This window comes from Labrus bergylta, chromosome 17, assembly GCF_963930695.1.
Source record: "Labrus bergylta chromosome 17, fLabBer1.1, whole genome shotgun sequence".
Lineage (NCBI taxonomy): Eukaryota > Metazoa > Chordata > Actinopteri > Labriformes > Labridae > Labrus > Labrus bergylta.
In genome coordinates, this window is record NC_089211.1 from 8,491,156 (window position 1) to 8,561,289 (window position 70,134).

The 70,134-nt window shown below is 44.5% G+C and overlaps 4 protein-coding genes across 9 annotated transcripts in view; 2 read left to right on the forward strand and 2 right to left on the reverse strand.

The window, feature by feature from the left end:
- The first annotated feature begins 4,260 nt into the window (after positions 1-4,260).
- On the forward strand, positions 4,261-28,687 carry xpo7 (exportin 7). Of its 3 annotated transcripts, none has more exons than XM_020636958.3 (28): positions 4,261-4,360; positions 12,248-12,394; positions 12,652-12,745; positions 12,874-13,040; positions 13,151-13,216; positions 13,299-13,403; positions 13,745-13,910; positions 14,571-14,644; positions 14,743-14,862; positions 14,972-15,118; positions 15,737-15,909; positions 16,128-16,342; positions 16,673-16,778; positions 17,564-17,699; positions 19,405-19,478; positions 19,592-19,672; positions 20,253-20,316; positions 20,412-20,520; positions 20,833-20,939; positions 21,100-21,188; positions 21,286-21,393; positions 22,061-22,143; positions 22,297-22,511; positions 24,316-24,454; positions 24,537-24,694; positions 25,715-25,813; positions 25,921-26,048; positions 26,310-28,687. In XM_020636958.3, the coding sequence occupies exons 1-28, from the start codon at positions 4,328-4,330 to the stop codon at positions 26,401-26,403; spliced, it is 3,297 nt and encodes a 1,098-aa protein (XP_020492614.1). In that variant the 5' UTR covers positions 4,261-4,327; the 3' UTR covers positions 26,404-28,687. The 3 variants fall into 3 exon arrangements, with proteins under 3 accessions (XP_020492614.1, XP_020492615.1, XP_020492616.1); XM_020636959.3 differs by having other exon boundaries at positions 16,128-16,327; XM_020636960.3 differs by having other exon boundaries at positions 16,128-16,321.
- Positions 28,688-29,412: 725 nt separating this feature from the next.
- On the reverse strand, positions 29,413-32,551 carry pbdc1 (polysaccharide biosynthesis domain containing 1). Its single transcript, XM_020636971.3, has 6 exons — positions 32,459-32,551; positions 31,943-32,008; positions 30,798-30,857; positions 30,069-30,209; positions 29,876-29,987; positions 29,413-29,796 (listed from the first exon to the last, which is right to left on the reverse strand). Exons 1-6 carry the CDS (start codon positions 32,486-32,488, stop codon positions 29,705-29,707), a joined length of 501 nt encoding a protein of 166 aa, XP_020492627.2. The 5' UTR covers positions 32,489-32,551; the 3' UTR covers positions 29,413-29,704.
- Positions 32,552-34,591: 2,040 nt separating this feature from the next.
- On the forward strand, positions 34,592-49,123 carry dmtn (dematin actin binding protein). 2 transcript variants are annotated; one of them, XM_020636983.2, is made up of 14 exons: positions 40,604-40,693; positions 40,920-41,063; positions 41,335-41,379; positions 41,991-42,099; positions 42,953-42,997; positions 43,087-43,221; positions 43,893-43,990; positions 44,429-44,534; positions 44,626-44,681; positions 45,503-45,548; positions 46,287-46,294; positions 46,648-46,713; positions 47,410-47,490; positions 47,677-49,123. In XM_020636983.2, the coding sequence occupies exons 1-14, from the start codon at positions 40,604-40,606 to the stop codon at positions 47,788-47,790; spliced, it is 1,143 nt and encodes a 380-aa protein (XP_020492639.2). In that variant the 3' UTR covers positions 47,791-49,123. The 2 variants fall into 2 exon arrangements, with proteins under 2 accessions (XP_065821484.1, XP_020492639.2); XM_065965412.1 differs by lacking the exons at positions 46,648-46,713; positions 47,410-47,490; positions 47,677-49,123 and adding exons at positions 34,592-34,728; positions 40,391-40,438 and having other exon boundaries at positions 40,613-40,693; positions 46,287-46,400.
- Positions 49,124-50,619: 1,496 nt separating this feature from the next.
- The window catches only part of ppp3ccb (protein phosphatase 3, catalytic subunit, gamma isozyme, b), a 31,560-nt gene continuing 12,045 nt past the window's right edge, over positions 50,620-70,134 (reverse strand). Inside the window, exons 3-14 of one of the 3 annotated variants that reach the window (XM_020636910.3) lie at positions 69,645-69,769; positions 65,332-65,443; positions 65,102-65,247; positions 64,869-65,008; positions 62,516-62,593; positions 61,995-62,089; positions 61,735-61,860; positions 60,214-60,291; positions 58,408-58,492; positions 57,249-57,346; positions 55,324-55,350; positions 50,620-53,022 (exon numbers count right to left, since the gene is read on the reverse strand). In XM_020636910.3, coding sequence (XP_020492566.1) covers positions 52,847-53,022; positions 55,324-55,350; positions 57,249-57,346; positions 58,408-58,492; positions 60,214-60,291; positions 61,735-61,860; positions 61,995-62,089; positions 62,516-62,593; positions 64,869-65,008; positions 65,102-65,247; positions 65,332-65,443; positions 69,645-69,769 — 1,286 coding nt within the window. In that variant the 3' untranslated portion in view covers positions 50,620-52,846. Of the gene's footprint in view, positions 53,032-55,323; positions 55,351-57,248; positions 57,347-58,407; positions 58,493-60,213; positions 60,292-61,734; positions 61,861-61,994; positions 62,090-62,515; positions 62,594-64,868; positions 65,009-65,101; positions 65,248-65,331; positions 65,444-69,644; positions 69,770-70,134 lie in introns of all 3 variants that reach the window. The other 2 variants (XM_020636909.3, XM_065965409.1) reach the window with 2 other exon arrangements.

A 70,134-nucleotide genomic window follows, 5' to 3' on the forward strand; every position in this document is an offset into this window, starting at 1 on the left:
AATGTCGAGGACGTGTGTATGATGCAGATAATTTCTTTGTGTTTTCTTCCTCTCTCCTCCCTCCATCAATCCTCCTCCTCTGCCTCTGTACCACAATCTCCTCGGCCTGATGGAGTCATGAGGACCCACCTGTGGCCGCGGCATCTTTAATCCCCCCCCCCCTCCACCCCCCCACCCCTCATCCTCTCCTGGTGAGTCTCCCTCCTTCTCCTCTGTTCACTATCTTTGCTTTAATAACGCCCTTCCTCTTCCTCCTCCTCTAAATGTTTGTTTTCCTCTTCTGCTTTCATCTCCTCTGTTTCCTCTGCTGTGTGTGTGTGTGTGTGTGTGTGTGTGTGTGTGTGTGTGTGTGTGTGTGTGTGTGTGTGTGTGTGTGTGTGTGTTTATGCACAGGGAGGAAACAGCTGACTTTCATCTCTTCATCGCTTCTGTCTCTGTCGACTCACGGCGTCCTGCAGAGAGACGCTTTTCTTTAATAAATTACTCAGCAGGTGTGTGCGTGCAGGAACACCTGCAGAGAAATACACACTCACTCACACACACACACACACACACACACAGAGTGACAACAGTACAGCAGGGGATGAGTATATCCTTGGCTTTTTACCGTTGTCATCATCTAAACGCTGCAGTCAGAGGGATGCTGCAGTTGTGGAAAGTCAAGATTTTTCATTGTCACATATTTGACTTCCATTTTTCTTTAATAATCTGAACTCTGCATAGTGAAATAACTTTAAAGACATCTTTACTAGATATTGTTGTGCAGCAGTTGCAGCACTAGAGGCTCATATTTAAGATAGTTACAAACAAACATGAGTAAAAAATCATCAATAAACAGAAATCACTGAGGTCCTCTAAATTGTTCCTATGTGCGGTACCCGGTGTAAATCCACTTTGTTTGCATCACAATTCTGCAAAACACTCATCTGTGCTTGAGGAGAAAATGTAAAAACATGAACTTGTATGACTCAGGTTCAGCTAGCACATGGTGTTATACTGCCCCCTGCAGGACAGGAGGTGTCCCGACAAGTTGTCAGCCTCAAATCAAAAGTTCTGGAAGAAGTAAATGACCTCAAACTCAATTAAAACAAACATCATCGATAAAAAAGACATCAGATTGTCTTCTCTGTGAGCTGTGATCAGCTGTGTGTTTGAAAGATCCAGAACTTAAAGGTTAAATCGTCCCTAAAATAGCAGTTCTTTTGTGTTATTTTGTTCAGTATGTACCACAGGGAGGAGTCTGTTTGTGCTGCTGATGACATGTTAAACCCAGCAGAGCTCTGTGCTCCCCTGCAGTACTTCAGGAGCATTAACAGAAGGTCAGCTGTGAAAGGACCACTTTAGTGCATTATATACAGCAGGTGAGGAAAGGTTAGAGCGGTGTGATGACACATTTTAACTCTCCGTGAGATCGGCTGAGCGACGGGCGATGACCACACGCAGGAACATCTTTTCATGTCCATTCAAATGTTTGTATTGGCTGATGATGGTAGTTAATGTAAAATACAGAGAACAGCGTGGATTGGACGGGGCCTTGTGGTTAAATCAACTCAATGAGTCATGTATACTCACCTAAAGTTCTTCTTCTTCTCTTGCAGACAGTCAGTGAAACAGTGAAAATCGGTTTCTCTCTTTCTGTGCAAAAACGACATTTGTCATCAATTTTCACAACAGAGATTTTAAACAATTGCTGCAATAGCTCCATGGAGATTCCTCCACTGTAAGTCCCTGTGTCTTTTTGGCGGCGGAGGTTTATTCAGAGATCTCCAGTCCAGTGGGTCCTACCGGTGTGTCGACTGTGGTCTTACAAGAGTCCAACATTAGTAGAGAGTTTGTGAAGACGTTTGGTGACTCTGCTAGTCTGGCAATTAAACTGGGACTGAGGTCCAGCAGAGTCACCAAATGTCTAGTACAGCTGGGTCCCAGTCAGCTCCACTACCTGGCCCAGAGCAGGCCTAGTGACCCCTGCAGTCTGGATATGTCTGGAAAAAGAGAAATGAGATATAGATAAATGGACTAGGCCCTGCCCGTCCCTCCTCTTTAGGAAGGAAAAGAACACTCTCACATCCTGTCCCAAATTATATCTATTAAAAGACGTAGTGAATGTCTTGTGTGAAGCACTTCGAATTGTCTTGTTGCTGAGGTGTGATAAATTAATCAATAAAGTTGCCTTTATTCTGCCTAGATAAACTGGTGTTTTCTGCCCTCCAGTGGCCACAGTGAGGAACTGCAATCAAACTTTAACACAATTACTCTAACTGCTGTCGTGAAATCATGATATTAAGACGCGAAATGAACAAAATGTTTATCTTGAGTTCTCTTTAATTTAACAAACATCTCAAATTTGATTCTGTTCATGAATATTCTGATTTTTTCCTCCTGTCTAACGTCCGTTTTGTCTGATTATGTTTAATTAAACTGAAAAACGAAAAAATTAAAACAGAAATTAATATTTAATCCTTAAATGTACTCCCACACTTATTAATTTTAAAGATTAAAGGTTGTTTTTTTCTGAAAGGAACTCCGTGTCAGTGTACATGTGTCATAGCAACAGATTGTCCGAGGGTCATTGAACGCACCACGAATAACCGCCCGTTACCAGTTTCTCCAAAAACCAACGAACATCTCGCGTTACTTCAGTATTTAAATCTAAGATATTTTTCACAGCCCTGAACTAATAAAGAAACTAAAACTTGTTTTAAATGAAACAAACGAACATCTCTAAATTCGCTTTGTGTTCATTTTCAAATACACTGTTTGAATGGCTTTCGCTTTTTCTCCACTTCCGGAACAAGAAACACACGCCGCTGCTGCTGCTGGGAAATAACATGTCGCCCCCTTGTGTCGGGGAGAAACGCTACACCATGGAAAAAATGGAAAACAGGATGTAATCAAGCAGAAGAGACAAAAAGTTTCTGTTTTTTTTTATGTATTTATTTGAATTATGATTCTTAATCAAAGGATGAAAAATCTGTCAAATTTAGTTAGAACATGAACAACTAAGAAGTAAAATACATACTTTTATATTTTTATTAATTACTGAGGGAAATTCAGTTTTACACTCTGTTATTGAGAGACATGCTTCTCACACACACACACACACACACTTGCACAAACAGGACCTGCAGACATGAATTAGTGGAGAGATGTCAGAGTGGGGATGCTACGCAGGGAACGCATCAGAGAAGTTGGGGGTGTGGTGCCTTGCACAAGGGCACCTCTCCACCTTGCAGACCAACTTCCATAATATGGAATTTGAGCCAACCTGAGCCTGGAGTGTGATAAATATCTGATATATATATATTTGATATGTGTTCAAATAATTTATTATAGATCCTATTTGTGTTTTGTTTCGCTCAAACATTGATTCACGATATCACTAAATATTACGTTTTAATAATATGAGCAAAATAATAACAAATTATACTCTGATTAGTTGTTGAAATATCTTTAATATAAAACGATTTTGTTTAGTGGAACAAAGTCATTTGGGACAGGATGATAATAAAACATTTAGTGGAAGAGTTTCTTGGAGATATTTTGTTGATTGCTTTTTTTCTTTTGCTTTAAAGGGGAGAGGAAATATCACAAAGACTGTTCTATGTTTTTCTAATAATATAAAATATACATCTTTGTAAATACCTTTAAACCAAAGATCACGAGTAATAATAATACAATCTTTTGAAATCACAAGGTGAGATTACAACACATATTATACTTTAACTGTGGTGGCTGCAAAATCTAATTTTGTAATGATCTCCAAAAATATGACGCCCTGAAGAGGACATGTGAGGAAAGAAATGTAAAAAATAAGTTTCTGGTGCTCATGAGAATATGCACATGCAATACCTTCTTGTGAGCACCAGAAAGTACCTGGTGGGTACGGAGTCCCTAAGGGGACATTGGCAGGTTTCTCCTCAGCACCAGAAGCATCTTGTGCGCATCAGAAACCATCCCATTAGCACAAGAAGGTAGCCTATTGTGTGTGCACAAGATACTCTCCTGGTTCTCGTGAGAAGATGTTGCATGTTCATATTCTCATGCAGACGTTAATCTTTCTTGTGAGCACAAGATAGTTTCTGGTGCTCCAGAAACTCTTTGATGTCCCCTTAGGGGCTCCGTACAAAAATATCTTGTGTAGTGGCTGTATGCATCTTTCATGCAACTATTGCCATTAAAGTAGAGAAGAAGAAAATCTTGTGTAATATTAGATTTAATATTGTGTTGTTGTCGAGCTGAAACCAATGAGTGTTTACAGCTCTGACGGCCGGCCAGCAGGGGCGCTGTTGTCGCTGTCCATACCCATAAGCGGGGGAGTGAGAGGTGCATGAAATGGAGAAAAATGGCGGATCATGTGCAGGTAAGCAGAGGTTTCATGTTTTTGTAACCGACAGTTTATCCCGGAGCCTGAGAATGGGTCTGAACGTGGATTCAGGTGCTGTGTTTCCCGCACAGAGGCAGTGCACGGCCGCTGCGTGCGGGAGGCGGCCGTGCGTGGCTGTCGGTGGTAAAAGAAAGGATGTGTCCGGGCCGCCTGTGTTGACTTGTGGCCTGCTGTCACTGCTCGCTCAGTTAGCTCGGGTTAGCTCCGAGGGTGATACCTGGCTCCAAACAAAAACAAACGCCAGAGATACTCGGGGTTACAGCCCGTATTATCCCCGGCGTTTGTGCCAGTCGATCGCAGTGTACCACCGGGGAAATGTTGTCTTTTAACGGCGAATCACCCCGAAGTAAACAATAAAACACAGACCGTGGAGAGCTAGCTGTCAGGCTAACACGAAGTGGTCAACCTTTAGTTTGGCGCCAGTGAGACTCCTAGTAAAGACACTACATACAGTAGGATTAAAACTTACACTTGTTCTTTTGTGCCATGTGCTAAAAGAACATAAATAAATATTGCAGGCGTTGTTATGATGAAGCTAGCCACCAATGCTAACGTTAGCTGCAGCCCAGACGTCAACTTCTCCCGCCCGAGCACGTTTGAAAACATGACCGTGTCCCCGGTACACCGGGTACATGTCCGTGAGTGCGCTCATCAGGCTGGATAAATAGACATCACACTGAGGCTGCAGAAGGATTCACACCTGTGTTGTTCATGTGCGTAACTAAGCAGTGCCGTTTTGTTTAGCTAGTAACCGGTGTATCGATGTAGCGTGTGACCGTGCTAACTGGTGACTTCTGTTGTTGTCGTAGTTCCAACAGCTACTGTGTCCCCGCGAATGCCTATTTTGTGTATTGTTTCATTAAATACATTATGTGATGAGTATAATTCGACATTACACCTGTTGTAACTACGACAACAACAGACGCGTTCGGCCTAGAGTCTCCAGATAACACGGTCACTCGTCAGAGCGAAACACCTGCTATAAGCTAGCTGCACCGTGGTCAGGACGGGACACATGTTTGGGATGCTCGCAGAGGACATGCTACAGTGTTTGAAGTGTAAATGCAATATTTCATCATGTTACTAACATGTCAACCAGTGAACCCTCTTTGTCCTCCACGGGGTCCTAAAATACTCGAGCTGTTTGTGATTTAAAGCTAACTTCATGCACCTTGTTATTGTTGTACTGCTAGCTTGTGGTGTTTTGTAGCTTTGTGCGGTTTAGCTAACAGGGCATCATTGTATGCCAAGAGATAATTAGCTCCGAAAAAAGGTTTCTAAGATCAGAAATACTTAATTAATCACCAGGGGGGAAACTGTGCTCCTTCACAGATTATAAGCAAACAGATATTCGATAGAAAAATTAAGATATAAGGAAGAAAAATGCCCAAAAAAAAATTAAATAATATGTGTAATAAAATACAACAATATGTCATATTATTTCAATCCTTTATGTATTCTCGAAAAGACATCAAGGTTTCCCTAATTTTTAAAAGCATCGAGATTACAAGGACATTGGGGGGAAAAAAACATAAAATCATTTATAAACAATAGAAATCAACAAAAACATTGGAAACAAAGATGTTTGAAATCAAAATCCAATTGTGCAAGTCAAAGTTTATTTATTTAGCACATTTAAACAACCTAAGTTCACCAAAGTGCTGTGCAGCTTTCTTTCTTTTTAAACGGTAAAGGATGAATCTGAATAAAAAAGAACAATAACAAACAAACAATAATAATAATAATCAATATCAACATCAAATTGTTCCACAAACTGGAGCAGCCACCGCAAACCGTACCTCGACCTTCCAGTCTGCATCTTGGGACGTCTCAGAGCATCTGGTGTGTTGACCACAGCGCTCAGACTGGAGCATGTTAGTGCAACAGCTCAGACCAATAAGACGGCGCTGGCCCATGTAACTTTTTAAAATCAAGTAATAGAATCTTAAACTGGACCGTGAAGTTGACAGGACGGCCGAGGGAGAGAAGCCGTCACTGTAGTGTGCAGCGATGAAGAGATGACTGAAGAATTACAATAATCTATAATGCAAGAGACGCAAGAAATTTAATCTTTCCAGTTTGCAGGTTGAGCGGTCGGAGTGCGCTGGGGGGGAAAAAGGGACGCTGGGCGCTGCGCCTTTTCTCCAGGCGGCTACTTTCTGCTGCGAACGCTCTCTACTCATTCAAAACAATCGAAAAAAAACCTCTTGGTGGACACAGAGCTTAAAGCAGCGTACAGAATATGAATATGTACTGATGTGTGCATCAACAGTTAAACTCGGGCTGCGCGATGTGTCCAGGTTTTAAGTTGTAGCGATATATTTTGACGTCATTTTTCATGAACATGTCGATGTTGTGCAGTAATGAAAGTACCTGTGTGACATTTGGTCCGTGTGGATTTGACGTCGAACCGACCCGCCTAACTGATCACAGAAAGAATATCGAGACATTTTATCTCGTATCGCCATTCAGCTAAAAAATATATGAATTCGATTTTTGCTCCACATCATCCATCCCTGAGTACATCATAAATAATAAATAATGAGGAGAGGATGACTGCTCACATTAAACGCACAGGATGTCAAAAGAAAAAAAGGAGTGATTCTCTCTGCTACTTCACCCCCTCCCCCGATGAAAACGACCTCCATGTTGAGCGTAGTCATGACGACCGGGTGAAACCGGCCTGAGAAAGAGAATATCTTTACCAACGAGCTAATGTATCCGAGTATAATCTACATGATGTTTTTATCACAGCAGCACAAACGGCAACAGTACGGCAGCTTTCAGTAGCAGCTCGTCTTTGACGTAACATCCGGTGTTTCCACGGCAACGCTAAAGATGTTGTGTCTGTCATGGTGAGGGCTTGTTGGTACCGAAACGTTGTTGGTGTATTTGAGACCATGAGAGCTGTGGATACTTTAGATAGATAGATACTTTATTGATCCCGAGGGAAATTCAAAATAATACTTTGTGATATTATCGAAAATTAAAAAAGGTTTAAATCTAAAAAACTTAATTCATATGAAAGTTTCTAAAAACTGGAATTGGAAGGTTGTTGAAATAATTTCTTAATTTATTTTCCTTTGCGGTGACGTCATGTGATGTAAATGGTCCTGATGTGATATCAATTTGAAACCCACAAACCGCTCTGCAACAGGAACCCTTTCAGAGTTTTTATCAAACACACGAATGTCTCCACAGAGTTATAATCACCGATGACGGAGAGAGAAACAGTTTAACAGCGATCCATTAAAGGAACATTTTGGAGGTTTTCTTTGATTGTAGAATGACATGTTCTTCGGCAGCAGCTCAGTCTGTAGGGTACCATAGGGTCGTCGGTGCGGACAAAATCTGGAAATTGGTCTGGTTGCTGGAGAGGTGCAAGACCGCTTCCTGAGCTCTGCAGAGGGGCTCTTTAGCAAGGCATCAAACGGGGTTCGAGCTATTTTTGATTCAAAACGATTCTGGATTCAAAGTCTATTTTTTTAATGAGTACATACTTCAGGATCTACTCCAGTCATCTTTGAGACTGGCTGAATTCCTTGCTGTTCCATTTTGCATTCTGCTGAGTTAAAGAGCTAGCATTAGCACTTAGCAGGGAGTGACTGATTTGCCAAAAACAAAAAAAATTTTTTTGGGAAGTTATGAATCTATTTAAAATCTGAGAAGGGAAGAGTCTTGTTTACATTATATTATATATATTACATCGATTTGTTTCCCCCCCCCCCACCTCTAACTCTGACATCTCTCTATCAGTGCATGTCCACACAATCCTGTTTGTGCATGTGCGTGTGTTTCAGCCTGTGTGTGTGTAGCATGTTCAATGACAGAGTAAAAATGGAATCTACCCTCGCAGTATCAATAAAGTGTATCTTCTTCTTCTTCGACCTCCTGAAGAACACCTCCCTGTGTTTGTTTTGAAGCTCACCTCGTGCACCATGTTGTTGTTCCAGTAATGGTGTATGTGCTGTTTGGTGGCATTATTCAACTGCCATAGCGACTCAAATCAGGCAGTGTGCATCATCACGATGAGCATTATTAGACCCCCGACTGAAGTGTTGTTGATGAGCATCTTCAGCCTGCATGCTAACACTGACAGAGCAGCCGCACTGAGCGCTGCGGCCTGCAGGAGCTGCAGCAGCTCTGACATTGACACGGCGCTTCTCTGGATGAGTTCCAAAGCCGGCTGCTTTTACATCACTTTATCACATGAGCTCCACGGAGACGATCGTGATCTGATTGTTAAAAATATTCTTGAAAAAGGTCATGATGGTCTTACAGTTTATTTTAGTCTTAGGACGTTTTTATTGTTGCAGCGCATCAGAGAAGACAAAAACAATCAGTCGAGTTTAGAGCTGCAGATAACAATTTATTATTTACTGCTGGATGAATCTGCTGATCTCATTATTAATACAATAAATATTAGAGTTTGTTTGTTAAACGATCACGATAACAAACATACACAGTGCACGGAGTGAAGGACTCCGTCACACAGGCAGAATCCTTAAAACTAGAAAACTTACCAGTGTTTCCCCTAGGTTTGCAGCTTTGGGGGGGTGGGGAGGTGCGGGCTGACGGACGGCGACACAAACACTTGAAGGAATCTTGGTGTTCATGCGTAACTTTTAATGACAGCTGTCCTGTTCTATCGGAAAAGGATTTCCTTAAATGACTTCTTTCCCTTATTTCCGACTCTATCCACTATCCCATTTCTACAATAAAGGCACAAAAAGCTTTTTTAAATTAACTTGACCTTCAAGGGGGGCGGGGGGTCCATTGGGGGGGGTTGGGCCGCCCTCCTAATATAATGATAGGGGAAACACTGCTTACAGTAAATGTATTTAGGTGCAAAGGACTGACATTTGGACGCACTGCGGCTTCCTCAGAGTCAAACAGACGCTGAGTGATTCACGTGCGCCGTTACTTTCTCTGGATTCTGTCTGTGTGAAGGAGTCTTGTGTCGTTCTCTCAGAGCACCGACCTCGACCTGTGGACGGGCTGAAGGTTTTTCCTTCTGTTAGAGCCCGACCGATTAATCGTCAAGCTGATAACATCGGCCGATATTAGATCACCAAGGACTATCGTTAAAGGCTCATTTTAGCGCCGATTTCACTAAATTCACTGGTCAAATAGCATTTCATTTGAGTTTCATTGTATTACACTAGCAGTTCTCTTTCACCAGCAGAGGGCTCTGTGTTGATTACAATAAGCATCATCACTCTCCAGACTGTCGAGCGGTGATGTACGTTCATGCTCAGATACTTTCCAGTCGAGAGACCAGCTTGTCTTCGTTATAAATCTTTTCACACAAGTGTTTGATACCTGAGAGATTCACACAAAAAATGTGTTTATATCTATCTGTACAGATCCAACAAAAATCAAAGATGGGTATCGGCCGATGTATCATCAGATTTGATCTCTTCCTAATATCGGTATCGGCCCCAAAAATCCGATATCGGTCGGGCCCTAGTTTTTAACGTAATTAGTATTTTGAAAATCTAAATATTAGTGCAGCACCATAAGTAGCTGTTCCATTGTTGTCTGAGTATAAGAATTTGTGATGAAGTCAATAAAAAAGGAATGAGAGAATCTTATTTTGTAAACTTGGGCTGGGCGACGTGGACCTGAGTGGCGGTACACTATATCTCGATGAGTCCTCAGTCAAATCCACATGGAACAAATGTCAGACAGGTCTGAGTTGCACGTATTTAAGGAGGTTTAAAAACTGTGAAGAAGGCAGATATCAAACTTAAAGTGTTCCCGTCTATACAGAAGTTTTCTAACAGTATTTTCAAACAGCTTGTCCTGTCATCTCGCCACTCTTCACTTGATGTTTTATAACTTTCTGGTCGGCTCCAAAGTTTTGGTCGGCGTCTAGCAGCAGATGTCTCGTGTGCTCTTATCTGAGGCCAGCAGAGAGTCGCAGCAAACAGATAATAATGATGTAACAGCGTGTCATACCTGCTGCAGAAACACTGCTGCTCACGCTGCTCTACAGAGAAGACCCCCCCACACACACACACACACATCATCCCAAACCTTAAGCCAGACCCCCCTCAGCCTCCTCCGCCTCTGATCTTCTCTAACCTGCTCCTCCATTTTGGACTATCAGAGCCTGGCATCTCAGCGTGACTGTGCATGACTCAGCACTTCTCCCGCCTGCCTCAGAAACTTGATATCTTAAAATGTTTGAGGGGGTAAAAGTCTCACGGTCGGCGGCTCCAAACGTTCATATTGACGACTGAGTGCCAGGTTCTTAGTTTGTGTAAAAAAAAAAAAAGGTCATCGTGAGAAGAATGTAGTGCCAATGAGGACGTGATGAACGTGTGATTGTTGATTAATTTAGTGATGCTCTTTTATTATTTAGTTTGAGAAGTACTCCATTCTGTTGCCCCCCCTAGACGATTACTTTGCCTCGTCCCGACTGTTTTCCTCGAGGTTTTCTGATATCACTTCTATAAACCGGGGACACGGCGTGATGTTTGCATGCCGTGGATTCACCTCTCCTCCTCCTTCATAAGAAGCTCCTCACGCGTGTAGCAGTCAGCCAACCGTCAGCTGACAAACCAGAAACAAGAGTCGGCCTGCAGGGAAACGGGCCCGTTAGCGGTCTATGTTGGAAAATAATCGCCGTCACGGAAAGTTCTTGACGGCTCAGGGTTTTTGCAGGCGTTCACAGTTTGTGTTTTGGTATCGTTTGTGTGGATGAATTCTTTATATTTCAAAAAGGCCTGCAGCTCGCGGCGTTGGTTACCAGGCTGTATCTTCATCCTGCTGTAAATTAACATAAACAAACCAGGAGATCTGTACCCGTTGTCCGGACTCTGGATAGCCTAAAGATGGAGCACACCGGACCTTCTGCTCTCCCTCTTAAAAATTCAAATAACTTTATTTATCCGTTAAGAACTTCATTTGTGTAAAAGAGCATCAGTGCGCATACAGCTAGACACAAAAACAACAGCAGAAACACACACATAGTGGCTCTATTAAAAGCATGATTAAAAAAGCTGTTTGCTTTTTTAAATAAACTGCTGCTCCTTTTCAGAAACTCACGGTTAGATTTTCAATCACGCCGACCTTGAATATAACCAAGATAAATTAGAAAAGTATGGCTCAGGCTGTGCTTCTTCACAGGTCTCACGATTCGGTTCGGTTTATGGTTATCCTGCCAACGATTTGATTCGATAACGCGATGGGTTCATCCTCAATGTTCTACCTTTTCCTCAATGACGATGATCGGTCAGATGAATATGGACTCCTTTTTATTATGTTTGCTTTGGAAATTAATGTCAAGTCAAATGTCTAAATAAATAAAATATTAATGCCCAACCGATTAATCAGCCAGTCGATAATATCGCTGATATCAGCTTATCCAGTGACTAGCCGCATCGGCTAATTTTATCGCAGAAATGCACCGATAATACTCGATTTATTCACCAGCCAAAAAGAATTTGAGTTTCAGAGGGCGCTATATGGATTACAACAAGCATCATCACTCTCTAGATTGTCAAGTGGCGAGTGCAGGACATCAGCCTTGTGTATCCTGCGGCGGTTTGGAGCATTGGTTGTGCACTTCCTTAGAAATTCACGCTAAGCGTCCACGAGATGCAACATGCCTATAACCACTAGGAGCAGTGTGGAGTTGTGTGGTGATGATACCTGATTTGACATCATCAGAGAGAGCCGCTACAACAATGGAGGAAAGTTTAGAAGAAAAGTTAACAGATCGAGTCCTCAACTACCCGCACTCTGATGTGTCATTGCCGTTGCATAGCAACAGACAAACCTGTGTGATCGTTTCATGTTTCTGGACGTGACCATATTGTGTCAGCCCTCGATGTCTCACCTCTGTGTGTTCACCAGGGCCTTGCCCAGCTGGAGATCCTGTGTAAGCAGCTGTACGAGACCACCGACACCGCCGTCCGACACCAGGCAGAGAAAGCCCTGGTGGAGTTCACCAACAGCCCCGACTGTCTCAGCAAGTGTCAGCTACTGCTGGAGAGAGGCAGCGTGAGTACTGAGACATACACCCCCATGGACCTTCAGCACGGTTATTTAACTTTAAGGAGAAATTAAGTAAAAATACATTTTACTTAAAATACAACGTGCCGCCTGAAATTGAATAGCCTGCTGTAAGTCCTGTAAGCGGAGGTGTCATAAAACATATCAGAAGTTTTCTCTTCTGATGTTCGATTCTGTTGCTTTCAGATGTTTGTCATTAAAGAATGAAATGATCACTAACTGTCTTTGTTTCCCTCTCGTCACAGTCATCATATTCTCAGCTGCTCGCAGCGACATGTTTATCTAAACTGGTTTCTCGAACCAGCAACCCTCTTCCACTCGAACAGCGCATCGACATCCGTGAGTAACCTTCAGTTTGAGGAGAGAAAATGACCTTTGTGTTTTCGATGTAACCCAGAGAATACGTTTGAGAAGTTGCTCTGATGAAGTTGCATTTATTCTTTTTTTTTTTTTTTTTTACTGCACAGGGAACTATGTTCTGAATTATCTGGCCACGCGGCCGAAGTTAGCAGCGTTTGTGACGCAGGCCTTGATCCAGCTGTACGCGCGGATCACGAAGCTCGGCTGGTTCGACTGTCAGAAAGACGACTACGTCTTCAGGAACGTCATCGTAGACGTGACGCGCTTCCTGCAGGTCAGTGTGTGTTTGAATCGTGCAGTGTGTGTGTGCGTGTGCGTGTGTGTGCGTGTGTGTGCGTGCGTGTGCGTGTGTGTGTAACATTATCTGTGTGTGTGTGTTTTCAGGACAGCGTTGAGCACTGCATCATCGGCGTCACCATCCTGTCCCAGCTGACCAATGAGATCAATCAGGTGCTTTAATTCGCTCTCTTCTCTCTCTCTGTTAGTCGTGTGTTTATAAACGTTTTAACACTTTTGTGTGTTTCCTCTTCAGGCGGACACGACGCATCCTCTGACCAAACACAGGAAGATAGCTTCATCATTCAGAGACTCGTCGCTCTTTGACATTTTCACGCTTTCCTGTAACCTCCTCAAACAGGTACGCCGGCATTAAGGACTCTCTTTATATTTCTTCATATGAGGAACATCTGACACCTCCGCCTGTCACTGCATCCGATCTGCTTCCACTTGATTTCCCTCTGCAGACGTTTTAACAGCTGGAGTGTTTACAAAGTGTGACCTGCTGTTAAAATCAGCGGATACAATCGCTTTATGATGGAGTTAAATAAACAACAGAATATGAATTTATTGGTCTTTAAAACTTCGTCAGAGCTCGAGCAGGAAGTTTAATCAACTCCTTGTTCCTGTTCACAGAGACGTTTTACCTCCTGACAGCTGAAGACTGAATCTCAGTGTTGTTTCTTTTTTTTTGTTTTTCAGGCGTCGGGGAAGAACCTGAACCTGAACGATGAGTCTCAGCATGGTCTGCTCATGCAGCTGCTCAAACTGAGCTACAACTGTCTGAACTACGACTTTATAGGAACTTCCACAGACGAGTCGTCGGACGACCTCTGCACCGTACAGATCCCCACATCATGGAGATCAGGTAGCTGCTCAGGATATGTGTCTTTAATGTGAACTGTTATGGGGGAGTTTCAGCTGAAGTCAGAGGCTGAAATAGTCTGAGCGGTTTGTGTAAACAATGTTAAACATAAACTATAGCAGGCTTCAAATTCAGAGTGAGTGCATATCATTCATCTTTGTACTCGCGGTTTTGGACGCCCCTCGGTTTGCCAGATATGAGAGCAGTTATCAGGTCAACAGGTGTTGCAGCGATGGAAGCGGGCAAGAGAAGTGGTTCAGATAGAAGTGATTGTACTCGACCTAAAAAGCCTCTGCATGTTTCTAATAAGCTCCACGAGCAGAAACGTGCTCAAACTAGGATCAATATTGGAGATGCTTTTGAAAAATGGAGAGAGGTTAGAACACAGAAAGGTTTACAGACCGATGCAGAGCTGGATAAACACTGAAGCTTCAGTGTCCACCACATGGTAACCTGAGTGAGCATGGACTCTAGAGAGGAGGGGGCAGGGGGAGACAGCTCTAGAATTTTTAGTGCAGTAAATATTTTAAACACTAGGTGTCAGAGTTACATACTGCTCCTTTAATAAGAGTTATGATCCCTGTTTAATGTCCATTTTAGTATCATTGTGGGAGTTGTTGAACTTGTTCTGAAAACCTTTTCTTGTTTGTTTCTCCCTCTCAGCGTTTCTTGATTCCTCCACCCTGCAGCTTTTTTTCAATTTATATCATTCCATCCCTCCGTCCCTGTCCCCTTTGGTGAGTGACATAACCTTCACATTAGTCAAATATATCCAGAGAAACATGTGCAGCATCCTGTTTCACACCAATGTTGTGTTCTCTGTGCGTGTGTGCAGGTGTTGTCATGTTTAGTCCAGATAGCCTCGGTCAGGCGGTCTCTCTTCAACAACGCAGAGCGAGCCAAGTTCCTATCACACTTAGTGGATGGAGTGAAGAGGATACTGGCAAACCCACAGGTCTGTAACACACACATACACACACACACACACACACACATATTAACATACACTTCCTGCTCTGTGTCACCAGCAGGTTTATTGACATTGTCAAATGTTTGTTTTTCAGTGTTTGCCGGATCCGAATAACTACCATGAGTTCTGTCGTCTGCTGGCGAGGCTGAAGAGTAACTACCAGCTGGGGGAGCTGGTCAAAGTAGAAAACTACCCAGAAGTTATTCGACTCATTGCAAACTTCACCGTCACCAGTCTCCAGGTGAGAGAGCGACATTTTGATCCAGAGTTCAAATGAAGGCTGAACAGAACATTATGTATGGTTCTTGGACTTTCTTTGAAGGCGTTTTGACAGTTACTATGTTTGTTTTGGAGTAAGTTGTGGCCATATTTGGAAGAGAGGGTGGAGCTGCAGAGGAGGGAGGAGCTTAGCAGACTGAACATCTGTAATTCACTGTGAAGCCTGATTTATACTTCTGGGTCAAATCTAGCATTCACAAAGATTCACTTAGCCTTGTACCTACGTAAACAATAGTAACTATTGTGACGGAACCATTACAGAGAGCCCTGTGATTGGACCTTTTGATAGTGGGAGATAACACACAAACCAGCAGGCTTTAATCAACTGCTGCTCAATATTTATCGGTTCCATCTCCAATGTAGTGCGCTTAGTTTCAGTCGCCATGGTTTCACAGCAACAAGCAGAGAATGTGGGGGAACTGAAAACTGGGGATACAACAAGAATAGAAATCAGACTGCCAGCTAGTGTTTGTAGTTAAACTCTACAGGACTCTACAAGTAGTCTTCGCAGGGTTCAAGGATTAAAGTGAACTGTTATTTATTTATTTCTGTCTCCTCCTCCTCCTCCTGTGTGTGTCAGCACTGGGAGTTTGCCCCCAACAGTGTTCACTACCTGCTGAGTCTGTGGCAGCGCCTGGCAGCGTCGGTCCCCTACGTCAAAGCTACAGAGCCTCACCTGCTGGAGACGTACACACCTGAGGTCACCAAGGCCTACATCACATCCCGACTCGAGTCGGTCCACGTCATCCTCAGGTACAGATCTTTTTGTGCTCAGGACTGCTTCAAATTCCTGAATTTTTGTAGACCCAGACAAGGCTTTTACAACTCCTTGGCAATAAACATAGCAATGCATCGACAAAGACTGGCTGTTAGTAAACATGGATGTATTTGACGCAGGTTTAATGAGGATGGAAACGGATTGCAGACCTTTGAAACCCTCTAAACTGAATCTGAATGTGTTATTTCTACAGAGATGGTTTGGAAGACCCTCTGGATGACGCCGGCCTTGTTCAGCAACAGTTGGACCAGTTATCCACCATCGGGAGGTGTGAGTATGAGAAGACGTGTGCTCTGCTGGTCCAACTGTTCGACCAGGCAGCTCAGACGTACCAAGAGCTGCTGCAGTCCACAAACTCGAGCGCTGCCGACATCACTGTGCAGGAGGGTACGGGTAAAGAGCTATACAGGAAGTCTTGTTTTTTTTTATTTAATATGTCTCAATGAAGTTTGACTGTTTCAATTTTCTGATGTGTGTTAGCATGTTTAAATGTGTCACTGATTGGGGCGCTGAGGGGCCTAGCGGTTAGGTCCAGCCCCATGTACAGTGGCTATAGTCCTCCAAGCTGGCGGCCCAGGTTCAAGTCCGACCTGCCACTCCTTTCCTGCATGTCATTCTCCACTCTTTCTCTCTTCTGATTGCCTGCTCTATCCACTGTCCTATCAGTAAAATATTTAAAATAAATCTTGATAAACAAAAAAAATAAATGTGTCCTTGATGTTTCTCCTCCCTGTGCAGGTCGGTTGACATGGTTGGTGTACATAATCGGGGCAGTCATCGGAGGACGGGTGTCGTTTGCGAGTACAGACGAGCAGGACGCCATGGACGGAGAGTTAGTCTGTCGGTAAGAGTTCAGTAAAGCGTCACCTTTGGAAAAGTATTTCAACCTTTTTACACTTTATGTTCGGAGAGTTTTAGTTATCTTGACTTAGGAAATTGACTTAGTTGATGCCACACCTGTGCATGTAGTGGTCTGCTGTCAGAAACCCGTGGGGGGGCTGGTGGCGCATTGTTTAGTGCGCACACCCCATATATGTCATTCCCTACTCTCTCTCCCTGATTTCCGACTCTAACCACCTCTATCCATCTCTAAATTAAAGACACAAAAAAAGCTTTAAAAAAAAAAACGGGTAATGCTTAAACATGTCACAGTATCCTGTTGTCATTCTTTGCCGATGACTGCAAAACATTTTTGGAGCAGGAGCATGTTTTAGTCGTATACACATTCATCTTCTTGATAAAAACATGCACAAACTGCAATAAACCATTTTTATGGACACCGATGGGCTAAGAAAGTAAGTTAAATTGTATTGCTGGATCTGTGATGCAATGTTCAGCTTTTTTTTTCTAACCTTAATGCATTGCAAATATTTGTATGTGCAGATATCTTCTTTTAGAACCTAAATTTACACACAAAAATGTAGAGGACCCAGAACGCTTCCCTGTGGGACTCCGATTGGTTTCAGTGTGATGTCTAGATCCCTAAAACTGTTGAATTAATTACCGAAACATGTCGAGAACTACACTAAGGAAAAAAGACTGACAGGTCTACATATTCAAGAGAGGAATGGATGTATTTACAGTGGTATGTTATAATTGAATCCATGTCCTTTTTTGTGTTGTTCTCAGAGTGCTCCAGCTGATGAATCTGACCGACTCTCGGCTCGCTCAGGCTGGAAACGAGCGGCTGGAGCTGGCCATGCTCAGCTTCTTTGAACAATTCAGAAAGATCTACATCGGCGACCAGGTGCAGAAATCATCAAAGGTAAACAGTACTTCTAATCGTGTAGCTGTCTGTCTCTGTGAGACATTAACCCTAGCCTGGCTACACAACCCCTCCCCTCTGTAACCTTGCACTGTCTGCTGTTAGCAGGGGGGGATGGCTTATTGGGGGGAATGAGCAGGTCTTTTGTCCTGAGCGTGCTGGTGCTGATGCAGCTCTTTCTGCAGAGACACGCAGTCTCAGTTTGTGTTTTACTGTTGTGTTAGTGAGACGTGTGTGTAGTGCATCGCTTCCTGCTGACTGACCGAGTGTGTGTTCTCTTTGTTCGGGCCAGAAACTGCAAAATGTGAACGTCCCAGATAAGTGGTTGGATGTAGAGATTGTAGTCTGTGCTTCCGATCTGGTGTTAGTGCCTCCGCCAACCCCAACCTTTCAGAGGGTCCTCACAGAATTATCATCATAAGCAGATAGTGACACCCTCCCCTAGTGCCAGAATACGTAGGATCAGGGTTAGAAGTGTGTCTGTGCTTTCACGTTCTGCATTTGTTTCCTCTGAACTTAAATATTATCTACCGCTCAGGAGAAGATACAGATTAATTCCTCCAGGTGTCTCAGGGTGCTCTAGCTCACTTTGAGGTGAAACATATCCATCCTCACATCTTCTACCTCTGCTGCATAAGAGGTGTAATCCCTCCAGGGCATTCTGGGTTTACATTTGCAGTTTATCTATGTTTTTGAGAAGTGTTAGGGTTGCTTTGGTTTTTACAAATCAGATTATGGTTAGTAATATTCTTGAGCTGCAATAATCCACAAATTGTAAACTATAAAATGTGTAATAAACCATTTTTATTTGTATAATTGTACGTCAAAATTTGATGGTTTTGGCACGGATCAGCTTTAATATTAGCATCTCTTAACTCGGTAATGTATTTTTAATCATTTCTGAAGCCAGAATATTTGAGAAATATCTTCTTTCAGAAATATCACGCGTAGACGCTACTCAGACGGGCCGCCCAAGTATGTGTCCCAAACTCTTTTATCCAAAGCCTAGTTAATCACCATGGCGAGCTAGAGGGGCGACATAAAGAGAGAGTAAACACACTTAAACGCGCTGACTGAGGTGCAACATAAAAAACCGCTGTTCACACGGCCGGTATACAAACCTGAATCCCCCGAACATGGGGGACACCAGAGACATTTTTAAAAACAGCAGAGTAGGTGTTACCTGCTCGTTGATGAAACACAGAGGAAATGTGAAGCAGATCTGAAATGTTTCAGGGCTACAAGTTTCAGGTTTTGGGGACGTCAAGTTGAAAAAAAAAAAAAACAGCTGTCAGTAAATGTACTCTGTAGAAATCGTTTGTACACGATGCAGCATCAGAGGAGCTGTTTTTACGAGCGACGGGCCCCACTGTCCCAGTCAGTTTAAGCCTCACAGTGAGGCCCCTCACATCTCCTCATGCTCCATCTGTCTCTGTGCTGCTGGGCCCCACGCTACTTTGTCCAGCTCCTCTGCAGCGCCTCCATCAGGTCTTAAAAAACAGCTGATGGTGCACAGATTCACTGCAAAAAGCTGAAAACACTCCAAAGAAATCTGACAGACAACTTATGTGATGAGTGGACAAACCAGCGTCCCTAGAGGTCATAGTCCCCTAATAATACAAGTTATGTGCTACGTGTGTGTACAGCGGTGTTCACATTAATGATAAACTGTGTGTGTGTGTGTGTGTGTGTGTGTTATTTGCAGCTTTACAGACGACTATCAGAAGTTCTGGGCTTGAACGACGAGACGATGGTGCTCAGTGTCTTTATAGGGAAAATGTGAGTAACATAAATCCTTAATATATTTTTACACTCTAAACTAAAGTTTGTCTTTATAAGAATAAACATACATTATAGGTAATTGAGGAACGCTCTTCTTTTCTGTGTTCCAGCATCACAAACTTGAAGTACTGGGGCCAGTGTGAACCAATCACCTCCAAGACACTCCAACTACTGAACGACCTCTCATTAGGATATCCTTTATCACAGCGTCTGCTTATACTCTGCATTAAGGGACTTTCTCTCCATGTTTAATGTCAGCGTTGATGGTAAATGTAGTCCACTGACGCAGTGAATTCCTCAAAGGGACATAGCTGCTTTCACACCTGCACAAAACTCCTGAAACACTGCTGATATTTACAGACTCATCACCCGGAGTTTCTCCTCCAGCCTCCTCGTATTTATTCTGCAGAAAGTCAGAGTGAGCTGATGTGAGAACACAGCAGGATATAATCAGGAGAATTCACCTGGAGTGAGTGGGAGGGGGTGGTGACGTTTATTCCCTGTGATCGCTGCACGACCATAGACTGTCTGCACGCCACCTTTACCATCTCCGTGCTCTAATGAACCTGCTGCTGCATTATGTTTCCTGTTCTCCAGTATGTTCTCCTCCACTCTTTAGTTCACATTGAGATTCTGTTCCACTACACGTAGCTTTGATAGAAAGACACATATTCTCATTATAGCGTCGTATAACTCAGCGTGCAGCTCTGACAGTAATCGTGTTGTCGTGCGTTGACTCTGCACGTTTTCTCCTTGACTCTATTCGTTCACGTACAGCAGCGTGAGGAAGCTGGTGAAGCTCAGTGCCGTGCAGTTCATGTTAAATAATCACACAGTGAGTACACACACACACACACGTTATCAAACATACAGACACATGTTTAATGTATAACTTTAATAAAAACATCCTCTGTTTGTGTGTGTGTGCAGAGCGAGCACTTCTCCTTCCTGGGAGTGAACAACCAGTCCAACCTGAGCGACATGAGGTGTCGGACCACCTTCTACACTGCACTGGGGCGCCTACTGATGGTCGATCTGGGTAACTACACACATGCTGGTTTATTTTCAAACTGTAGGTGCACAAGGAGCAGATTTTCAAAAGACACAAAATGAAGACTCTAGAGAGGAGGGGGGCGGGGGGAGACAGCGCTCGACTATGTTTTGAATATGGACTGCAGTACCCATTTTGAACACTAGGGGTCAGAGTTAGTCTCTCTTTGAGATGATTTCTGTTATGTTCTGAGTCTTGGTTGTCCCGTTTGTGTGCTGCAGCAGTTTTTGTTGTTCATGTGTGTAAACGAATCAGAGAAGGTGTGTGTGTTGATGCTGTTGTTTGTGTGTTTGTGTTTAGGCGAGGACGAGGACCAGTTTGAACAGTTCATGCTTCCTCTGACGGCCGCCTTTGAAGCTGTGGCTCAGATGCTGAGTACAAACACCTTCAACGAGCAGGAGGCGAAGGTGATCAACACACACACACACACACACACACACACACACACACACACACACCTGAAATGTTTTCTCTTACATCTGGAGGATTTATGAGCCTGACTGTCTCTGCAGTGTGAGCCGTGACGCTTCCTTCTCACAGTTTTCTTCTTATGTTGTTTCTTCGTAGAGGACTTTGGTGGGTCTGGTCAGAGATCTTCGAGGGATCGCGTTCGCCTTCAACGCCAAGACGAGCTTCATGATGCTCTTTGACTGGATGTATCCTTAACACAGCGTCATTATGAATACACTCGTGTTAACCTGATTATGTGTCACAAGCGGTCAGATATCATTTTTCCTGAACGCAGCCGTGCAGGTATCCCGCCTACATGCCCATTCTGCAGAGAGCCATCGAGCTGTGGTACCACGACCCAGCATGCACCACTCCTGTCCTCAAACTGATGGCTGAGCTGGTTCACAACAGGTAAACCTTCCAGAGAGCAATGATGATGATGAGGGTTTACTTTAGCTTTCAGGAGAAAACGTCTTAAAGATGTTTGAGTATCAGAGTCAGACGTTTCTGCAGGAGATCAGAGCGAGATGAAGATAACCGCCAACATTAACTCTCCAGTCTGAAACACTCTGCAGCTACATCCACCTTTTATTTCTGCATATTTCAAATCTATGAGAGTCATCTCCAAGGGCGGTCTCACGCGGTCCTGGGGAGGGGGGACAATCAGACTTTGGCCCGGTACGGGGAAACTGGGCCTTAATATGGTCTGTCCCGCTGTGGTGTCATCATCTCAGATCAGAAACAGATTCAGAATCAGGGTTTATTGCCAAGTACATTATCACATACAAGGAATTTGACTTGGTGTATTGGTGCTAAACAATTAACAAGGAAATAAAGCAGAACTAGCAACAACTTAAATAATACAGTATAAGAAGCTATTACAATATATAAAATAGAATTTAAAAATATAAAAAATGAAAAACACGAAATGTACAAAAGGTGCAGATCTGCGTTCATCATGTACTCATGAATTTAAAGTATGAGGGTGAAAGCCCCAAATGTTGAATATGATCATCATGAATCTCTGAGATGATTCATGTGTGATAAACTAACCCGTGTGTTTCGATTTCTTCTGCAGATCTCAAAGGTTACAGTTCGACGTGTCGTCACCAAACGGCATCCTGCTGTTCAGAGAAACCAGCAAGATGATCACGACATACGGTGCTCAGACTCTAAACCTCCTGTCACGTTTATCTCACATGTTTGATGATTTGTGTATTTCAGATCTGATGATTTAGAGATCGAGTGAAAGGAGTAAGCTTCTGATCTGAGCTCTGAAAACGTCCTGATGGTCGGTGTCTTTCGTTCCTGCAGGGAATCGCATCCTGACACTGGGCGAGGTCCCGAAGGATCAGGTGTACGGGGTGAAGCTGAAGGGGGTCAGCGTGTGTTTCGCCATGCTGAAGGCCGTGCTCAGCGGGAACTACGTCAACTTCGGGGTCTTCCGTCTGTATGGCGACGACGCTCTGGATAACGCCTTACAGACCTTCATCAAGCTGCTGCTGTCCATCCCTCACAGCGACCTGCTCGTACGTCCCGCACGCCTTCTTTCACAGTGTCGAGGTTTTAAGAGGCGTTCAGAGGCGACGCTTCATCAGACTCGCAGATCGCACATGTTTTTTTAAAGATTTAATTTTGGGCATTTTGTGCCTTTATTGTAGAGTTAGGACAGAGGATAGAGTCGGAATTCAGAGAGAGAGAGAGTGGGTGGGGAATGACATGCAGGAAAGGAGCCACAGGTGGGATTTGAACCTGGGCCGCCCGCTTGGAGGACTACAGCCTCCGTACATGGGGCGCACGCACTAACCACTGCGCCCCAATATGGTGTTTTGTTTTAGCTTCACACACCTCACTACTGCAGGACAACACACAAAGCACTTTTACATCCACTCCTGGATTGTTTTGGGCTTGACCTCTTACCGTCAAATCCGGTTTTTAAGACGGAGTCTGATGGAGGAGAGAAAAAAGGTTTAACGTGTCTGCCTGCGTGAGGATTCGTATCGTGTTCAGCCAGGTCTACAGCGGTCAGTTTCTGTGCAGCTGTGTCGCTCTTTTAGTCTGTTTTCACTTAGTGCCGTTTGACAAGCTTTACTTACCGAACACTATACCGCAGTTCACTCTAAATGTACCACGATGACCTCATGAAGGAGAGAAGATGGTAACAAGTGGCGCTGCCAGACTCATCAGTGTTGCTATATGCCAGCACAGCTTGCCATACAAAAAAGAAAGGGAGTGAATTTTCAAGTGCGGTAATTACGGCGTCAGTATTTTACTCTTTAGGATCATTTAGGACGCAGTGGAAATCATCACACAGGACGACACTTTAAGGCCGTGACACACCAAGGAGATCGTCGGCTGTCGGCCCTAGTTGGACTCTCTGTGAGCAGTCGACGCCCTGCTGCTACATATCAGCTTCACTGGAATCTCTCTGATTGGTTGTTCAGAGGTTTCATTTATCTCCAGCTCTCGCCACAGGTTCAGGAAAGCCTCTTGAGCATGCTGCTGTAGTATCCATGCTTTCAACCATTAATGCGGTTTCTCATTATTTGTCTCCTCCGCCTCTTCTTTTATTTTTCCACTAAAAGACCAAGAGCTGACAACGCCACCGCCATTTTAAACTTTTTATCAGACATTATTCTCCATTAGTAGACCTATAATACGAGTGGTGAGCGACAGCGGTGTGAAAATGGTCTTCTCGTATCATAACAACGGACTACCGCCCCCTGCTGGCATGGAGAGTTATTTCCTCACATGAGCAGAACGTACGAGGTGGTTAGCCATCGGCTGTAGTCTTTGCGGTGTGCTCAAGTACAACTTTTTGACCAAGACATGAGGCGGCCTTCGTCACTTCTAGTTCTCTGCCGTCTGCTTGATGTGTCAGGACCTTTTTAAAGCTTTTTTTCTCTCTGAGAGACCCTCAAACACAGACAGACACTTAACCGCTTTTACGGTACATTTTCCGAGTTAATTTTCACGCCCGTTATCGTCCTGATTTATGAATCATTGAAACATCAGAAAGTAGACGAAGCACAGATCCTCAAAGACTTCAAATATCCCTCCGTGTTCGACTAAAGACACTCGGCCTGCTGTGAAGGAAAACTGCAAGAAATACTCAAAAGCTAAAAAAAACAAATAAACCATCAGTCCTTATTTCCTGGATGCATGTTGTTTTTCTGCTGTGTAACTGTGAAGCCTGAATGTTTTGCACTCATCCTCATGAAGTTGTTCACTGACCTTTGAAGCGTTCTTCTCTTTGATTCTGTTTCTTTAAATCTCTATAAACGACCTGTAGAAGCTCTGAAACACTGACCCGTCTCTTTCCCGTCCCTGCAGGACTATCCGAAGCTCAGCCAGTCGTTCTACTCTCTGCTGGAGGTTCTGACTCAGGACCACATGAACTTCATCGCCAGTCTGGAGCCGCACGTCGTCATGTACATCCTGTCGTCGATATCAGAGGGGCTCACGGCGCTCGGTAAAACGCTCTCCCGCCAGGTCAGAGCAGAGTGTCTGAAGAGAGAGCAGCACATTAAAACGTGTGTGTGTGTGTGTTTCAGATACGATGGTGTGCACGGGCTGCTGCTCCAGTCTAGACCACATCGTCACGTACCTCTTCAAACAGCTCTCACGCTCCACCAAGAAACGACCCACGCCCATGGCAACGGACGATCGCTTCCTGCACATCATGCAGCAGCACCCCGAGATGATCCAGCAGGTCAGAAAACCAGAAAACACCATAAATATCTGCAGGGTTCATGTTTGCACGATGATGCACTGAACCAGACAATCGTCAGGATGAGAGACGCGCGTTTGTGTTTTTACGAGCATTCATTTAAAACATCGACCTCGTTTAATGACGTCAACGCAAAGTTCGTAAAGGTCACGCTTCTCATGCCTCCCTCAGAGAGTGGGACTGACTACCCAGGGATGAAAGAGGCCGATACCAGAAGTTTAGACTCTAAATGTTCCTGAGGAGGGCGCTGCACGGTGGTTAGCGCTGTTACCTCACAGCGAGGAGGTTCCTGGTTTGAATCCCCGTCTGACAGGAGCCTCTCTGTGTGGAGTTTGCATGTTCTCCTCGTGCATGTGTGGGTTCTCTCCGGGTACTCCGGCTTCCTCCCACAGTCCAAAGACATGCTCGTTAGGTTAACTGCTGACTCTGAATTGTCTGTAGGTGTGAATGTGAGTGTGTCTGGTTGTCTGTCTCTACATGTCAGCCCTGTGATTGGCTGGTGAACAGTCCAGGGTGTAAGCCCGCCTCTCGACCAATGACAGCTGGGATCGGCTCCAGACCCGCGCAACCCTAAACAGGAAAAAAGGTGTAGATAATGAATGGATTATAAATAAATTAGCTTGTTTTCAGTCACAGATAAATTAGTTCCAGTTTTGGTTTATTAAATTATTAGTTCTCTAAGAATGTCCACCATGCCGTCATGAAAATAAACTTTATTTTAAAAGAATAGAAAACAGTGGGTGTTAATGGTTTCAGATCAGCTTTATGCGGTCTGTGTCGGAGCAGACGAGTCAGCACTTCTTTAGACGATGCATTCAGGGACCAACTCGGTAGATGTTTAAGGGAACAACAAGGTTAAATTCAAGGGAATGTGAATTTCCATGAAGAGTAACATCTGTGAACATGCATCATGAAGAGAAACATGGGCTTATGTTGCCTTCAAGGACATGCATGTTGCATTCAGTGACCTCCAGTAAATGTGATCGTCCATTTCTGCTGCAGATGTTGTCCACGGTGTTGAACATCATCATCTTCGAGGACTGCAGGAATCAGTGGTCCATGTCTCGACCTCTGCTCGGCCTCATCCTGCTCAACGAGAAGGTAAACACACATACACTCCTGAACCTCCTCCCAAACATCAGTGTGTGTGTTTTACTGTGCTAATGTGTGTGTGTGTGTGTGTGTGTGTGTGTGTGTGTGTCCTGCAGTATTTTGCTGACCTGAGGAACAGCATCGTGAACAGCCAGCCGCCAGAGAAGCAGCAAGCCATGCACTTATGTTTCGAGAACCTGATGGAGGGAATCGAGAGAAATCTACTAACAAAAAACCGAGACAGGTAAACACATCATCAGTTATAATGTTTCTCCATCACGCTCAGGTCTGATACGATACTGAAACTTAACCTGTAGGATCATTTAGCTCGAGAACAAGTGGAATCAGATCATCTTTAAAAACTGTTTATTTCTATTTTCACTTTCTGTTTGAAAACGTGAGTGAAAATCTGAAATACATAAAATATGTAATACAGAAGTGTGGGTTCAAGAAACGTCTCATGTATGTCCGTCTCTGTGTGCTCCCTCCCTCTCCCCCCCCGCAGGTTCACTCAGAACCTGTCTGTGTTCAGGCGGGAGGTCAACGACAGCATGAAGAACTCGACGTACGGCGTCAACAGCAACGACATGATGAGCTGACATTCCACACAGACGAGTCTTACCCAGCCACAGACAGAGCTCTCCCCCCACCTCGCTCCCCCACAGCCTCCCTCCCTCCCCCCTCTCTGCATCAGCCTCCCTCTCCCCCCTCCCTCCCTGGGCCAGGATGCCTGGGGATCATCTCCCGCCCCTCCCCCCAACACGACGTACCCTCCCTCCTTTTTGATATAAACATATATAAATATATACAGATCTATTTTAACGCGATGATGGTCTGACTCGTCCCAGCAGAGGAGGGGTCAGGAGGGCCGAGTTTGGGCGTGTGATTGGGAGGGAAGGGAGGGGGGGGGGGGGGTCGCATGTTTAAGCACTCTAAATCACTCACAGAGGAAGAAGAGAGTGCTGCGGAGGCAAACGAGGGCGAGGAAGGGGATGAACGCCGGTAATCGTAGTAATCCGCTTCTGCCTGCCTTGTATAGAAAAACACACAAAAACCAAGTGTACATTTCTTTTCGTAACATTTTGAACAATGTTTATAATGATCGAATTTAAAAACACAAAGAAGAGTTGAGGAAAAACACAAAAAAAAATAAACAAAAAATGGTGTGATTGAGCTTTTTACAGTGTAGTGAGTTAGTGCAACTGTTTGTCTGCGTGGGGAGCGAGAGAGGAGGGAGGGAGGGAAAACGGGTGACGTGAGGGTGGGGGAGAGAGTTGGGGGGGGGGGGCCACAGGAGCACTTAGGCTGCAGAGAGGTACACACACTAACAGGACGAGAGAGTCAGAGCATCCATGTTGTACATTTTTTTACTCAAAGTCTCTGGATGAGGTGTTGTAAATTACCACGCCCCCTGAAGGCAGCAGGCCGGACAGACAATAAAGGGACAACTCAGCTGTTTTTTTTTAACCATTTTATACTAAATAAGTTCCCCCCGGATTCCGGCCCACAGCCCTGCAAGAGAGTGAGTTCTGTTTCCGGTTCCTATTTGTCACCTTTTAGAAGCTGTAACGTCTGAACAGACAACTTGTTTACCTGCTGTTTACCTGCTGTTCACCTGCTGCAGGTAAACAGCAGGTAAACAGACAGCTTGTTTACCTGCTGCAGGTGAACAGACAACTTGTTTACCTGCTGCTCATGGACTGAACACATTCAGACACTTCTCACACGTATAATAATTATGTAACATAAACAAAGTAATGAATCTTGTATCATGATCTCCCTCTCTCACCGGTGCAGGATTATGTTTTGGTTTTGGACTTCAGAGCTCCTTCCTGTTTTAAGCGTTATTCAAACATTCCTCTGAAAGCAGAAATCGCTCTTGCATACAGAATGACACTAAAAAGCGGATAAATGACAGAAACCAGGAAATTCTCAAGTCGTGTGTTTATATTTTCGATTTAGATGCAGCTCCTGATCATCTCAGGCTGACCCAGAGTCAGCTTGGACTCGGGTATGAGGTCAATAAAAATCAGCTGACTGTCCCTTTAAAATCGTCCCGCTCTGCTCTGCCTTTTCCCCTCGCCTCACACACGAGGCGGCCGCGTCCCATCTTTGCGTGTTTGTCGTCTCCCCCCCCCCCCCCCCCCCCGCACGCGCTGATCGATGTGTAAACATGATGGTCACGACTCGGTTTTCCCCCCTCTGGTAGGCTGGCTGCAGTCTCACCATTTTGTTTACAATCTCGATTCCTCGGACCAGGTTTTTGGGACTGCCCCCCCCCCCCCCTCCTCCCCCTCCTTTTTTTTTAGGTCCTGCAGTGGAGTCTGTTTGGTGTGTGTGTTGTCTGCGTGTGTGTGTGTGTGTGTGTGTGTGTGTGTGTGTGTGTGTGTGTGTGTGTGGAGTGGCTCTGCTGCCTGGTGTGTGCGTGTGTGTGCGTGTGTGTGCGCGTGTGTGGCGTGTGTGGCGTGTGTGTGGCGTGTGTGTGTGGCGTGTCATGGTGCTGAGGGTCTGTGCCGCCTCACAGGAGAAACTCTGACGACGATCGGAGCTCCGCTGAAGGATCACGATGAGACTAAAATATCTGCAGAAGAAGTAGAGCGGTGTAGCGACCTCTGCTGGAGTCAGAACAGTGTACAAAGAGAAGCCGGTGGAGTCTTTAGCAACTTGTGTTCCTCTCTACGATGTTGCTGCTAACTGTTTGTGACAACTAGCTCATTTCTAACACGTCAGCACTCACGGATGTTGATGGAGTTTCTCAGTTTTTGGTTTGTGTCCTGATGTGAATGTGTTGGGTCCATAGAGTGAGTAGCTGTTTGAGTTGTTTGGATGTCTGCTACATATAGTGTAAGCATTGTGACTGCAAATAAACCTCATTGATTTTTACATCACTGCTTCTCTCTCTCTCTCTCTGTGTGGCGCTTTAATGCACCTGAAACCAGATGTTTGAATTACATCGTGTAAGAACAAGAACAGTGCACACTTTTTAAAATCACTTTTTAAAGGTCACATAATTTCCTCCTTTTCAGACAGTTTAAATAAGTCTGACGTCTCGCTGAAGAGCCATCAATCAATCGACCAATTAATGGACTACAGTGTTTCAAGCTCCGCCCTTTAGTGTCAGATCAGTACACTTGGCCCCCCAACAGAAGAGTAGCAAAATAGTAAGCTTGTCCAGATTGGTTGTTTTGGTACCATTCTCAACTTTTAACAATGAATGTGTACTGAACTGAACCGGACCGCTTTGTTGAATTTCAGCCCTGCTCAGAACACCTAGCTGTGGTAGTGTCACCCACCTGGGGGAGGGGTTACTGCCCTTTGTGATGTCATGAAGGGAAAATCTACAAACGGCCTGTTTGAGCACACATTTTCTGAAAAGTGGAGCAGGTAAAAGACGGAGAGGATGGACTTTTCTCACCATTGGGGGGTTTGTAGACAGACTAGAGACACATATTAGGGTGGGGGGAGACAGCTCTCTCTTACGTTTTGAATTTAGACTGCAGTACCGATTTAAACACTAGGTGTTAAGAGTTACATGTAGCTCCTGGATCAGGATGTTTAAAGTGTAATGAACTCTGCAGGTTTGAGATGAACACTCGGACACTCGGCAGTAAAATTCAGCTGACTTTAATTTGTCTCTTAACAACAAACGAAAAAAATCAACGTCTGTGTTTTTTTACAAAAGAAACAAACTTTGTTATGATTGGCACAAAAACAAAAACTTTACAGTAAATACAAAAAGAGTTGACGCGTGCGGACGCCGTGGAACAAATCGGACTTCAGTGGAAATCAAAGTAACACTGACGGATCTTTTTTTAAATAAAATGCGTCTGCTCCTTGTTGGGGGGGCGATGTGGAGGGGGTCGGGGATGGACTGGTTCACCATTGGTTCCTTACTGGAGGTTAGCTCTTGCTGCTCTTGGACATGAACACGGCGTTGTTGTAGCCTTCTCTGTTCCGGGCGATTTCCACAGCAAAGAACTGAGCTCTGGTGGCTGAAAACACGAGAAAACAGAGTTAATGTTTTTTCTTTTAAATAATAACAATTAAATCCACAGTGAGACGTGAACTGACCAAATATGGTGTTCTCCTCGGTGTAGTCCTTCTCACAGTCCAGACGCAGCAGAGTGCCGTAGTTAAAATCCTCGATGAGACCTTCAAACTGGTTACAGAACGGACGCCACGTCTGCACACACACACACACGAATGCACCGTCTTAAAGGTTTGACTTATCGACCTATCAGAGAGGAGGGGAGTTTGTTCTCACCTCTTTGGCCTGCTCCGACTTCAGGTCGTCGACTTTCAGCAGTTTGATGTCGAGCTCTTTGAATGTTTCTCTGAAGTCCGTGTAGATTTTATCGTCCAGTTTCGTCAACTTCAGGAACTTCGGCTCGACCGACGAGATGAGCTGCACACAAGAGAATGGGTGTGTATGTGACTTCCTGTGCTTCTGCAGCCAGCCTCTAGTGGACACTCGAGAAACTGCAGGATTTTATACTTCAGCATCGGCTTCATTTTCATTCATTGTTCACACTGCATCTGGTAAACATTTTATTCTCTGCTCTTTCAGCTTCCCCTTGTGGACATTATAACATGGTGCTTTTATTTTGAAGGTGGACAATCTGAAGGGTTGTGTTTCATATTGACGAGCTTTTGACTCAGATCTCAGCACTCAGACTCGTCAATTAGCGTCTCGCTGTGAGCTGAATAAAGTTTTTCTCTGATGTTGACAATCAGGTCAAAATCTCAATCATGAGGAGGATATTATTAATGAACTACTCTCTCCACTTTGTACAACAAGCTAACGAGCTCTGCTGAGGGAGGAGAGAGAGAGAGTCAGTGTCTCCTCTCTCGTTCCTCGCCTGTCTAACGCGAGGAGGAGACTAGAAACGGGGCGCCGTTACTGATCAACATATTAAACACAGAAACATTTTGTTTGTTTTTTTTGTTTACAGCTGAGAGAACAGAGCTAACGCTGAGCTCATGTTGGTCTTACATTGAAGTAAACCTCCGCGTGGTTGTAGGCCTTCATCGCCCACATCTCCTCCAGACGGGGCTGAAAGAAAACAAAGGTCAAAGGTCAGTGTTGTGGCCCAGGGCATGCTGGGAGATATCTTCACAGACACCTGTGTTTCAGCAGAATGAACACATGTTGTTGGGGCGGATATATCTGAACGTTTGATCTTTGATACGATTCTATTAAAAACGATATCAATGCCACGACAAGAAAACTGAACTTCCTGTTTCAAACATTTCAAAGAGTTGATGATGTTTTGGTGCAGCTTGCAGGAGCTCACCTGCAGAGAACGATCCTCTCCCACACCTCTCCTGATGAAGTTTTTTTTTTTTTCAAAGCTTCGGCCCTTTCTGACGCTGTCGATCATTTATCAGAGATGGTTTCTTTTTTTAAACGTGTGGTATCAAAGATTGTGTGTAATAAACCTTTTGTTAGCGCTTCTTGTCTGTTTGGACATTCAGTGACGAGCTGATGAAAATATGAAGGACTGTGAACGAGTCGACTTTTTTCCATGAGCGCTAAGAGAGCTGGTTCCCCTCCTCTGCGTACGTCCGGCTGATCATGAATTAACTGACAATGATTTCTTATGTTATGTTTTATTTGATATAGAAACATCGCTGTCTGTGAGACTGACGGTGGGATCGGCTCAGCGTCGACTGTAATGCAGGCGTCGAACCGTCTTGCAAGAAGGGAGCTGAGCCTGAAGACAAAGCTCTCCATTTACTGCTCGATCTTTATTCCGCCCCCCTTGTGAGCTTTAAGTAGAGACTGAAGGAATAAGAAATTGCAGATACAAGCAGCTGAAATGAGTTTCCTCTGAAGGGGGTCTGGGCTCAGCCTTAGAGAGAGGGGGAGGAGCTTAGACATTCAGGGGGAGCTCGGAGTAGAGCTGCTACTCCTTTACATTGAAAGGATCCAGTTGAGGTGGTTCGGGCGTCTGATCAGGATCCACCTGGACGCCTCCCTGTGGAAGTTTTCCTGGCATGCCTAACTGGGAGGAGATCCCGAAAAAGTTGTACCAAACAGGCTCGTATTGGCGAGCTAAGCGAAATGATTCAGATCACACAAAAAAAACAAAAAAAAAACACAGAAAACAATCTCTAATTTAAAAAATGTCCACTTACATCATTTTCATACTCTTCTGCTCGCTGAGACAGCGCATGCACAGCTGCTGATGCTCCCTCCACCCCCTGAGAACACAAAACACACACAAACACTCTGAAACTACAACATTATCTACAGTAAAAAACTACAGTGAGTTTCTGTACAGCCTGTCAGTGAACAGGACGCAGCAGTCAGGACCCTTGAAGGGGTCTCTACATATTTAAAGACCCCCTCTCTCACGTTAACACACATCAGATGATTTAAGTACATATTAAACTCTTGATCTGACAGCAGCAGTACAAACACATGTCATCATGTCATTGTTCAGTGTTTATCACCTGGACTGTTTCTGCACGTGTTCATAACCAGGCTAGCTGACTTAGCATTAGCAACGTGAGCTAACTGTCGCGCCTCGGTGACAGCTTTAACTTTAATTCTTTCTCAGATTCGTCACAGAGCTTTAATTCAGCCTGTTCACTGATGTTCACCTTTAAAACTTATTTAATTAACTCATGAGTTCACAGCTTGAGTCCTACCAGAGAGGCTAGTCCGTTATCCGACGCCATTTCTCTCAAACAAAGATCGTCTATGATGACAGATGGATCTCTTTAACTGTGCGCATGCTCTGCTCGTCTGTGGTGCTGAACACCTGAATGTTGTTACACTGGTTTATGTAGACAGATGTCTGAAGAGCCGAAAGCAAATGTGCACCCATGGTGGACAATAAAGATTTATTCTGTTCTATTGTTTGTGTGGGAACTCGGTCTATTGTACTTACACTTTAGAGAGTCTTAAAACTGTTTTTAAAAATTATCCAAATGATTGAGACAAACTGTCAGTAAATGTATAAATAATTGCTTTGTGAATGTAAAGTGCGACTTCTAGTGGCTCAATGTTGTCTGTAGCACCTTTTATATGAGGAAATAAAAGAAAAAGGTACCAAATGTAGTTGTATATTAGATTAATTTCTTTAAATGAAGACTCAAACACACAATTTATAAAACGGGTCAATCAGGCTCTTACTCAATGATGCACGCCTCTTAATAAAGACGTGCCTGCAAGTTACTTGAACAAGTGCGAGAAATGGAAAGCAGTGTGCATGACAAAAAGAAACATGTCCATGTCACCTCCTGGGCTCTGTGGGTTAGCGGCCTTTGCGTAGTAGATGATCGATATGACCACAGGATACTGGCTTATGAGAGATAACCACAGACTGTAAATATGAATATTTGAAGTCAGAGTGACGTCACCCGTCTGTTCCTGCAGGGGGCGCTGGAGTCCCATCGATGGCGGTCTTCATGCTGGAAATGCTGTCTCAGTCTAACTTTCAGTCAACCTAATGACAGACTGAGTGCTGGAGCTGAGGCGGGTTTTAAACCTCCTGACAAACCGTTACACCGCGCCCTCCTGTCAATCAGGTCAGCTACACGCCTTATTGTGAATAACTCTTATTCTTCATCAAATCAAAACTGATGAGTCATCAAAACATTCACCCCCCGTACAGTGTGTGTCGATCGAGACATGAGCTAATCACACCTATTTCTTTTTTTGAAACAGGCTGTAAACATGTTAATCTCTGCTGTAAAAACAGGCTTTTTAGAATGGGTGTGTATGTGACTTCCTGTGCTTCTGCAGCCAGCCTCTAGTGGACACTCGAGGAACTGCAGGATTTTAAATTCAGCAGGTTGCTGCTTGGAGATAACCTGCTGTCTGCTTAACGGTATAATTGCAAAAAATATAATAACCATAAAAAAAGAGAATTACAGTGTATGTTGGTTTCTTGAGTTTGAAGTTTTTAATGTGTAGCCTACAAAGGGTTTGTTGTGATTACTCTATAAGGCAGACTAATATCAAACAGAGTGAGACGTCCCGCGTGTTTCTCACTATCTTTGCTTTAACTTTCACGTTGTGGTGATGTCACATACTTTAAAGGGACAGTACCAGATTTAAAAAACAAATTTCCATTCTTTGAATTTCAGGATTTAAAAGATGATTTAATGAGCTCCACAGATTGTTTGACGAGTTTCAGTTCACCTCAAATCTCAGATTTACATCATATTTTCACGATGGTGAAATTTTACACTTATGGGCTGAAAATGTCTCTTTAATTTATTTATATCGCTTATTTCACATATTGTTTAAATGCAAAACAGTCATGAAGTTCGATACAATTATTTTACTAGCCTACTTTACATTTCCTGTTTTACCTGAATGTTTGTACTTTTCAAGGTGAAAACTTACTTTGATATAAACTTAATTCTGTTATTCTGTTTTTGTGCAGTAACTGTTGATGGTTTATTCCTCTCCTGCACACCGGACCTGTCTCATGAAAAGGTTTGGATACTTTTTGATCTTAAAACAAACAGATTGCATGTTTTTAAAAGGCGTATCGATGACGTATCGAACATTTTGACGACCTAAATGTAAGTGGCTCTACAGCTCGTTTCCTCTGAGCAGGGTCGATGATCAGGTTTCGTGCAGCAGACATGATGTGAGGTGATGACACAGCGCTGATTGTTCCCTCTGAGAACAGGAGCAACAGGAGCAACAGGAACACACCTCCTCCTCCTCAACCTCCTCCTCCTCGTGGGAGTCACAGCAGCTCTCTGTCCCGCTTTTAAAGGCAGGCTGCAGCCACATCCCACATCACCCCTCCTCTTCCTCTTCCACCCTTCCTCCTCCCTCCTCCTTCCTCTCCTCTCCCCCCCCTCCCCCCCCCTCCTCGGCTCTGACAGTCGAGGAGCGTCACCGTCTCTCTCCTGGATGATCTCCGGCTGCTCTCTGATTCGTTCCGCGCTGTTTGGAGGTAAGAAGCAATTTTTCTCTTTATTCTCTATACGAAATGAGATTCCGTGTGTGTTCCGCGTCCAATCCGGGATATCCAGCGTGTGTGCGTGGTTTTTTTTTATTATCGCGCTGCTGCAGACGCACTTGCCTCCTCGCCTCCTCTCCTCCCTCTTCATCCTCGGTGTTATTGAGCCTGAAGGCCACATGATGAAGAGCAGCAGCCTGTTTAGCGACGAGCAGATCGTTTCAGATCTGCAGTCTGTTTGTGTGTGTGTGTGTGTGTGTGTGTGTGTGTGTGTGTGTGTGTGTGTGTGTGTGTGTGTGTGTGTGTGTGTGTGTGTGTGTGTGTGTGTGTATGTGTATTTGATGAAACCTGGATAAAAACATGCAGATGTTCTCAGATCCGCTGCAGGAGACACCTTCCTCCTCCTGTTTCTGTCTTCATCACAGTGATCAGGGTTATTATAACATCTCTGAACACACAGCAGGCTGCAGGAAGGCCCGGGCCCCGAAGACATCGAATCATATAAATATTCTAAAAGCTTTCTGCCTCCAAAGATTAGAGGTCTGCTCTCATCACTGAGAAGATATTCAGTTTATATCGCCATCATGCACAGAGCACACACTCACACTCACATTCACATTAACGAAGGTGTAACCAGTAAATGTTTGGTGTTTAGACTCGGTGGCGATTCTGGAGTGTGCTGGGGCCCTCGGCATGAAATGAATCGGGGGCCTCCTTCAACCACCATCATGTCCGCCCGTGTCCTGACGCCCCTCCTCTTCATTTCCCTTCAGTGACAGGAACTTTGGCTTTCACAGTCATGATGCATGAGATGCTGAGCAGGGCAATGAGAGTGAGTGCTGTTAGATGGGGCCCCATTAGGGAGGTGCCTGCCTTACCTGTTGACAAACCTCTGTTTAAACTCTAACCATGGAGCATTCCCACGATTTATTAAAACATTAAGTCTCTGATAAATGTAGTGCCCTGTGATTGGCTAGCGATCAGTCCACTGTGTAACCCCGCCCCTTGGCCAATGACTGCTGGGATTGGCTCCAGCCCCCCCAACGACCCCGAACAGGAAAAAAACGCTCTACATGATGGATGGATGGATGTTCAGTTTTGACGCCTTATAATGTCTCTCTGTCACAGGAACAGGCGAGCAGACACCAAAGATAACAAGTTTATAAAGAACCAGAGACATTCGGTAATCCATTTATGTTTGGCTTTAACTCGGATCGTCGTGTTTGACTGGTTGATTCTACATTTTTTGTCGCGCACATGGAAAATTGAACTCAAAAAGAGTGACAACAGACGAAGAAAAAAAGAGAACTTAAATCCAGTAAAAGAAGCTGAAGACCTCTTTCAATCACAGTTTTTTATTTTAATATTGTAAACCGTAAACAGACCTGAGTTTGTTTATTTCTTTTCTAGTCTTCTGACCAATCAGAGCGCTTTCACACTGCAGGTCACACCTACACATTCACATGCTGCTGATGAAGCAGTGGGAGCATCTTGGGGTTAAGTATCTTGCCCAAGGACCCATCAAACATGTGGCTGCAGGAGCTGGGAATTGAACCCCCGACCTTCCAGTTGAGAGACAACCTACTCTACCACTGAGCCACAGCCGCCACCATATTGTGTCATACTTACATTTATACGCCCGGCCCGAATGGTCTGAGGTGGCGTGCAGACAGTCTAATGGTTGTGCAGCGATCGCAGGGAATAAACATCACCACCCCCTCCCAAATCCTTCCATCCTGATTTTAAACATTAACTCAACAACACCAGCGACTCTAGAGCCTGCTGGGGCCCCAAACAAAACTCACTTTTGGGGGGGGGGGGCCTCCGACCAGCGCTCATCCCCATTATGTTAAAAAATAATCTGAAGTTTTCACAGGAATATTGGAACGCTTAGCAGTGAGGGCTTTCAGATGGGGCCACCTTGGGACCCCTGGTCACCTACTGACCAGGGGCCACCTACTGATCAGGGGCCCTACTGACCAGGAGCCCCCTACCACTGACCAGGGGCCCTCTACTAACCAGGAGCCCCCCTACTGACCAGAGGCCCCATGCAGTTGCCTGCCTTGCCTGTTGACCAGCAGCACCTCTGCTACATCATGTGTGATATATTCTGAACCTTAAAGACCCGTTCAGATGTCCCTTTCTGGGTCGTCCAGGTCAGGGTGAACTGGTTGAAGGTCTTGTGGTACTCGAGATTGGTCTTGGTCTCGAGATCTCAGAATCTACTTGGTCTTGTCTCGGTCTCAGACTGGGCGGACTCCAGATTCTAAATCAAGACTCGGTCTCGATTAAATGTCTTGGTCCTGTCTCGGAGCACCTTGCCTGCCTTGGTCTTGGTCTTGGTCTTGGTCTTGGTCTTGGTCTTGGTCTTGGTCTTGGTGTCACCCTGCCTTGTTCTTGGTCTTCGTCTTGTCTCGGTCTCGGAGCACTCTGGTCTCGATTAGTCTGGTCTTGACACTAGGTAGAGGTGAAACGTCTTAGACCAGTCCGGTTGTCTTTGGATCAACGTTCGGAGGTTCAGATCCTCCTTCAGTCTTCATGTTTGAGAAAGCAGATGTCAGAGTTCTTAACTGAACGTTTTAGATATTTAAGATCAAAACAAATAACTGATAAATATGAACGATAAAAAGATGATTTAAAAATGAAAGTCAACTTTCACTTTCTGAGGAAACATCCTGATCGTGTTCGTTCTTGTAATTTGGTACAGAAAACGTCCTGGACTGTATAAAGGAAGTGTGTGTGGTTTCACTAATGGGCCACACACACACACACACACACACACACACACACACACACACACACACACACACACACACACACACACACACACACACACAGAGCTGGTCTGCATTGATGAGTGTGTCAGTTAAAAGCTCTTAGTGATAAGACTATCAGACAGGCCGAGCACTCAGACCTCTGCCACTCCGATGGATCACTCGCCCCTCAGAGACTGACAGAGAGAGAGAGAGACAGAGAGAGAGAGGGGGAGAGAGAGAGAGGGAGAGAGAGAGAGTGAGGGTGAGAGAGAGAGAGGGGGGGGGGGGGGAGAGAGAGAGGGTGAGAGAGAGACTGACAACCCAGGGATGAAAGGGGCTGAAACCAGAATTTTAAACTTTAGCGTGATTCTAGTCAAAATCAAAACGACAGTTTTAAATGAATCAAACTGCTGCATGCTGTCTGAATTGCACAACAACTTGCTTTGAGCGGTCCATCAGTTCAGACGGCGTGCAGCAGTTTGTGTTGGTGCCTACACGCCCGTCTTATGGAACATATTTCATTTTTAAAGTTGCAGATCGTTTTGATAACAGATTGCATTGTTTTAAAACCGCCTGGTTTCAGCGATTAAAACTCGTAGCAACATCGTCAACCTGCCACAGCTCGCTCGCTGAATCTGCAGACACAGAAAGCGTTTAGGCCTCGCTCTGCGGTCGTACGGAGGGTCGTGTTGCCAAAACGTTGCCGATGTTTTTGTGCAATTTAGACGAGGTGCAGGAGGTTTCCTCTCCTGAACAACCTGTCTGATGAGATAGTTTTTTAATGCTGATAACAGACTGCATCGTTTTAGACTCATAGTATCAAAGAGTATCGAACGTTGAGATGACCTTCATCTGAATGAAATAAAATACTCCGAGCAACATCGATAAGTCCGACTGGTTGACTGTTTTATCTCCTCATACGGAGGGTTATATGATTTGTTTTTTGCACACACTGAAATAATGAGATATATTTTATGAATCAGAAAACATCAGAGCTGCTCGTACAGAGCCAGGCTAGCTGTTTCAGTCTTTATGCTAAGCTAACAAGCTGTCAGTGAGAGACATGGGTAGTTGGTGGTTATGAATCCAAAGATGTAACACCTTGAAAACTGCAGAAGAAGAATGTTTCCCATATGGTCCCTGTGTGTGCATGCAGGAGCAGCTTACATGATGTAAAGCTAGAAAGTGTTTTTAAAGCGTCTCTGTCCGGACCCAAACATCCGTGTGAACATCAACGTTTGACACGGATCAGGTTCAGCTGATCAGAGAAAGCAACGACCTCCTCTGTCACTGATCTGGCGTCAGGGTTTTCGGGGCAGATCGGACGACATTTGAGAGTTTGAAACGGATCAAAGATGGAGGGAGGAAGGTGGAGCTGAGTTTGTTGATTTCTCTGGAGGGAGGAGTGTAACCACAGCAATAACTGTTGAGGAACGGCGGGGCGTTGGCCCGGCTGGGCGAGCTGATAAACAGCGAGAGAGGAGGGGAGGGAGGGAGGAAGTGGAAGGGTGCATGAGATGATGGAGGAGGAAGAGAAGGGAGGCCGATGAAAAGAGGAGAGCCGACACGAGGAGGGGGGGGGGGGGGGGGGGTTCACAGGAAGTCAGGATCTGTCAGTGGAGGAAATCCTCCCCCTGCTGAGATGTTAACAGAACAGATCTCATGCTTTTAAGGTACAAGGTGTCTTTCCTCCCCCCACCCCCTCCTCCTCCTCCTCCTCCTCCTCCTCCTCCTCCTCCGTCCCCTGAGGAGGCTCTGATAACAGCCGGGCCTGGATCTGATTCACAGTGTTGTTTTACGCTCAGTCTCCTTGTCCCCATCAGTCCCGCCTGACCCCGAGGGAGGGGCTGTCTCTGTTTGTGTTTGAAAGGTTTGAAACAGCACCAATTGTTCTAAAAGCAGCAGCAGGAACAACCATCCATTCGCTCCCTTCATTTCTGTATTCACTAGTATTAATTTAGCATGTGAACAACACATACAGTGAGCAGTAGTTATAGTTACCCAGGAGCATCTTGTTATATCATCTCGCTTATTTGACCTGTAAATGAAACACAGGGTAACACGGTGCTGTGTAGATTTATATGTAATTCCAACACTGAACACCAGGTGGAGCCTGGTGCATGTCATGCTAGGTACGTGAGCTTCTCTGTAGTTACTGTACAGGACAAGCTGCATCCTCCATTGTTCAAAATGAAGCCGAGGCTAAAGTGCAAAACCCTGCAGTTCCTGGAGTGTCCACTAGAGGCTGGCTGCAGAAGCACAGGAAGTCACATACACACCCATTCTAAAAAGCCTGTTTTTACAGCAGAGATTAACATGTTTACAGCCTGGTTCAAAAAACAAACAGGTCTGATTAGCTCATGTCTCGATCGACACACACTGTACGGGGGGTGAATGTTTTGATGACTCATCAGTTTTGATTTGATGAAGGATAAGAGTTATTCACAATAAGGCGTGTAGCTGACCTGATTGACAGGTGGGCGTGGTCTAACGGTTTGTCAGGAGGTTTAAAACCCGCCTCAGCTCCAGCTCTCAGCCTGTCGTTAGGTTGACTGAAAGTTAGACTGAGACAGCATTTCCAGCATGGAGACCGCCATCGATGGGACTCCAGCGCCCCCTGCAGGAACAGACGGGTGACGTCACTCAGGCTTCAAACATTCAGATTTCGAACCTGAATACCCAAACTTAATATTTGGGGCGGTGTCATCCTCTAAAATGTCTGCTGTATGCGTTGTGAAATTTGATTAGAGTGCAGATGAGTCATCCTGAAACCCCATTCATAAAAACTCAGGCTGACGTGATGATGCTTAATGGCTAATGCATTCTCTCTCTCTCTCTCTCTCTCTCTCTCTCTCTCTCTCTCTCTCGCTCTCTCTCTCTCTCTCTCTCTCTCTCTCAAGCTGGTTAAAACCAAACGGGAAGAAGGTTTGTCTCCAGTCATGCAGAAGGTAAAAAATTGTCCTGTTTGAGCTTTGATAAAGACACTTTGATACAACACTCTGTGTCAGACCCCCGAGCAGTCAGACAAACTGACTCCAGACTTCTGTTGTGTCAGACTGAGTCAGCTCAGCCCGACACCTGGCTTCACTTCACCTCTTACATTTGTTCTGATGATGTCACAGGTGGAGGGACGGGCAACCCCAGTCAACCTGCCTTCCTCCAGGGGCCCGAGCACGCCAGGGTCTCCTGCAACCGGCATCACGGTAAACTTCTCAAACTGTTCAAGACACCTGTCATCAATCATCACGCACAAACACTGACCTGATACCTGTGCGTGTGCGTGCGTGCGTGCGTGCGTACGTGCGTGTGTGCGTGTGTGCGTGTGTGCGTGTGTGTGTGTGTGTGTGTGTGTCTGTGCTTGTGTGCGTGTGTGTGTGTGTGTGTGTGTGTGTGTGTCTGTGCTTGTGTGTGTGTGTATGGTGGGTTCAGGCCCGGGTGAACGACCAGGTGGTGGGCTACAGAGACCTGGCTGCTCTGCCCAGAGATAAAGCCATCCTGCAGGTGGAGAGGCCGGACCTGATGACTTACCAGCCACACCTGAGCTTCTCCCCGCTCGACCAGCCGCGCAGAGAGGTATGATTCAAGATTCAAGATTTTTATTTGTCACATGCTCATACAGATGTGCAGTGAAATGTAAAGACTGTTCTGCAAGGCCATGCAATAAACACTCAAATTACTAATACACATATATACAGTAAAATAGAATATAATGTAAAATTTAAAAAAGAAAATTTTAAATGACAACACACAGTGAAATATGATCCACCAACAACATGAGCTCATGGTGTCTCTTAGCGGTAAAGGATGGCGCTCTGTGTTCATGCTTCCTTTCTGTGTTCTGCAGCGTTCTCTGTCTCCTCCTCCGTCATCTCCTCCCAGATCTCCTGAGGTAAGAGCACGCTGACACTGCTGAGATATTCATGAGAAATGTGTTGTCCCTGCAGCATGCTGAAAACTGAAGACAAAGGGTTAAATCATCAATGTGTCTTATAGTAAACGCTTCAATTAGCGGTCGCTGCTTGCTTGGTAAATCAAGTGTTGTATGAACTCCTGATGATCTCCCATGAGTCAGTCCCTCTCTGAGACACAAAGACTGATGTCTGACTCTGAATCGCTGCTTTGTCTCCCTCGCTGTATAAGATATGTGACATTTAAAACCTCTTGTGTCGAGCGAGACCGCAGAGAACAGAAATGTCTCTGTTGTGACTTCTGCAGCCGTCGGTGCAGCGAGGCGTTCAGAGTCCGTCCTGGAGTCTGAAATGTTTCTATCATAAAAAGATTGAAATACATTTTTAGTCAAAGACGAGTCTGAAGCTGATTCAAGTTATGAAGTTTTACAAACTGTGTGTGTGTGCGTGTGTGTGTGTGTGTGTGTGTGTGTGTGTGTGTGTGTGTGTGTGTGTGTGTGTGTGTGTGTGTGTGTGTGTGTGTGTGTGTGTGTGTGTGTGTGTGTGTGTGTGTGTGTGTGTGTGTGTGTGTGTGCGCATGTTTATCCTCCAGTTGAAGCCGCGCAGAGCAGAAAGTGAGAGCGGTTCACCTGGAGGATCCACGCTGCAGCTGCAGGCCGGACGCAAAATCAGCGCCAGCCATCAGCACTTCCACAGACCAGGTGAGACAGGACGATGTTCACCTGCACACATTTAACCCTTTAATGATCGTATCTTCGACGTAACATGTGAAAAGTATGTTGAGCTGTGTCTGACCATGCCCCCTCTCTGGAAGGTCTTGGGTGTCTCGGGCTTTCTCGCTCCATGTCCTATTGTTTACGGTGAGAAGGCAGACTCAGAGGGCAGAACAAACACCTAGCTGTGGGAGGGTCACCCACCTGGGGGAGGGGCTACTGCCCTTTGTGATGTCATGAAGGGAAAATCTCCAAACGGCCTGTTTGAGCACACATTTTCTGAAAGGTGGAGCAGGCAAAAGACAGATAGGATGGACTTTTCTCATCATTGGGGGGTTTGTAGACAGACTAGAGACACATGTTAGAGTTAGAGGAACATGGTGACGTGGATTTAATATAATATGTGACCTTTAAAATAAAAAAGTTTAACCACTGACTTTATACTTGACTACAAGCTTTCTTACTTTCATAGTGTGTCTTTGCCCTGTAGGTCCTCGCTTACAACGTTATAGACTTCCAGTCTTTGTTGTGCACAAGTTTTGTAGTTTTGTTAGGGTTGTAACAAAAAGGCCACCGAGTAAAGGGTCGGTGTTAACTATCTGTAGAGGAGAAGATCTTTGTTGTCCTCCTCCAGGATCACAAATACAAACAAATATAAAAAGAGCTGCTCAGAAAACGTGATTTAAACAGATAAGATGGAGTCTGATGACACACTGAGGGAACCTTCCGTTGAGTCTCTATAAGACTGTAAGTCCACTGAAGCTTGACACTCTCTGGGTTCTGTATCTCTGTCTTTTGACTTTACACCGTGATCTCCAAAGTTATGTTTTTTTTGTTTCAGATAACGGCATGAACATCTACAGGAAACCTCCTATCTACAAACAAGGTGAGCTCTCTCTCTCCTGATCACATCTGAACCCGTCTCTGTCTTTACTCTAACACATGTTCATGTCGTGTCTGTGTCTGTCTCTGCAGATGTGAACAAACATGTGGAGGGACGCGGCGTCATCCAGTCCGCTAAGTTTCCTGCAGCTCAGCCCCCAGACCCCAACCTGCCGTCCAAGATAGAGACCGAGTACTGGCCCTGCCCCCCCTCCCTCGCTTCCATGGGTAAAACACATCAGAACCAATAATAACCCTGTCTCCAGTTTTACTTTGTGACTAAGGTTGTCTCATTTATTGATTATCAGGGAGACGGGATGTTCGTCTTAACTAGTCGAGCGTAACGTCTAAACTAATCTAAACATCAGAAACGAGGTTTGAACTCGATGTGACCAATCAGAGAGCAGCGTGTCTTAACAGACGAACGTCTAAAATAACTTCTGTTCACGTTCATCCACAAACACAAAGTCTAATGTTTGCATCATGATGAGGAGAGAACTAAAGCCTGCAGGCTTCATCTACAGATAGTGTCAGATAGCAACAGTGACATGTAGTGGTGAGATCTGTAACTACAACATGAAGTTAATTATCTCAAATCACAGTCATGAAACATTTCTGAGGCATCGATCACTGAGAACACACTGCTGCTACCAAACAGCAGCTAAAAACCCTCTGCTCCTCCTCATCTAACACCATCACCATGACAACCACATTTGACAGAGGGCATCACACCTCATAGGAGCTGGGGATTTAAGGTGTAACTTCTGCCTAGTTTAGCATAAATCTGTCTCTACCTGAGCGAGGTAGCAGTACAGGTAGCGCACAGCTCTGTTTTAAACTTTTAAATGTGGTTAGAGGATCTTTGTGTTTGTAGTCTCTCACTTGTTGAACTCCTGCAGAGATCGAGTGGAGGAAGAAGAAGCCGCAGGAGGAAGACGATGAGTTTGAAGACCTGACGGACGAAGCAAGGACGCTGCAGGAACAGGAGCTGGAGAAGGTTTGTGACACACACACACAGACACACACACACACACACACACACACACACAGACACACACACACACACACACACAGACACACACACACACACACACACACACACAGACACACACACACACACACACACACACACACACAGACAGACACACACACACACACACACACACACACACAGACACACACACACACACAGACAGACACACACACACACACACACACACACAGACACACACACACACACACACACACACACACACACACAGACACACACACACACACAGACAGACACACACAGACACACACACACACACACACACAGACACACACACACACACACACACACACACACACACACACACACACACACACACTCACAGTCAGTGATAGAATCAGCTCTAATGTCCGCTTGATGTTTCCGTGTTTGTGCTGAACGCAGATCAAGTCCAATCTGGGTCGTCTGATCCTCAAGGAGGAGAAAGAGAAGGCGATTCATTTCCGGAGGAAGACTCAGTCGCTGCCCGACAGAACACACATGCACACCAGTGAGTCTGAGGCCGCTCTCCTTCATGGTTTGTCAGGGTCAGGATGAGTCTGGACTCAAAGGTTATTTCTCCTTCTTTTGTCTGTCTGCAGGTTTGTCAGCGAGCGCATCAAAGTCTCCTTCACACTCGGGCCCAGGACTCACCAGAGTAAGTCGCTGTGTGCAGATAAACTGAATCTTTTTATTACCATCTCTCTGCAGCGCACAGCTCGTCCTGCAGGTGGTGCCAGAGATCAGGACAAGTTGTGGCTCTATCTTCTAATTCAGAGTTCATTTTCGATCCTAAAGCGGGGTTATCAAAGGGGGCACACCTGAAGGCACATTTCAGCGACAAGGCGATTAAAGTGCTTACAGAGTCACCTGCTGGTAGTTAGATAGTTGGATGTTGCAGTTCTTGAAATCGGTCTTTTTGTCTGGAGAACACTTTTTGAAAGTCTCGTCTCAGAATCTAAAACATTTTTACTCAATCTTGTCTCGGTCTCAGACTGGGCGGACTCCGGATTTTAAATCAAGACCGGTCAAGACCATCATTGATTGGCTATTTTAACATCATCTCTGTGATTAGAAGGAAAACACCTCTTTCTAAAAGAACAAATAACTTCAATTCATTTGTAGTTTGATTTTTATCCCCGGTTACGGCCGAAACCTTCCCGGTGTTACAGTCTAAAGTGAGTGACACGCCCCCTAAACACAAGATGAGGATTTTTTTAGAGATATTTATAGTCTTGACTCAGTTTTTAGATCTAAAAGTCTTGGTCTTAACTCGGTCTCGATCCCTCGGTCTCGGAGCACTCTAGTCTCGGGTAGGTCTTGGTCCCTGTTAGTGTGGTCTTAACTACAACACCACCCGACACTCTGGATCTCAGGGTCAGGGTCAGGTTCACTCAGACTAACAGAGATCACCCTCTGTGGTCCATGAGCTGGATGTTTTGATATGAAACCTGACAGGATGTGTTTGTGTGTTTACAGATGCAGTCTGCAGAGTTTTCCACAGATGGAGATAAAGGAGGTCCAGGTACGACTCCTCTCCTCAGGGTTTAATGTTCACTTTCTAAAGAAACGAGGCGACACGTTGTGCAAACAGCCGAGGAGTCGATAAACCTTTAATAAAGAATCATCATGTTACCTCTACGTTTGTTTCATCTGATTCTGAGAGCTGCTCAGGGTTCGTGTCAGTGATCTTTAGACGACCTGATATCTTTGTGATTTTCTCCTCATTCTGTGCCAGGCTAGCTTGCCCCCCTCTTCCTTTTTTTCCTTTTTTTAATACTTTTTATTTGATAGTTTTGAAGAAAAACAACATAAACTATCGGAATGAGCAAATATACATTTGTATATGGTTTGTATAGAAGATCTACCTATAAGTGCATCATCTATACAGGCAAGGATAAATATTTCTGTTAGCTCATTCTGCGACAGAGAAGAAGAGTGAGCAAAAAGGAAGGGAAAAATAAAAATAAAAGAATAAGATAAAAAGAGAGCAAAAGAACAACAGAGCATATGAACTTATCAAAAAAATAAATGAAAAATGAAAAACAAAATAAAAATAAAAAGTGAGGGGGAACAGCTAGCCTGGCTCAGTACGTGTAACTCCACCTCTGTACTAAACTCTCAAACACCAGACTGAGGTGAATCTTCATGTATCAAATGATGTAACTGTAGTCCAATCGTTCCTCTAAATAAAACCCGACACAGCCTCAAAGTTCTTAAGATCCTGAAGTTTATTCCCTCTTTTTGTCTTTTGTCTTTGCAGCGGCTCAGGTAAGACTGTGTGTGTGGTTTGTGCATGCATGAGCGGAGGCGGAGCATCAGCTGTGACGAGTTGAACCTGCAGCTGCACGTCTGCATGAACTCGCCCTGATCGTCTGAACAGAGTCTGTGTGTGCATCGGCTGCATCTTTACACCCAGCACACTGCGTTCTTCTTTTCTAACTTCCTTTTGTCCTGATGCTTTTGATGTTGTGTGTGAAGCACTTTGAATTGCCTTCCTGCTGAAATGTTAATTAATGAACTTGCCTTGCCTAACACGCTGCTTTGGCATGACTCTGATGTTGTTTCTGATGATGAGATTGAACGCGTGCCTCTTTCACACTGAGTTGTTTGTGTGTGTGTAGAACGGAGAGTCTCGGAGGGACAGGATGGACAGAGGAAACTCTCTGCCGAGTATCCTGGAGCAGAAGGTGAGTTCAGTCAGAACTACTTTAAAGAATCTTTACAGCAGAAGCTTTCATTTCATTCACACGTTACACTGAAGGAGATAGAGAGAGGAAGGAGTAAAGATCCAGAGGTCTGAAGAGATGGAAACTGAGACTGTAAAAGAAGTGAGCAATAACACATGAGAGGGACAAACATGTTTTTATCAATCAAAGATAAAATGGGAGAGGGTGAGACGGGATAAGATGCAGGAAGGATTTCTCCTTCGTGTTCTTCTCGTTCCTGTTGTTCACACTTCCTCGCCGCTGAGGTGGAGGTCGGGGCAGGCCGAGCATGTAGGAGGCCGGCGGTGGTTGTGAGGACGACACAGTCTGATGGCGGCGGCTGGGCGTAGGGTGGTAGTAGTGCCCGATCACCTCGCTGTAGACTGAGGGCTCCGTCTACTCGAGGGGCCCGGCTTCTGGGTTCCAGATGTGCTCGGGGGGTCATAATAAACTATGCAAACGTTGCGGTCATTGTTGGTGCTAAAGCAGCTGTGTTTATGTTTATATGGGGTCAAAGGTCATCAAAGATTATATTATTTTAATGACTGTAGATTAAATGATTGTTTTAACATGAATTCTAAACATTCTGATAATTATAAAAAATAATGATTTTGTGAATATTCAACATCCTGCTCTTTAAGTTCACTTTCTCTCTCTTTTTCTTTTTTTTTTTTTTAGATTTATCCGTATGAAGCTCTGGTTGTGACCCACAGAGGGCGCTGTAAGCTGCCACCAGGAGTCGACCGCACTCGACTGGAGGTGTGTGTCGTGTTTCTGTGTGTGTCGTGTTTCTGTGTGTCGTGTTTCTGTGTGTGTTTGATTAGTTGTGTATGTGTCATGTTTTCACTCTGCTGGATGTAATTTCCTTCTTTCTAACTGTTATCAGGATGTTTAATAAATCTTCTCCTCCTCCTCCTCCTCCTCCTCCTCCTCCTCCTCCTACAGAGGCATCTCTCTCCGGAGCAGTTCTTGGAGCTGTTCGGGATGCCGATCGCCGAGTTCGACCGCCTCTCTCTGTGGAGACGAAACGAACTGAAGAAGAAAGCCTCGCTTTTCTAACAGGAAGTGACCTCATGCCTCTGAAATACTTGATGAACCGCCGGAGAACATCATCAGTCAGACAAACAAACCAAGCGACTCGCCACGTTCAAACACCACATCCCACATCTTACTAACCAATCACGACCCTGGATGTGTGCTGGCCCCTCCCCCCCTGAGGATCAGAGTTAACTGAAGGCTGGCCCTGATTAACCCTTTACTCTGACTAACCCGACCCGATGCACTGACACTCATATTACCTGTGCTGCACTTATAATCACCACTGCTTGCAACCATCCTTGTTATGTGTCCACTCATCTTCATCCTCATCTTCATCTTCATCATACCTGTGTTCTTGGTTCACTCAGCTCCAGAGGGCTGAACCAGCACGTCAGGGGAGCAGCTATCCAACTCGTCTGGTGTCATGAAGTTCACATTTAACAGCGGTTAGGTTAAAGGTCGATCACGACCCCTCGGGTCAGAATCAACGACCTGACGACAACGAATCACAAAAACAAATTCAGTCTGGACCAAAGAAAACTTCTGCCACATCACCCAGAAGTTGAATCAAACTAAATAACTCGGAGCCGCGATACGTTCGGCCTTAGTTTAGGATTTCATTTTCTATGTTCCTGAGGAGGGCGCTGCAGTGGTTAGCTTCGCTCACAGCGAGGAGGTTCCTGGTTTGAATCCCCGCCTAGAGACCAGTCCAGGGTGTAACCCCGCCTCTCATCCAATCACAGCTGACATCAGCTCCAGCCCCCCCCCCCCCCCCCCCCCCCCCCCCCCCCCCCCCCCGAGGGTAAAAGTGGTGTAGATAATGGATGGATGACCCGGAGGATTTCTTTCTCTCTCCTGGATGCGAGCCAGTCATTATCTGGACTAGTTAAAAACCAGCTTCATGACACCAGTCATCCTCAGACCACCAATAAGAAACCGACTTCCTGTTTCGGTCCTCTGGCGTTTGTGCTCTAACTTGAATAAACAGCGGATCAACGTCACGTCACGTCTGAAAACATGTAACTGATTGTAATATCTATTTATTAAGTGGAGCTTTGTATTTATTGGAGGATTGTAATTTTTACGGCGCTCTTATTTTGAAAATATTCTTATTGATGTACAGTTGTTTTTCTTGCTTTAACGTTTCCTCTCACAGTTTAACAACAGTTCTGACCTCTTAAAGGAGCAGGTCGCACTAATCCACGTTATCGTCTTTCTATTGGATCGTGTCCGGAGGTAGAAAAAAACGTCTCTCTGCCGCCGGCTTCATGCTTTTATTCTGCCGACACCTTCACACCATCAGTCCTCATTGTTTCTGTACGACGTAAAGGATCAAATAAATCTGAGAAAACTACTTCCTGTTTCCTGTTTTGATTCCCTTACATTCATCACTCTACAGCTGAAGGGAGATTTATGAAACAGAAACCGACTTCGACCAAAGATACAGTCACAAGAAGCGAGCGCCTGCTCGCCGTCTTACTCTCATGAGCAACTTTTTAATCTTGTCAATCTTTTTAAAATACGAGTTCTTCTTCAGCTCTTTGGCCGACGTCTTATCAAACACATCTGAAACATTTCTTTTGAGCTAGTGTTAAATTGCTCTACTCTGGAACGACCTGCCTAAAATAACTTAGTTTACAAATTCATCAAACGTTTAAAGGAGCAGTATGTAACTCTGACCCCTAGTGTTTAAAATGGGTACTGCAGTCTAAATTCTAAACATCATAGAGAGCTGTCTCCCCCCGCCCCCTCCTCTCTAGAGTCCATGCTCATGCAGGTTGCCATGTGGTGGACACTGAAGCTTCAGTGTTTATCCAGCTCTGCATCGGTCTGTAAACCTTTCTGTGTTCTAACCTCTCTCCATTTTTCAAAAGCATCTCCAATATTGATCCTAGTTTGAGCACGTTTCTGCTCGTGGAGCTTATTAGAAACATGCAGAGGCTTTTTAGGTCGGGTACAATCACTTCTATCTGAACCACTTCTCTTGCTGCTTCCATCACTGCAACACCTGTTGGTTTGACCTGATAACTGCTCTCATATCTGGCAAACCGAGGGGCGTCCAAAACGGCCGTGTGGGGGTGTCTTAAAACCGTCTACCTTCTCTGGTCCAAACAAATCCAGATCATTCAGGACCAGAATCTAAAGTTAGAAGGAGGACATACTGGCTGCTGCATTGTTGTCAGAGAAGCCAGCACTTCAACATAACATGTTTCCTTAATGTCTGATCATATAGTAAGATACCTTTATCAGGGGAGTATTTTCTGCTTGTTTTGTGTCGTAGTAAACAGAGATGTTAAAGTTGTATCTAAATGAATTCTTGTCCGCTGGAGGAGGGATGTATTCAGCGTTAGACTCAGGATGTTAACGACCTCCTTTAACGTGCTGTTCTAGTTTTACCTTCATGCTTTTATTTTGACATTTCCTCTTTCACATCCCCTCACGTTGGATTTCTTACTACACACTTTCACACCTGTGCTGCAGTGATGTCTTCACACCTCTCGTCATGACAGATTCGATTAAACCGTGGGTTGTACTCAGACGCCCCCGCAGCTCATTTTCTCTCATCATCCACCTTTTTTTTTTTTTCCCTTTTTTCTTTTCTGCCTCGCTGCGGCAAACTTGAGCAGCGAGCCCGTCCATCTGGAGTGAACTGCAGGTAATAATGTGGAGAATTGTGTTGCTAAGGAACATATGGGCCTACACACGGAGGAGCGAGGAGCCAGGCGATGTTTCAATGCCACTCGTCTCCTCGCACAAAGAAACACCTCCCACGCCGGCCGTTGATTGGCAGCCGGCGACGCAGAGACGGCGTCCTTGAGCAGCAGCAGCAGCATTCAACAGACACACAAGCACTTTTCTGTTTTTTTATTTGAATGGAGTGAAACATCTACAGAAATGAGAGGCCTCGCAATACATGGACTCAACAAAAAAAACATCTTTTTTTTTTTTAAATTTAGCTGTAAAGAAAACAGAAACCTTGATTTGTTTTTTTTTAGTTTTCTCTGTACATTCTGTGAGATATGTTTGAGACCCGAACACAAGTCAGAAATGAGGCCTCACTCCCGACATAGTTTACCCACCCGCCCCGAAAAAATAAAGATCCAAAGGGAAAAATCAAACCCACCCGGGTCTGATCAGCACACCTGAACACACCTGCAGCCTCTCTTTCGCTCTCTCTCTCTTTCTGCTCGTTATGTTTCACGATTAAAGGAGATCTCTGCTTCTCGCTTACAGCTTGCCCCTCTTTTCTCTCAGTCACACAAACATCAGACTCACAAAGAAAACATCTGAGACCTCTGAACGCAGCGAGAGGAAAGTGAGCTCGCTCACAGTCACAGGTGAGTCAGATCGTCTGCACCTACAGGTCGGCGTTCTATGCACGGCTCCTCATGATTCATTTAAAAGGCGTTTAACACCCGACGCTCAGCTCGCACATTCTGGGATCAGCTGTGCAGAACGTCTCGTGAACTTCAGGCGACTAAACAGAGCACCAGTGTTTCACTGAGCGTTGATTCATGACGTCGAAACAAAAGTTAGGACGGGAGTTGGCGGCACGTCTAATAACGATCGTTATGAAGATTTGATCAGGACGTTCATCACTTCCTGCACGCTGTCAGCTTTGTTTCACGCCATTTTCTCCAAAGTAGCGTCGAAGTATGACGACGTGATCCTATTTTTTTTTTAATTAAAGAGAACTTGTCTCAAAGATTCGGACGCTATGAAAAGCAAAAGTTTAATCTTCACACGTCGTTTGGACGCGTCACAGATTTACTTAGAGAACTGGAAAGATGTGGCTGGAAGGCTCTAATAAGAGACAGCATCCAGATGCATGATGGGTAATGTAGGACGGAATGTTTTTTTTTGGACAAAGGGACAAGAAAAAGGCGATGGCAGGTAAACCGTTCTTTTCCTCGGGTACAGCGCGACAGTTTGTTCAGGGAAGTTTAAGAAATATTTTGAACTTTCAGTTCGAGTCGTGGAGTAGCAGCGCTCGTCAGCCGAAGCAGCCAATCAAATCAAGAAGGAGGCGGGCTTTACTTCTAACTGGGTCCATACAGATCTCACTGAAGAGATGGTGGACGTCGCCGTAATGTTTCCTTATTTTGTTTTTCATGTACCCTCGCTTCGTTTTTGTAGCGTCCGCTACTAGGGCGACACGTCTCTGTGTGAGCGGGGACTAAGGTTTCACCGTCTCTTCTGACTCTCAGCTTTATGAAGTGAACTTCAACATGTTATAAAAAGTCTAAACGACACACGGCAGCGATGGATGTTTATTTGTTGACCTCCTGACTGCTCGGGTTTGTGACGTCTCAGATGTTTCTTTGTTGAGTTTGACGTCATTGGAACTGAGAAAACAAAAAAGAGAGAAATCGTTTTAAAACAGAAATCTGAACTCGTGGCTCAGTTACAAACCGTTTCTGCCGCGTGGTCGACGCCGTGCAGAAAACGCTGCACCACCAGATTGTTTTTTAAACTTTCTGCCCCCAAAGTCGGAGTAATAATAAAGCAACCCTTTAATCCCTCCTCTCCCCCTTTTGGATAATTGAGCCTAAATCTATGTGTAAAAAAAAAAAAACCCATCACATTGAAAAGAGGGAACAATTAAAATATACATATATAATATAAATGTCAATACTCGCTCCTCGGAGCTCAGTCACACTATCATTGGCATAAGAAAGAATGGATCTGACTGTGTGTGTGTGTGTGCGTGTGTGTGTGTGTGTGTGTGTGTGTGTGTGTGTGGGCACGAACACAGCGTTTGAATGAGCGTCACTTCCTCCCTCGACACCAAACAAAGCGCTGACGGACAGAAAGGTGTCGCCTCCCGGGTAGAAAAGTCCTCGTCGCGTGTGCGCTTGAGATTCTCTCCTGTTCAGTCTTAAACGATGATATTTAATCGATGATGAAATAAATTAAGCGTGGTGACAGTCGCTCGGACTGAACTGCCTCTTCTCCTGCTCGTAAAGGAGACGAGAGGGGAAGGGAAGGAAGCAAGGAAGGAAAGAAGGAAGGTAGGAGAGGAAGAACAGGGGGAGATAAGGGGGAGGGAGGTAAAGAGCGGGGGGCGGGGGGCGGTTTAGGCTTGTGCGTTGGTGCCGTTCTTGTCCGGCGGTCCGGTGCTGGCGGGCAGGTTGTTGAGGGGGGGCGTGGCCTCTGTCTGCTTGCTGTCCCGGCGGGGGGGCATCCTCTCGTTGATGCGGTCCAGACCTCGGGCCTCCTCGAAGCTCTGGATCTTGTGCTGCGGGTTGAAGCCTTGGATCGCTGCAAGGAGACAGAGACGTGTGAGAGTACGGCGACCACAGAGACTTTTGATGAAACTTTAAATCTACTCAGAGGAAGTATAAATGCAGCGCTCCCGTCTGAAGGACTCTGGAACATGTTTGAATCTGTGTGTGATTAAAACCTGAATCATCAAACCGCTCAGACCAAAAACTAAGATTCATGATTCTGTGTTCAATCGTGTCAGATCGTTCTACCTGCAAACACTCAACCTGCCAGATTTACTGTAAATCTTCTAATATAAGCCTACCACCTCTTAATGCCCCGCCCCCTTTTACTCGCCTGGTGTGGCTGCAGGTTTTGACAGGTAAAGGCAGCTCTCTTAGTGCACAGTTAAAGATCCTTTCTGGTGTAAATGTTTAAAGTCTTTCCCCTCTTTTCTGTGCACCAGTTTTTTCTCAAGATAATTACAGGCCTGCCTCCTAATCGCCACCTGTCATCAAAAAAAGGCGGAGTCACTTCATAGACTGAAGGAAATAAAAGCTGGTGCTGTTAATGGAAGTTTTAAACCAGAGCGTCCACCTGGCGTTCTCTCCAGGCAGGAAAGCGCTGGCAGGGCGCTCGGGAGTGTTTGCATGAAGCGTTTGTGCGCTGAGAAGAAAAGCTGCACGTCCATCCTGTCTCCATGACAACACTCTGTTGACAACGGCCGCCGTATGAGCAACACAGCTCCATTACTTTTTACTGTAGACACGATCGATAGGCGGCAAAACTACGGGATATATCAAACATTTGGAAAAGAGCGCCGTTGACGTCAACAGCGTCTTTCTGAAAAGTTCAGAGATTTTCAACTTCAACGGTCAGAGTGAAAAAAGACGCTGTTTCTAAAGGCGGCCGCTTTCTTGCGCAAACGCTCCCCAATCATTGAAAAAAAAACAATCATTGCGACTTCTGCAGGGCGTCAGGAGAACGATTTTTACCTTGATGTTTTCTGGACGGATTCGGGGGATCGTAAATACTCAAAACGTGCTGATGATGCATCTTTACATCGACCTTCTACGTCATAAAACTTCACAGGAAATCTTTGCTTTTGGTCTGACCCAGCTTTGAGGACTTTCAAAATGTGCAGGTTTATTCTTTTAAAACTGAATCAGACTTATCGTCGTGTGTGTGAAAGAAATGAGTCCGAGCTCGTTTCAACGTGTAAAAAAAAAAAAAAATCAGAAAAGACAAAAGTGCTACATTTACATTCCTGTTCATCATTTAAGATCAGATTCTACTGGGAGCACTGGTGTGAGAGAAAACTTACTTCAGATCAGGACAAGGACAGCATGAAGACAAAGAAAGAGACTTTCATTAAAGAGACATTTCACTGTTAATGTGGATCAAGATCACGCAGAGAGAGAGAGAGACTCTTCTATCTAATCATCAGTAGCCGGACAGGAGAATCATCTTTTATTCTTTAATGATGTTCAACCTGCTCGATCATAAGAAAACTACAAATCTGTTGCCCTGACATTTTTTTAATAGGGCTCAACAGTGAGGTTCAGGAAGTAATTTCATGATTAGTTGTGATGTCATAACCATCACAGGTAGACTGACCACGAGCTACCTAAGTGTGAGACGATGGTGTCTGCTCCTGTAGGAGACACAAGTTCGTCTGATATTAACTTTGTTTAAGAACTACGCGGTTTATTCACATTATCAGGGAAAAGAACTACACTACCCACGATCATAGAGAGTCACAGCGACGTCTCTGATTGGAGGAGCCCGCCGTTACCATAGCAATGTTTCCTGTCCCTTGTAGTCGTAGGCTACAACATATTACAACACGTGTAACAGTATAAACACGATAGCAACGACTAAAGTTAGAGAGGGATCATTCGCAATGCATTGTGGGATGTGTTGTTCCTTGACTCTGGAACAAAAACATGTACACAGTCTTGTACCTTTTCCTCCTTTTTTTTAACCCCCTTTTCTTGCGCCCAATTAAATGTACTGTAGTCACGAGTATTGGGCTAGCTGGTTGTCATGGTAACAGGCTTAACTCTCTTAATATGAGGATTAAAAATGTAAAATGTAAATGGTGGATTTGAACGGAGAAATTTACATCCAAAACCAGAGCTGCTAAAAAAAAGTGGGCGGTCACTGTTGAGTTCTAACGGCTTCTTTTGATTTTAAATTCAAAGGATCTGCGTCCAGATCGAAGTGGGTTATGTGGCTGAGTACACCACACAAGGCCTCAGTAACACATTAAGGACACACGGCACAGACGTGACACACACACACAGATACATAAACACAGAGATAGATCAGAGAGAGATGGTTGCATACCTCGTGCCTCTTCTGCCTCTACGGTGGCTGTGTAAGCGTGAGTAGAAGTGCCATGCCGAAAACCAATGGAGAGAGAGTGGGAACGTTATCAATGCATTCAGTCAGTCACGTTATTAAACACAGTGCAATCTGTCAGTCCTGTTAACATGGAGTCAATCATCATACCGCCCCTCCCCCACTCCCCCCCCCCCGCTGCTCCACACACGGGCACCACACAGGTCAAAGAATCATAACAACAGTGATATCAATAATAAGAACAAACATCATGTGTTTACACTCCACGCTGCCCTGAAAGACAAAGAACCTGCAGATTAGTTTCACATCTTTTGATGAGCCCTGAGCTGTTCAGATCAGGGCCGTCGTCATGGTAACAGAATTATAAACTTCAATAAGATTCTACTAAAAATCAATCGAGAAACATAAACAGAAGTCCTCGGCGCGCAGTAATGGATCATTTCTTAATTTAAACCGCCAAGCGTCACAGACAACGTCTGCACAACGTTTCCATACGGCGTCTTCTTGTAATTTCTGATGGACTCATTCCTAGCGCTAACCCCCCTGAACGCATCTTTTCGTTAAGATTTTTGATATTATTGATCATTCAAACAACAGTGATTGCATCGTTAAAAACTTGTGGTATTGAAAAGTATCAAAACAAAAAGAAAACAACCTTACGTTAGCTTAGCAGCCCCCGTCAGAGGCCTTTATATTAATCCTGTTCTATTTCAGACTGAAGACAAACATACAGCGTCTTCTATAAAAATTAAAAAAAAAAAACAGAAAAAATATTTTTTTGTTACATCATGTGTTCTGGTTTACAGTCTTCTGCTGACACTGTAAAAATAAATGTTGGTGCTAATTTATCACGACTAACGTGATAATATTATGAATCACTTCATGTGTAAGGTAATCTCATCACCCGTCTTACAGGATAAATGACAGATAACAGTCAGAAAACTGAACAGAGAATCTTTAAACTGCGTTAAAATATATTTGAACACGATGTGTGTTTATAGCTTTTTTAGATTTAGTGTCGTTAACTGCCTAAAAGGCACAGTGTGCAGATTCTGCCACCAGGGGGCTCTCAAACAACACAATAACAAAAAAATGACGTGGAGGCTGGCGGGGAATCATGGGAGTGACTCTCTCTGATATCCCCCCCCCCATGAAAACGGATTCTGAGTTGACCGTAGTCATGACGACCGGGTAAAACCAAACTGAGGAAGAGAATATGTTTACACACGAGCTAATGTATCCGAGTATAATTTACATGATGTCTTCATCACAGCAGCACATACAGCAACAGTACGGCAGCTTTCAGTAGCAGCTCATGCTTCCTTATGTAGCAGTCTTTGACTTGACATCCTGTGTTTCCACAGCAACGATAAACTAATTGTGTCTGTCATGGCAGCCGCCAAGACACATCCCGTTACGGTTATAAAATTACGGATTTCTCTGGTTTTAATAACTGTTGGAAATATTTGAGGTAATGTATGTACTCAACAATAAAATATATAAAATAGGTTTAAAATATTTTAGTGTACAATTCAAGAAATTGTACGTTTAAAGAAACATTTAAATGCATTATATTGTAGATTAATTCCTGATAGTGATGTCAGCATAGACATCTTTACATAAACTAAATAGAGACACTTTAAATAATCATGAACAGCACTTGATCGTCTGTTTTCCATAAAGCCTGAATCGGCTCGTCTCTCTGCGGCTCGTTGTCTTTAAAGGGCAGCAGATGTTCTAACAGAACGGTCCTTCAGAGAAGGAGAGGATACCACTTGACATTTCAGTCTGGCTGTGTGTATGTTGAAGTGTTTCTGCGGTTAGTCTCTCAGTGTGAGTGCAGGCACAGGGAGTTAGTGTTAGCTGGACTCTGTGTTAGTGTTTGGATGCTCGGCTGCGTTCACACTCACCGCTTTGCAGAGTTCGCCGACCTCCGGACAAAACTCCCACAGGCAGCGTTCCTGTCGGGGTCAGGCCCTTCAGCTGCAGCACGCTTTCATTCTCCTCTCTGTCAACACAAACAAAGATAAAAACTGTTAGAGCGATCAGAATCCTCTGACACAGATAACTCTGGTCAAACTGAGGTTCCTCTTCATTTAAAAAGCAGACAAGTTTACTTTAAGAAGTTTAGGAAATCCTTAGAAATCCTCAGACCACTTTTTTCCCCTTGTGTCTTACAGCAAGAGGCAGGGATGGGAATGGTGTTCTGTTCATGTTGATGTGTGTAGAACTTCTACAATTCAATAAAAATAACTTTGAAAGTTTTTTATCTGGGGTTGCTCAGGGATCAATCCTCAGACCACTTGTTTTATTTATTATTTAACACTCTTAGAAGGCAACATAACAAAAATAACTATATAAACTATTATTCTATGCAGAGGATACACTTGCATACATCGTGCTCTCTAATTTATCTACGTACTCTTCACAAGTTGCCTGTGCAAATTGTGTGCTGTTTGGAATATTAATAAATATTGCTCAATCCTCAACGTGAAGATATCAAGTCAACTGCCGCAGAAGAGGAGCAAAACTAGAAAATAGTCTTCATTAATGATCTGCAATCGGAGAGTTTTGATTTTATAGTACCCAGAAAGCAAAGATCGATTACAGTCAGTTATACTGGAATACAGAGAACAGCCCGTGAATCTTTTCTGGGACATAAAATAACTCTGAGACATTTTCTGAATATGAGCATTCATCATTAAAAGGAGAAACTACTGTGACATACTTCCACAGGATTAAAAGAGGGCACATGTAAATCAGGGAGAAAGTCATTAGCCTTTTACTAAAGTAGAGCGAGACTAGGGAAAGTAGAGGACTATAGCTTGTCTGTCTCCCTCAAACCACACAAATTAACGTCTCTATTGGACTATTTAACAAGTTTAAGTTATAAACAGTTCTGTCATGGCTGAAAAAGAAGAATTATTTCAAACTTATCCAGGAATCAGCCTTGAAAAATCAAGTAAATCACACAGAGAAACCTCTTCATTTTCATTTTCATCTTCCTCTCTTTGAGGCTTTATGTATCTCTCAAATATAACCAAAAAGGAGAGGGGGGGAACAACCCACCTGAGCACAGAGAAGACTCGAGCCATCTTCCCGATGGCCCGGATCTTATTTCTGATCACCTCCTTCCTGACAGCTGGAGTTCCACCTGAAGAGCAGAAAAAGACGATGGGAGTCAGAGCAGAGAAATCATCGGGAAAATAAGAGGAGCACACAACAATCAGAACTCGACGTGCTCAGTACACACGGCAGGTGACGCTCAGGTGGCTCAGAGTAATAACTGAATGTTTGCGGTGCACACCAGCTCCAGGTTTACTCTTCATGTTCAGCCTGAGAAGCTTGACCGATGAGGGAGGATTGTTGGATAATTTCATTTCAACTTAGAATCAACATCGAGAAATCAAACTGTAGATCTGAGAACATCCATCCTGAGAGATCACAGTACACGCAAATATTTGAGCCTCTAAAGTAATTTTATATACGTTTGATGAAGCTTGAGTGGCGTCACCAGTCACTTCCTGCAGGGGGCGCTGGAGTCCCATCGATGGTGGTCTCCATGCTGGAAATGCTGTCTCAGTCTAACTTTCAGTCAACCTAACGACAGACTGAGAGCTGGAGCTGAGGCGGGTTTTAAACCTCCTGACAAACCGTTACACCGCACCCGTCTGTCAATCAGGTCAGCTACACGCCTTATTGTGAATAACTCTTATCCTTCATCAAATCAAAACTGATGAGTCATCAAAACATTCACCCCCCCGTACAGTGTGTGTCAATCGAGACATGAGCTAATCAGACCTGTTTGTTTTTTTGAATCAGGCTGTAAACATGTTAATCTCCGCTGTAAAAACAGGCTTTTTAGAATGGCTGTGTATGTGACTTCCTGTGCTTCTGCAGCCAGCATCTAGTGGACACTCGATGCTGAAGTGTAAAATCATGCAGTTCCTCATCTTCATTTTTCAACACCAGAGGTTACTGCTTGATGGTAAAAAGTCTACACCTCTTTTTTGGGGGTTTCAGAGCACGATGCATCAATTTACACTCCAGCCTGGGTGTTGACAGGCGAGGGAGCACAGAGCGGACGCGCAACTGCTGGAAGTTCTGGGTCATAGTGTGAGCTCTCCGGTTAAACCAAATGTAGGACACCAGACCTCTCATAATGTTTCTGATATTAATAAACTTCTGACATCTTTTTTTACTGATAGATTTCTCCCGTCATGTGAACGAAATAATTAATTGTAAAAAAAATAATAAAAAGCCGCCATTTCTCATCAAAATGATCTTTGCTGCTTCTATTTCCATTAAAGAATAACAATCAAACTTCTTTTTGTGTCTTTGTGTCACAGATGTTGGGTTAGTTCGCTGATGGGACCTTGCATGAAATCAAAGAATGCTAAACACAACCGGGTTTCAAAAGGATTAAGAACAGGTATTATTCGATGGAGCGCGTGAGTGGGTTATTTCCGCTTATTTCACAAATGAAAATCAATTTGCAGTCAGGAAACATGCTTTTGATTTATTTCAATGACTTTTGGATCATGTGAAAGCAGCTGAAAGCAGAACACTGTCATTTGTGTTGTGTTCAAGGACAATCTGAAACGGGGCTTTGATCAGAAAAAAAAAAAATCTGAACACGTGAGAGTCAACGTGAACGTAGTGAGAATGAACGTGTGGATGTGCGACCGCTGTTTGGTGTCAGGTGTCCGACTCACACCTGCACGACGACCGTCAGCCGTCGCAACACACCAAGGTGACAAGGGAGCTTCAGGTGTCTGCAGGGTCTTCACACTTCAACGTTTTTTAATCTACCCGGTTAAAAACAGGTGAACAAGTCGTGTGTGTGTGTGTGTGTGGGGGGTCGCTTCCTCTTACCCTCACACGTGTCGTCTCCTTCTGACATCAGCTCGTCATCAGAGCAGATGTTCAACACGTTCACCAGCATCTCCGTCACTGTGCAAACACAACAACACACAGCGAGTGATGGCACACACGAGGTAACATGAAGAGGATTTAAAAGATTGATTCTCAAGTAAAACACTTCACTGTTTGGACTCCGTCTTTAGATTTTTTAATTACTTTCTTTTTTAATCGGTTTTAAGGCTTTCATGTGTGACATGTTCCACATAAATATATCATAAATCCAGTCTATCCTGTGTAAATGTGTCTCTGAGTCATGACTGTCTACAATGAGTGAGAAGCTCGAGTCCCGCTGGCTGTGTTGTTGTCAGAGCCGTGTTTACATGGACCGGACAGCCGGCTCCTCCCCTTGTGTATAAAAGCTGTTTTAGTCAAGGACTAGAGAGAAGAAGAAGAACATACTCACTGATTATTTGGATGTTAGTAAAGAGTTTTTAGATCACGCTCATTCTGTGTCAGTTTACATGCAATGTGAAGCTATGAGCTAACTAAAGAGTGCTAACATTAGCATGCTAACAACAATGCCGGACACAGGTGATTGCAGCTCGAACAAAATGACGTGTGTCTCTGGAGGAGAGCGGAGGCTTCAGTATGTAGGAGGTGTGGCCAAACAGCAGTTTGTTTTGGTTTCATGCTGAATCAAAAAGTCGGACATTCTTCCTCTAAAGGAGTCACGAATGCATTTGCAGACAGATGTATTTTATGTATAGAGGGTATGCATTGATGCAATTTTTCCCCTCAGTGGGACGGAGCAGCTACACATTTGATGAAACAGCAACCTTCAGTCGGGGACACGAGGAAAATCTGCTCAAATTGAAGACATCTAGACTCCACAAAGATCCTTACTGTTTACTAAAAGACACTGTGGACATTTCAATTTGGTCATAAATCCTGTTTCCTCCATCTTTATGCCTGCCCGATTTTAAAGCCGCTGCGTTAACCTTCACAAAGACGAGCATGAAGTCACACATGAACTCGGTCGGATCTTTCTCACATTATTGTGAAGTTCATCAACAGGTGAAAACCAAAGATTTAAAAACCTGTAACATGTTGTCAGATTAGAAAAAACAACAGCTGAGTGATTAAACCGTCCGCTCTGCATCAGTAAATCTGATTATGTAACACAATGACACAAAGATCTGAGCACTCATGATGACGTCCCCGCTCTGATACTGAAGCTATGTCACAGGAATAAAAAGTATCCCATCTGTGTGACAGCATGGAGCCAGATTTGTCTCTGCTGTGTCTTTCAAAATCTGAAGAAAAGTTTCAGCTTCATCACATTCTGTCTCTAAAGTCCCTCCTGAAGAGGTCGCCGTCGAGCAGGCTTTGAAAACGATTGACGAGAAAACCCGGGAGGAAAAGTTGAACCCAGCTATTTGTGTGTGTTTTTTTTAACTTTGAGTTAATCGTCCCTCATGTCACACTCGACCACGAGGTGTTCTTGTATTTTAAACCATAAATGAATCTGCTCACCTTTCTCTCCAACGAACGGCAGAGACCAGGTGAACACGTCCATGAAGTTGGGCAGCCAGTAAGGATGAGGGGAGCAGTTAAACTGCCGGATGTTCATCACATTATTCTCATATTTCAGCACCGCAGCTGAAAACACACAAACACACACATTAACATTTTCTACTTCATCAGGCACTTCCTGTCTCCTGTTGCCAGGGCTTCAAGGTTTCTCTCCTGTTGCCATGGTTACCTCTCCCTCTTTCTCTCTCCTCTTCTCTTACCTTTGTTGTTGTACACATCCAGGTAGTTAGGAGCAGAGAAGATTGTGATTAAAGAAGGGAAGCCTGTCGTCTGACTCTTCCTGTACATTCGATACCTGACGGACACAAAAAAAAACAAAGATTTGACCGACGTCTTGAAGATAAAGTCATAAAGAAGAAGGTCAAACAGGAGGTAATTTAAGATTAGGACCAGTGTTTAGCTCCAAAGACCCGTAAATACTTTGTACCCTCATTAAATATCTTCCTCACAGTTTAAATTACGTTTTCCGAGCAGCTCTTTTTATATTTGTGATCCTGGAGGACAAAGATCTTCTCTTCTACAGATGGTTAACAACAACCCTTTACTCTGTGTCCTTTTTGTTACTCCCTAACCAAACTACAAAACTTGTGCACAGCAAAAACGGGAAGTCTATAACGTTGTAAACGGTGTAAAATACATGTTCTTGTGCTTTCTTGTTTGTTTTTATGCAAACATATAAATAGGATTTCATCATGTACTATGTAATATGAGCTTCACTCACCCTGCATCCTGGGCTTCGTGTGCTCGTATTACAGACAACAGGTTATTGTTCATCAGGAAGTCACATACTGCCGGGTAACTGCAGAGACAGAAAACAAGAAATCAGAATAATTATTCAAACATCAGGACAGGATGAAGGAGCCGTTTGGTCTTTACAGTTGAAGATGCCAGTTTGGCAAAGCGCTCAGCGTTTCAGCCAGAGATTGTTTCATGTCGTTCCAAACGTTGGTCCACGATGGAGCCTCTGATCCTCCCACAGCTCGGCTGTCTGCAGTCACCTTGGTTGCCATGACAGTAAGAGAAGGAGCTCCATTATAACAAGAGATGCTTTAAAGTGCTAAAATTAGAGATCAATTAAGGTCAGGGCCCGTACGGAGGAGGAGGTGCGGGAGGAGGAGGAGGTGTGGGAGTTTGTCTCTGATCTTTACAGAACTGACTTTAGAAAATTATTCACTAAAAGCCTCTTTACAGGCGATTAATACCAAACACTGTAGTCGCCGTTCGGTCACTTTATAAGCACCTTTTCATCTCCTGACATTTTAACAACACAAAGGGAACAAACACACCTGACTCGAACCTCTGGGAAAGTCTGACCTCAAGAGCTCAAACACTTTCACCAGCGTGTTAGTCATAAATGAAGGAAGAAAACATCATGACAGAGCTTTTCATTTTGTTATTGTCTGAACGCCTGTCGGGTGGACGTGATGAAATGTGTTTCATAACTTCATGAATCGGTTGGATATTATTTACACTTTTTTGCAGCACTGACTCGTGAAACTTTCAAACATGATGCGTTATATTTAAAGAACCTTTCCGTCACATCATGCATGACTGAGAGAGACTTCAAACAAAAGGCGACCTGCTCGAGCGTTCAGGTTGTGTTGAACCGTGCTGGGTGGGACCGATTCAGCAGAATAACACTAATCCTCAGAGCAGGATCTATTCGAGACATTTACAGAAACTGTGATGCTGTGTCATTTCTCAGCGAGTCATTTAAACGTCCGGCTGCTAAAACAAACTCCTGCAGGATGAAAGAGGCTTTAGAGCGGCAGCTGCTCCCCTCCCCGTGACCTCCATGTGGTGTCAACATGGCAGATTCAGCACAAATATTAAGACAGGCCAGAGAATGCTAATATTTATTTCCAGTATCAGTCTGACAGCGGATTGAACCAGCGGTCACTTATCCAGAGATAAGCCATTGTTTGTAAAAGCTTTAATCAGCTCAGATTAGCGCAGAGCTGCTTTTTGTCCTTTTTTTTTTTAATGAGAAACGAGCAGCAGAGGAAACATCCTGCAAAGTCCTACCTGTAGAAACAAGTCGTGCAGAGAGACCTACCTGTAGAAACAAGTCCTGCAGAGAGACCTACCTGTAGAAACAAGTCCTGCAGAGAGACCTACCTGTAGAAACAAGACCTACCTTTAGAAACAAGTCGTGCAGAGAGACCTACCTGTAGAAACAAGTCGTGCAGAGAGACCTACCTGTAGAAACAAGTCCTGCAGAGAGACCTACCTGTAGAAACAAGTCCTGCAGAGAGACCTACCTGTAGAAACAAGTCCTGCAGAGAGACCTACCTGTAGAAACAAGTCCTGCAGAGAGACCTACCTGTAGAAACAAGTCCTGCAGAGAGACCTACCTGTAGAAACAAGTCCTGCAGAGAGACCTACCCGTAAAAACAAGTCCTGCAGAGTCCTACCTGTAAAAACAAGTCCTGCAGAGAGACCTACCTGTAAAAACAAGTCCTGCAGAGAGTCCTACCAGTAGAAACAAGTCTTGCAAAGAGACCTACCTGTAAAAGCAAGTCCTGCAGAGTCCTACCTGTAGAAACAAGTCCTGCAGAGTCCTACCTGTAGAAACAAGTCCTGCAGAGTCCTACCTGTAGAAACAAGTCCTGCAGAGTCCTACCTGTAGAAACAAGTCCTGCAGAGAGTCCTACCTGTAGAAACAAGTCCTGCAGAGAGTCCTACCTCTAGAAACAAGTCCTGCAGAGAGTCCTACCTCTAGAAACAAGTCCTGCAGAATCCTACCTGTAGAAAAAAGTCCTGCAGAGAGTCCTACCTGTAGGAACAAGTCCTGCAGAATCCTACCTCTAGAAACAAGTCCTGCAGAATCCTACCTCTAGAAACAAGTCCTGCAGAGAGTCCTACCTGTAGGAACAAGTCCTGCAGAGAGTCCTACCTGTAGGAACAAGTCCTGCAGAATCCTACCTCTAGAAACAAGTCCTGCAGAATCCTACCTCTAGAAACAAGTCCTGCAGAGAATCCTACCTGTAGGAACAAGTCCTGCAGAGACCTAGCTGTAGGAACAAGTCCTGCAGAGTCCTACATGTAGATTTAAGTTATTCAAAGAATCCTACCTGTAGAAATAAGAGCAGCCTCTCACACTGTTGTGGCTGAAGTGTTCCTGGGTCTTCTCTGAACCGTAGTCCTCGCCCGGGTCAGACCACAGCAGGTCACACATCGGTCCGAACGCAGGAGGCTCTTTAAACCGGTCCAACTGTGCACACACAAACAGTTATAATTAATAAGACACTACATACAACACAAATCTGAAGTCCAGGGACTGTGATTGTCGCCCCCTTCTTGTTACCTTCCGAATGTCGTCCAGACAGGTGACCTCAGGGCTCAGTCCTCCGTGCACACAGAGGAACTGCTGGTTGAGGAGAGCAGCCAGAGGGAGGCAGTCAAACGCATCCATACAGGCGTCATAAACACGCTCAGAGTACTTTATTTTACCTGCACAGAACAAACACACACAGGTCAGTAAAGAGAGACACAGTTTGTCTCTGACACAGACACAAACCCAGAAGCAGGACTTACACTCCTGTTTGAAGGTGAAGTACTCTGTGAGATGCCGGCACTCGTGGTTGCCTCTGAGCAGGAAGAGAGTGTTCGGGTGGTTGATCTTCAGAGCCCACAGGAACAGTACACACTGCAAACAGATACACACACATACACATGAGGATGGGTTAGACCTATATTCAATCTTAACATCAACCTCAGATTGAATTTTGTCAACTCACATCCTGTTCGACAAGCCCTTTTTACACATTAAACATTTCTAGAGGATTTCAGGAGGACTGCCTCTAAAATCCTCCTGACCTGGTTGTTCACACATGCACCTCAAGGCAGGAGATTATCCCTGTCAGACGGGGGGGGGGGGGGGGGGGGGGGGGGGGGGGGTGTCTCCTGAGGTAAGACGAGACGTAAAAAGACTGATGTGGAAGTAGCAGCAGAGTCCTCTATACGACGTTATAATGTGAATATTTGTCCTTCTATCAGTGCTACGTGTAGTGGAACAGAATCTCAATGTGAACTAAAGAGTGGAGGAGAACATACTGGAGAACAGGAAACATGCAGCAGCAGGTTCATTAGAGCACGGAGATGGTAGAGGTGGCGTGCAGACAGTCTATGGTCGTGCAGCGATCATAGGGAATAAACGTCACCACCCCCTCCCACTCACTCCAGGTGAATTCTCCTGATTATATCCTGATGCGTTCTCACATCAGCTCACTCTGACTTTCTCCAGAATAAATACGAGGAGGCTGGAGGAGAAACTCCCGTTCACACATGATTACTCGAGTTTTGTGCTAGTGTGAACAAGGCGTTACAGTCTCCTGAATCCTCCGATGAGGACTACCTGCTTTGCCATACAGGAAAGAGACAAGGTGATAAAATGTTGTCCACATCATTAGATGTGCATCTGAACATGTTGGTCCATGAATTGCAAAAGGCTGCTTAAGTCCTGCAGGTGACTGTAGAAAAAACATCTGGAGCACAGAAGACTGCATTGAGACTTTGAGCATCTGAGTATCTAACTCTGAGTCTTTGTGATAATAAACTCTGAGATGTGCATTTGTGATCGTTAAAAGAGCTCCTGCACGACTTCCAAACAAACCCACTCGCTCAGCTGTCAGTCATCCTTCTCTATGTTTTTTTTTTTAATGCAGAATCGAACCACCTGTTAAACATTTCAGCTTTTTATTTTTACGGAGGCGTCCAACAGGAGCTGGATCTGACCAGCTGTTCACCCAGAACCCAACAGGCCGGAGCACAGAGGAGGAGGAACAAGGACAAGGATGGATTCACTCTGCAGCGCCGTCACATCACAGAGCTACTCTGCAGTATCATTTAACACAACATGCAAACTCATCACCTTCATATGAAAATCTCGAGAGAAGTAGAAATATGATCGTACAGGAGGAGCTTTCAGAGGCACGATGTTGAAGAGGTATAATGCATCTACTTGTTGAATTAACCACAAACTGGGGCGCTGGTGGCGCAAAGGTTAGTGTGTGCGCCCCATGTATGGAGGCTGTCGTCTCAAGCGGGCGGCCCAGGTTCGCTTCCCGCCTGTGGCTTCTTTCCCGCATGTCATTCCCCACTCTCTCTCTCTGATTTCCAACTCTATCCACTGTCCTCTCTATCCATTAAAGGCCCAAAAAGCCCAAAAATTAATCTTTAAAAAAAAAAAGAATTAACCACAAACTACAGCTCGCTTTATTTGGCTGCATGGTGTGGTTAGAGCAGGTGGGTAGTAAAATCCTGCAATGGTTTTAATGATAAAACACAGAATAGACGTCCCCCTAGGCTACATCCACACTACGATATGATCAGATTCTGCCCTTTAAATAAAATACAGTACAGACTTCTCCTAAAGTGAAGCTGATCCATCGTCCCTTCTGGGCCTCCATACATGTGTGGTGGTGTCTGTGTCTGCAGAGACTCTGTCCTCTGACTGGATTTTACTGTTCTGCTTTGTTCTGGTTGACTCGGGACAACTGACTGGGCGGAGCTGGTGTGTTTCCTCCAGCCAATTACAGCGCAGCATGCGAGTTTAGGAGTGGATACAATTCAGTGATTGGACGAGATTCAAACCGTTGAATATGACGGACGAGGACGTAGCAGCAAAAAAGAGAAAATATAATCACAGTGAGGAGAAACACCAAGCAGATAAAACTTGTTCTAAATCGAGGGTGAACCTTGTGTTGTCTTTTACCCGTGGACGTGGAGTTGGTCTACTTCCTGTTGGACAGGAAGGTGACAAACACCGGCGGTTAGCTTGTGCTAGCGTGCGTTAGCTTGCAGTGTAGCTACAAGCAGTAAACGTACACACTACGTCCTGCAGGGGGCGATGAGCCCAGGAGGAGGGGCCCAGTTTGGATGTTTACAAACATTTCTACGGACTCCTCCTTTACAGTATTGAGGATTTGACATTTTAAACTTTCTTTCAAAGAACAAAGAAAAGTCGTTTTAAATATACAACAAATTTGTCTTGGTGTTACTGGTGCAAAAACAAGGAAAGTAAAAATAATTTTAAAAAAAGGAAGTCAGTCAACAGCAGTACTCCTACTGTTTGGAAACTTAACAGAACTCTATAGAAAGATATAAATGTGTCTGATGAACTTCAGAGACGACGTACAGCACAGAGAGATAATAATCCAAATTAAATGTTTTATTTTGAAGCAAAGAGTTGGACGTGTTGATTTAATTTGTTGCTACAATAATGGAGCCGCAGTGCTCTCCGGTTTCTAACGAACACTGGCTCCTGTTCTCGTCTCTGTTGGTTTTAAGAAATCTATGCAGACAGCTTTGATTGGAACATTTCTGTGTACAGGGCCATGCTGGGTAAACTGCCTTCATACTTAAATAATCTCATGATACAGACCTCCAGCAGTTTCTTTATTCAGTTAAAGAGTCCACACAAGAAAGAAACCGACTCATTAAGCTGGATTCAGTCTGCAGCTCTCGTATTTGATGTCTGTGTTTTTCACTGTAACTGGTGTGTTGTCTCCCCCGCAGAAATCCCAGGGAATTTATTGGTCTGATAACAGTTATATGAAGATTTTAATCAAACTTTCAGAGAACTTTTCTTTAGTTTTACCCGAGGCCACAATCTACACATCTGTCAGACCACCACAGCTGCTACAATCTACACATCTGTCAGACCACCACAGCTGCTACAATCTACACATCTGTCAGATCACCACAGCTGCTACAATCTAAACATCTGTCAGATCACCACAGCTGCTACAATCTAAACATCTGTCAGATCACCACCGCTGCTACAATCTACACATCTGTCAGATCACCACAGCTGCTACAATCTAAACATCTTGTCAGACCATCACCGCTGCTACAATCTACACATCTGTCAGATCACCACCGCTGCTACAATCTACACATCTGTCAGATCACCACAGCTGCTACAATCTACACATCTGTCAGACCACCACAGCTGCTACAATCTACACATCTGTCAGACCACCACAGCAGCTACAATCTACACATCTGCAGTCCGCCGATTGGTCAACAGAATTGTCACTTCCTGTGCGGTACTAAAGGTCAAACACAAAACGCGCCATGTTTTAATATCCTGCAGATTCAGAGAGAGAGAGTTATTTCAAGGCTGTTTTTGCGACTAATGTCAGCGTGTAGCTCCGCCCAATGGATGACCTCGGAGGTGCAAACCTTCCTAGGAATCATTGATCTTAGTTTACTGTGTCACGTTCTTCTTCTTTGTTGAATCTGTTGGCAATTATTCGCTGGATAAAATGAAGCCTTAAAAATGTATTTCTTATCTCAACAACTTTTTAAAACTCTGCAGCAAAGAGTGAAGATATGCAGAGTTACCAGAACACATGACCTATTTCGTTAGTCGCAGTTTTTCCGGAAACCATTAAACAATCAGAAAACATTTTATCAACCACAAAAGGATATTTAGACGTTGGAAGTGATTTCCTAATTTAAGTGGTTACTCAGTAGATAAGCAGGAGTCTGAAGTCTTGTTTGTTTCTCTCTCCGTGGTCGGGGAGGAGAAAGTGTTCCAGGATGTCCACTAATCCTCACAAGGAAACACGACAGCAGCTAATAAAGACGTCCTGCCATCCGCAGATACACACACTCCTTCCAGAAAACACACCCTGCGCCCGCCCGCCCCGATTGTTTTGGAAACGGGACACACACTGAGGCTGCAGGCGTGTGTGTGTGTGAGGGTGGGGCTCTGAGCATGGCAGCAGACAGTGTGCCTTTCATTTCCTACGACTATTTAAAGACGCTGTGCTAAGCCGCGCTCCAAATGTCAGAAACACAAACATGTGAGAGCGAGGCGAGAAGAAGCGGTGGTCTCTTACCTCGATGCTGAAGTACCCTCGGTCCACGTAGTCGCCCAGGAACAGGTAACGGGTGCTAGCCGGGGACCCGCCCACCTCGAAGAGCTTCATCAGGTCAAAGAACTGTCCGTGGACGTCTCCACAAACTAAAGAAAGAAAGAAGTTTCATGTTTGAAAAGATTCAGTAACTTCCTGAAACGGCTGCTCAACGGGAGATTGGATCAATCTGTTCTTCATAAAGTGATTTAAATGTTTGTTTTATGTTATTCATCGTTTTTCATCAAGATGTTTGTCTGCTTTCTTTTTGTTTTGTCCTCCTTTACTGCGTCTTCGCCCCATGGTCAGCTCAGGTTGTTGTTTTAAACACACAGAGTTCCTTTTCACCTTATTCACTTTATTTTGAAGTAATCTGAAACCACTCTAAAGTGCTTGATGCAGCCTCTGGTCTGTGAGCTGATATATTAAGCAATCTGTACCATACCTGAGCACACTTCACCCCCAAAGTCCAGTT

Coding starts and splice junctions, on each gene's coding strand:
- dmtn (XM_020636983.2), top strand. CDS start 40,604: ATGTCACAGGTGGAGGGACGGGCAACCCCAGTCAACCTGCCTTCCTCC. Junction 41,380..41,990: donor CTCCTCCCAGATCTCCTGAG/GTAAGAGCACGC, acceptor TTTATCCTCCAG/TTGAAGCCGCGCAGAGCAGA. Junction 43,991..44,428: donor AGGAACAGGAGCTGGAGAAG/GTTTGTGACACA, acceptor TGCTGAACGCAG/ATCAAGTCCAATCTGGGTCG.
- xpo7 (XM_020636958.3), top strand. CDS start 4,328: ATGAAATGGAGAAAAATGGCGGATCATGTGCAG. Junction 13,404..13,744: donor CCTGTAACCTCCTCAAACAG/GTACGCCGGCAT, acceptor TTTGTTTTTCAG/GCGTCGGGGAAGAACCTGAA. Junction 16,779..17,563: donor GACGGAGAGTTAGTCTGTCG/GTAAGAGTTCAG, acceptor TGTTGTTCTCAG/AGTGCTCCAGCTGATGAATC.
- pbdc1 (XM_020636971.3), bottom strand. CDS start 32,488: ATGGCGTCGGATAACGGACTAGCCTCTCTG. Junction 30,210..30,797: donor ACGCGGAGGTTTACTTCAAT/GTAAGACCAACA, acceptor TCTTGTGTGCAG/CTCATCTCGTCGGTCGAGCC. Junction 29,797..29,875: donor CGAGGAGAACACCATATTTG/GTCAGTTCACGT, acceptor TCGTGTTTTCAG/CCACCAGAGCTCAGTTCTTT.